General features: G+C 34.0%; 1 long non-coding RNA gene across 1 annotated transcript; it reads left to right on the plus strand.

Moving 5' to 3' along the window:
* Positions 1-15,789: 15,789 nt before the first annotated feature.
* On the plus strand, positions 15,790-57,014 carry LOC129018850 (uncharacterized). The gene is made up of 5 exons (XR_008495438.1): positions 15,790-15,863; positions 17,145-17,280; positions 17,677-17,744; positions 54,782-54,823; positions 56,850-57,014. It is a non-coding gene; the product is annotated as an uncharacterized LOC129018850 (long non-coding RNA).
* Positions 57,015-72,089: the final 15,075 nt, after the last annotated feature.

Consider the following 72,089-nt stretch of genomic DNA (forward strand, 5'->3'; position numbering starts at 1 on the left):
TAAAAAATGCAGTATCTGTGAAGCACAATAAAGCAAAGCACAATAAAATGAGGTATGCTTCTATAGCAAAAATGATGGGGTGGCACTCTCATGATTATGTTACTTTACAAAAGACTCAACCTTACAGAAGTGAAGAGAGTCTCTTGCTATTTTTGAAGAAGTTAGGTCTCACACGGTGTGAGAATCTTTGGGAGTTCCACATGGCAAAGAACTCAGAGTGGGGAATGCCTCTTAGAGCTGACAGTAATGTCTGCATGACAGCCAGCAAGAAAATAGGACCTCAGTCTCAGAGCTGCAAAAGAATGAATTCTGCCAACTGTGGAGATAGAAAGAGAACCTCAGGCCCTAGAAAGAAACACTGCAGGCTGTCACCTTGGTTGAAGCCATGGAAGATCCTAGAGGACTAAGCCAAGCTGTTTTGTGACTCCTGTCCCACAGAAACTAGATAATAAATGTTAAGCTACTGAATTTGGGATAATTCATTGAGCAACAATAGAAAATTAATACATCTATAAATTATGTAAATCAGCTCTATACAGTCTTTTCAAATAATGGATGTAAAAAGACTGGTGCACAGTAAAACTTAGTTATCTGTATACTTGGTTTACTATTTTGAAAAATACAGGATTAAAGCCATGCAAAAGCTATAATTTTATACATTAGTTTACATATATAAAGATGCTTTATCAACATCAAGTTTTGAGAAATTTGTGAAACCTCCTAATTTGTAAATCAACATCCACACTCTAATAACATAAGATTTGGAAGACATTCACTTTGTCACCATCAGTCAATATGTCTGAATTCTACTCTTTTACATTTTGATATATTTAGTCTTGAGATTGAAATTATATTTTTCAATAGAAATTGTTTAATGTAAATTATTTTAACAGATTCACTCTAACCCTAATAGAGGCTTGTTAGGTAATTATCTGGGGAAAAAAAGCTAGTGGAACAAGCTAGACTTTCTAGAAATGAACTCATACTTTGACACTCCTTTGCAATGGTGGCATAAACACAAGTCTGTTGTGTGGATTTTGATGTCAAGACCAGGTTTACATCTAAGTTGTACTCCTACTTTTTATTTGACCTTGAGGTCACTTAATCTCTCCTGGGACCTTAGTTTCTTAAACTTCAAAATGAAAGCATCCCTCATCATTATTGTTGATGTCCATGAAGATATTTTCTAAAATGTAACTTCTTATAAAATGTTACTTATCATTTAATATTTTTTATTTTACTGCTATTTAATGAATGTGAAGATGACAAATAAGAAAAAGAGATCAGTCTTTGATGTATCGTTTTCTACAATCTCATTTATGTAGTTAGAGTCTTGTTCTATGATAAAAAGTCTTTTCTTAAAATAAGTTTTTTTAAGTCCTTTTTTTTTAAAAAAATTTTTGCCTTTCTGACAGTTGCTTCTGCAATTCTCACAGCCCTTATCATTTCCATCTTTTCACTTTCTTTCATTCAAGTGAGAAAATCCGTCAAGGTGATCAGAAAAAATGTCAAACATGGTCAGAATGTTGAGTTAAATTATCAGCACATTTCAGATTTCTGACTATGCCACTATCACAAGAAAGCAAGTAATAGCAAACTGTTATCAAATTACTGGTCAGGTTTTAATAGAAATTAATTGTACTTCAAATACAGATTTGTGATATACCATCCCAGCTTTTAAAACTTCAATAAAGCAGCATTGCATGTAATGTAGTATTTTATGTAATATAACATGTATTACAGATTACTAGATTTTGAAACCAGGGCTTCTCTTTTGTCTTTCCAGATGTTCTTCTTTTTTTTCAATAGCTTTACTGAGATATCTTTCACATAGAAAATTTCATATATTCAAGGTGTATTAAGTGATCTTGTAATATCTGTATACACTATGAAAAGATCCCCACAATCAAATTACCATATCCATTACCTCTAACAGTTAGCATTTTGTACATTTATATATGTGTATTGATAATATTGATAATGTGTATTTGATAATATTAAATATAGATAATATTTAATTTACTATCTATTCTCTAGTAAATTTCGAGTATACAATAGAATTTCATTAACCCTCATTACTGGGCTGTTCACTACATTTTCAGAACTTATTCATCTTGCATAACTGACAGTTTGTACCTTTTGACCAATATCACTCCATTCTCCCTCAACCAGTCCCTGTACCTCCATTTGTATGAGTGATCAAATCATCATAGGAATTATTCAGTTTAACTGAATTAAGCATGGAGGGAGATATTTATAGCTTTTGTAACAAAGAGACCGATAATCAAGCAATTTCTATCTAAAAATACTATATTTCTTTATTACACAGAGAAACATGTACTCTCAATGTCAAGAAATGTGCCTCTTTTTGTTTGTTTATCCCACGATCCTCATTACTTAGCACAAAACTTGATATGTGATACAGTTTAGTAGGGCTCTGTGACATAGTATATTAGGTTGGTGCAAAAGTAGTTGTGGTTTCTGCCATTAAAATTGATGGCAAAAACCACAATTATGTTTGCACCAAGCTAGACTTAGAATCACAGACTTTGTCATCAGAAGACAAGGGTTTAGCTGTATGATTTACAGCAACCTACTTATATTCTTTAAGCCTCAAATTTATCAAATATAAGAGATAAGCAATAATATTATATCCCTTGTATATTAATATGAGGATTAAATAAGATAATGTCTATAAAGTTCCAAACTCTGCACCTTGTACATAGTAAACTGTAAATAATTTTTACTATTACAATGCTAGTTAGCAACAAAAAATGCATAATTATTTTAATTTAGATAAGCCTTGTACTAGTTATGATTAGGTTCAGAATTAGTTTTAACAGTGGCTTATAGAAAAAAGGATTGTTTTTTCACTTTTATTTTCTCTGACCAACCCTTCAGAGGTAGACTATCCAGAATTGCATGATGCTCCCTAATATTTCAACTCGGATGCCTTTTGTGCAGGCTTCATTCCTCAAATAAATGTTTGGCTTAGGATGGCTATAAATATTTTTCTAAATACTTATTTAAGTTTTTTTTTTAATTGAATAAATATCTAGAATGTGATTGCTGGGTCATATGATATGTTTATATTTAAGTTTATAATAATATTGTAATAAAAACCAAAAGATAACATTCATATGTGCTACGATGGCTAAAATTTAAAAGACAGACAATAGCAAGTATTAGTGATGATGTGGAGAAATTGGAACCTTACTATGTTGCTGGTAGGAATGTAAAATGGTGCTGCTATTTTAGAAAGTTTGACAGTTTCTCAAAATTTTATACATAGAGCTACATATGATTCATCAAATTAATGCTTAGAGTGATATCTGAGAGAAGTGAAAGCATATGTTTACCCAAGGACTCGTACATTAATAGTTATAGCCATATTATTAATAATAACTAGCTAGTGAAATCAAGATACCATCATCATTCTTCACAGAACTAGGAAAAACAATCCTAAAATTCATATGGAACAAAATAGCCCACATCTCCAAGGCAAGAAGAACAAATCTGGAGGTATCATGTTACCCGACTTCAAACTATACTACAAGGCTATAGTTACCAAAACAACATGGTCCTGGTATCAAAACAGCTACATAGACCAATGGAACAGAATAGAGAACCCAGAAATAAACACAAATACTTACAGTCAACTGATCTTTGACAAAGCAAACAAAAACATAAAGTGGGGAAAGAACGCCCTATTAAATGGTACTGGGATAATTGTCAAGACACATGTAGAAAAACAAAACTGGATCCTCATTTCTCACCATATACAAAAATCAACTCAAAATGTATCAAAGACTTAAATGTAAGATCTGACACCATAAATATTCTAGAAGAAAACACTAAAAAACTCTTGTAGACATTGGCTTAAGAAAAAAGTTTATGACCATGAGCCCAAAAGCAAATGCAACAAAAACAAATATAAATAGATGAGACCTAATTAAACTAAAAAGCTTGTGCACAACAAAATAAACAGCAGAGTAAACAAACAACCCACAGAGCAGGAGAAAATATTCATAAACTACGCACGCAATAAAGGACTAATATCCAGAATCTACAAGGAACTAAAACAAATCAGCAAGAAAAAAGCAAATAATCTGATCCAAAAGTGGGCAAAGAGAATGAATAGACAATTCTCAAAAGAAGATATACAAATGTCCAAAAAATATATGAAAAAAATTCTCAACATCATTAATTGTCAGGGAAATGCAAACTAAAACCACAGTGAGATACTACTTTACTCCTACAAGAATGGCCATAATTGAAAAAGCAAAAAATAAAAGACAACATGGATGTGGTGAAAAGGGCACGTTTTTACATTGTTGCTGGGAATAAAAACTAGTGCAACCTCTATGGAAAACAGTAGAGAAATTCCTTAAAGAACTAAAAGTGGAACTACTATTTCATCCAGCAAACCCACTTCTGAGTATCTACCTGGAGGAAAAAAAGTCATTGTATGAAAAAGACACTTGCACACAAATGTTTACATTAGCACAATTAGCAATTGTAAAAATTTAGAACCAGCCTAAATGCCCATCAACCAACAAGTGAATAAAGAAAATGTGACATATATATATATATATATATATATATATATATATATATATACATGCACCCCATGAAATACTACTCAGCCATAAAAGAAGTGAAATAATAGCATTCACAGCAACCTGGATGGAGTTGGAGACCACTATTCTAAGTGAAGTAATTAAGGAATGGAAAACCAAATATTGTATGTTCCCACTTATAAGTGGGAGCAAGTTATGAGGACTCAAAGGTGTAAGAATGATATACTGAAATTTGGGGACTTTGCAGAAAGGGTGGGAGAGGGGTGAGACATAAAAGACTACACATTGAGTATAGTGTACAGTGCTCAGGTGATGGGTGCACCAAAATCTCAGAAATCAACAGTTAAGAACTTTTTCATGTAACCAAAAATTACCTGTTTCCCCAAAACTATTGAAATAAAATTTGAAAAACAAACACAGAATCTCAAAAATAAAAATTAAAATTAAAACAGTAGGCTAGTTCCTCAAAAAATTAAAAACAGAATTACCATACAATCCAGCAATTCCATTTCTGAATATAGACTAGAAAGAATTTCAAAAGAATATCTGTATACCAATGTTCACACCAGAATTATTTTCAATAACTAAAATGTGTAAGCAACCCTTGTCTATCATACACAGACGAATTTATAAAAACAATGTGATATATACATACAAAAGAAGGATATTCTGGCCAGGAGCAGTGGCTCATGCCTGTAGTCCCAACACTTTGGGAGGCTGAGGCTGGTGGATCACTTGAGGTCAGGAGTTCAAGACCAGCCTGGCCAACATGGTGAAACCCCATCTCTACTAAAAATACAAAAATTAGCCTGGTGTGGTGGTGCATGCCTATAGTCCCAACTACCCAGGAGACTGAGGTGGGAGAATCGCTTGAACCCACGAGGTAGAGGTTACAGTCAGCCAAGATCATGCCACTGAACTCCAGCTTGGGTGCAGAACCAGACTTCCTCTAAAAAAAAAAAAGAAGGAAATTCTGACTCTGACATATGCTAAGACATGAATTAACCTCGAGGACATTACACTTAAGTGAAATAGGCCAGCCATAAAAAGGCAAATACTGTATGATTCAACATACATAATGTTCTGGAAGAGTCAAAGTAATAGAAACAGAAAGCCTGGTGGTTCCCAACATTTAGAAGAAGGAGGAAATAGATGAAAGGAGTTCTGGAAATGGATAATGGTGATGATTAGACAACATTATGAACTTATCACTGGACTGTACAATTAATAATTGTTAAGATGCTACATATTCTGTTATGTGTTTTAGCAAATAATGAATGTTAGAATGCATATTTAAACAACTTATGTACTAAACAAGTAATAATAATGAACATTTAAAATATTTAATTTATATTAATATTATGCTATTAGTATACATGCACACACATACATACAGATAATGTAGTATTAGAAGTTAGTTGATTTTTATTGATAGGATCTAAGATTGTTGAAACATAGATAATACTAAAAAAGCCTACTTTGATTTTAATGATGTAGCAAATTACCCCAAAATTAATTTACAAGAAAAACTTGTAAAGATATAAATATAATGTTGAATAAAATTTGTAGAGAGTTTTGAATATCAGTTAAGCTGACTAGTTAAAAATTAGAGAGACAATAAACATATTTAAACAGAAACCATTTTTAACAACATTTTGTAAACATTCCAAAGTAGCCACATGTAGATTTAATAAATACAGGTTGATTTTCACATATTGGAGTACCCTTCCTCAGACAACCTTTTTCCTATCTCTGATTGCAAAATCTCAATTATGCATTGCACTTGTGTGATTGTTGAGAAAATTATTTGTTATTAATCAATGCTGTGTATAAACTATAGTCATACAAACTATGAAGATATCAAAAAACCTTATATTTGAGTGATAATATTAATAATAATGTATTTTATTTTATTTCTTTACCAAAAGTTATAATGCAATAAGTAGCTTGTCCAAATCTCTAGGGAATGCTATCCCTGAATTAGATGAACTCAGTGCTTGTTCCCTTGTTTCTCATGGTGCTTCATTGAACCCACTGGCATGTGTATAAGTTGTTGAACTAGATTGTATTTATTTCTTGGGTTGTTTAATTTTTGCTTCATTTTGTAAAAGGACCAACAATTCATAAATTTTGAATAATGTTAATACATTTTAGTTTTGAGGGTTTTTAAAATATTTTCCTAGAATCTATTATTATTATTTTGTGCCTTAAGTTCTTTACCAAGTAAGGATATGGGTTTCTTTTCCCCCCACACAGAAGCAAAATCATGCAGGCTTTAGCTCCTAAATGCTTGCCTTAAAATCTTTCTCAATAATTACGGAGAAAAAATAGCTCTGTAAGTGCCATTCATTCTGTAAAAAGCTGGTGAGACAAAGAGTATTCAGGTATTATTTTACTTTCAGATGAAAAATAACATGCAAAAAGTTTTCTGCAGGTTTGCATAGTTCCATTACAATTCAATTTTTTAAAAAAATTTAATCAAAAGAATGGAGATATAGTCAGTGCACTTAAGTCTCATTCTCCTTAAATTTATCATGGTCAGTTAAAGAGTCAAAAATACTATCTTGGACACAGTACTGATGTTATCAAAGTTAATGATGGGAATAACTTAGAACTCAAGATACAGGAAGTACATTAAAGACTATTAGGAGCAATTGTTTAATCTTTTATGTGAGGAAAAGTTTAAGTTGAAGATGATGCATGACTTTGTTTGGAACATATAAAAATTTTTAAATTTGAACATATCACTCAAGTCTTACTATTCCTGTTTCAAAACTCTTTTGATACATATTTATTTCCCCCCAAGTATCAGCTGTATATTCCTTCCTTGTCTTATAACAGAATCATATTTGGGAATGTCAATTATTACTTAGCACCTGTTGTAGGGACAGATACGTCTGTGTTGAGTTTTGGATTCAATAGTTCTGAATGACAACCACCTGGTTCCATCCATTCAGTTTTTTCACTGCCTTAAACAATCTACTTGAGAGTGTTTATATCTATATAATCCAAATTTCAAACTTCTCATTATAGTATTTTCCTAGGCATAAATAAGTTAAACTATATACACTACTTAAGGGAATTTGAGTTGCTTATGTTCATTTAAAAATAGCCTGAAATTTAAGTAAAATATTAATTTAAATATTAAATATTAAACAGAAATTTTACTAAAATATTCAGGACCTGCTTTAGTCCATTGTGCTGCTACAACAAAATGCCTGAAGCTGGGTAAAGAACAGAAATTTATTTTCTCACAGATCTGGAGACTGCGAAGTCCCAGATCAAGGTGCCAGCAGGTTCAGTTGTCTGGTGAGGGCTGAATCTTCCAGAGAAGACAAAGGCTGTGTATTTGCATGGTCAATGACAGATGGGCAAGTGAGCTCAACTCTGTGTGAAGCCCCTTTTATAAAGACCTAACTCAATTCATGAGGATTGGATGAAAGGCCTAATTACCTGTTAAAGGCTCCACCTCTTAACACCTTCACTTCACAAGTGTAACATTCAGTAAGATATGGTTCCAATTATGGTTTAAATGTGTCCACTCCATCTGGGGACACTTTGTGAAGAAGCCATGTGGCTCTTTCCTTATTGTGTTTCCTTAATGTGTTTCCCTTCCCTTATTGTCATAATTTTGTGCTCTATGGAGGATGAAATAGTTAGCTTCTTAGACTTGCCATTATAAAGTTTTTCTGTCACCCACGGAAAGCTGCCACAAACCTGACACATTGAAAGTCTACCAGGTCAGTTCAAATGCATCCCAGAAATAAACGTTTCTTTACCAATACTCCCTCTTCTGGCTTCCAAATTTTAAGAAAATTCACAATTAAAAAACTTTAAAAAATAACATTTGTATAGATCCTATAGACCAACAAATATTAAAAAGATAATACATGGATATTACACTTTGCTATTACACTTGAACAAATTCACTGAAAAACATTACTTAGCAAGAACAACACAAAAAATAGATCACTTTACTTTACATATCTATTAAATAAATCAAATCTTTAAGTGAAAACCTTCCCATAATCAAAGTTTTCCAAATACTAAAGAAGTAACACTTTAAAAAAAATAAATTTTAAGGAAAATGCAGTTTTTCTAACTTGTTTTATGAGGATCACAAATATTGAAAATAATCCTAATGAAGATGTTAAAATTAAAAATCAAAGCCCAATTCTTTCATTTAGAAGGAAGCAAAGAAACAGCTTTTTGAAAAAGCAAATAAAATCCAACAATAAATATAAAAAGAAGAATATAGCAAGACTGAGTGGTGATTATTCCAGGAATGCAAGGTTGGTTTAAGTTCCAAAAATCAGAAAAATGCAAAATGCTTATCATCACAGACATAGAAAAAAAAAAATTTAAAAATGTTAAAATTCACCACTTCTCTTTTTTTAAAAAAAATTATAAAACTAACATTAAGAGGGACACTCCTTAATGAGATAAAAGGGCATAATATTTAATATTAAAATATTAAAAACTTCCTTCTAAGACTTTGAATAAGACAATGATTTCTGCATTATTGCGTATATTTGCCAGGGTGCTGAAAATCCTAACCAGTCCCAGAGAAAGCAAATACAATTAAATATGTAAGGAATTGTGTCTAAAGAAATAAAGTCATTATTTACAACTTACATAATTACATATACAGAATACTCAATAGTAGCTACAGAGTAACTTTTAGAATTACTAAGTGAATTAAATAAAATTGTTGACTACAAGGCCAATACTTATTAAAAATCTATTTCTACAAATAAGAAATAAGGAAAAATTATAATATCAACAACACAAAAATCAGAGATGCAAGAGGTCTAAAGGAAACTATTAAGTGTTTTTGAAAGAAATAAAGAAGGCCTGTATTCATACTTTATAAGACTCAATAATGTGAAAATGTCTATTCTCCTGCCACAGATTTATAGATTTGAAACAATTCAAAATCAAAATCTATGAGGTGTTTTTGAGTGTGTGCATACACAAACTATCTTAATGCCTTTCTATAATTTTCTAGTTATTTAATAATGTAAATACTGTGTAACAAACTACCACAAGGCTGATGTTCTATATGTCATGGTTTTGATTGTAAGGAGTTTCAGCAGGACATGACTGTTTGATTCTATTGTGACAGGGTCAAAAGAAACCCCAAGCCGGCACACAATCAATGGCAAGATGAAATAGTGTGCAGATCTTGCTAAAAGAAGTGCATAAGAATACTTAACCACTTTTAATCCACAGAAGCTCAAACTGTGGCCAGGTATTTAAAATTCTTCCCTTATACAAAATGTACTCTCTTCTCCAAAGGCCCCCAAAGCCTCACTCTCTTACATAATTAACTCAAGTATAGGATTTTATTATTTAAATCAAGTGGATTTAGACTATCCAGGGGTGCTTCCTCACATATGATTCCTGTTTATGTAAAGAGAAATTACGTGAATTGATCCCTGTTTATGATTCCTGTTATGTGAAACAAATTAGGTGAATTTTTTCCCTTCATAAAATCAATATAATAATGACGAGAGAGAGACATGAAAATTACAACAGGCATTCTAATTCCAAAAGGAGTGATATGAAGGTACATAGCAGTCATGTATCCATGGTAATTCAGAAATCTATTTCATTTGATATTGCAGTTTCTTGATTAGGAAATAGTACTACTCCCCATGGCTCTTATCTCTGCCTTATGAGTTATTTTTAATTTTACTAATAAGTGGCCTATGTTTACAGCAGCTGAGTATTATTCTCAGCCTGTTTACTTCCTGTAGAAATAATTCCAAGGTTACAAAGACCTCTTTTCATTTTAAACTATCTCTGCATTTTGCATCTAATCTGATACCATGGCTTTAAAATCTTGATTGGTTTCCTGTGTATCAAATTAATTCAATTAGACAAAACCAAACCACTTGTTTTAATAGAGTAACTTCTCTAGCTTTACTTGTAAGACATGATATCTTGGGGCCATAAAATCTTTCTTTGTAAAAGCATTTCATATTGACATGGAGGCATGATTTGACAAATCTTAATGCATTTATGCCCAGTTTTCCACTTTGGAACACTAAGCTTGTGGGAGTTATTTATATCCTGCTGCTCAAGATAATTTCCAAGGTCTCATTTTTCACCAAAAAAAATTTGCAATCTCTGGCTTAAGTGGATTAATGGCCCACTTGTGCAGCAGAGTCTAAGAGGCATTCACTTTATATTTTTAGAAGCCTTACTAAGCAAATTCTTATATCTTTTTTGTGATCTGATGAAAGGATCTTACAGCCACGTCCTTGATATCTGTATTCGCAGGCTATGGATTACTAGTTGAGCCTTTGATTTGATTTCTGGCATGTATTCATTTATAACTTTGAGAGTCTTTTTCTGGTAGAAACTAGGAATATGTAGCAATTTTATTTTCAAACCCAGTATGTCTTGGGGCCTTTATAATGACTCTAAATTCTGCCAAAAACAGAACAGTTTTTTCTTTATCTCATTATTTTTTTGTAATTCATCATAGACGTCAAGAAAGAGTATGGAACTTGCAACATTATGCCTGCAAATATCCTCAGAGATCATTAGTTACTCTATGTTCCTGATTAAATGTTGCTTCCTTCTTGCTTGTAATAACATTTTCCTCACTGCTTTTACATTTCTTGTTAATAATCCCCTTGAAGCTCTTCCACCATTCAGTGACAGTCTCCCAGGGCCCTTTTCAGCTTCTCCCTTACCCACCAGGAGGAAGGAAATAAATATCCCACTCTATATAAGGAATGTCAGAGCACTTTTTGGCCATGTTTATTCTGCAGTACATGACAATGATACAAGCACAAGAGAGAAAGCCTTACCATAAAGCACATATGGAGTGTCAGTTGCATCATACCACTTTTGCTAATATCTCTTTCGCTGATTCCAAAGTCAAGGGGCAGGAAAGTGCACCCGTCCATCGGTAGGAATAACTGAAATGTTATAAGGTAAAGATCAAGACGGATTCATATGTGTGGTCAACAACACTGTCTATCATCATCTGGCTGTATTTGAGAGTTAATCTGATTGTGTTTCCAAGTATATGGCCAAGGTTCTACTTGATGTGAAGAGAAATGTTTTGGCAAAGTTCAAACAGGTCCACAGAGTTTTCGATAAAAGAGCTCCCAATCCTAAAATATAATTAAGTTTCTTTTCCTCTGCCTTCACATTAAAGACTATTCAAAATGTCCTTTCATAGTATCAAGGCAGCAGATCTAGCAGGCATTTCAGTACCTGTGTGTGTTGAATGAGAAAGTCTTTGGGTCAGATTCCAGAGTCGGATGCCTCTGGCTTTTCATTGAATCTGGATCCTGTCCTGCTATATTTTTACCAAATATATCTGCCCTGTTAGAGGAGAAAATTGAGACAGAAGGAGAGACCCTGGGAGGGAGCAACAGTTCTTTAAAATGGGTGTTTTCATAGTTCAACTTTACTTTTTTAAGGTTTCATATTAACTCAACTATCATGTCATCTTAAATAGAAATTTTATGCATAAAGTGAGGTTTCCTTTTTCCAGAGGGAGGCAAGAATAGAAACAGAACAATCTGTAATGATTGCTTTTTAAAGTTAAGAGAGGTATATTTGGACATATACATAGTACCCAAATATATACCATGATATTCGGGGGGAAAAAAACTTCAAAATTATATGTATATTGTACATATAATTATATGTATATTGTACATATAATTATATGTATATTGTACATATAATTATATGTATATTGTACATATAATTACGGAGTTTTTCAATTAGGAAATAGAAAATCACACTCCTAGAATAGCTTTCAATTTAAACAAATTATGTACTATAGTATATCTAGTTTCTTAAAGTACCATTAATTGTTAATATGCTACCATTAGTCCTTAAGCATGTAATTAATATTCTACTAACAGCTTAATGTTATTTGGCATTTGTTACTAATGAATAGATGTTTAATTAAAGCCAAGTTATTCCATGGAAACCACACAGCTGACATTTTCTAATTTCTCTATGAATAGACTCTGCTTTCCATATCCTACCAGGAGGCTTCAATCTTTATTGTGACAGCCATTAAATTTATACCAATATATGGTAAGTGGCATTGTAGCTTATTTTATTAGCAGTATGATTGTTTTATAAGTAAAATATTGCAAATATTAAATATTTTAGATTATAAGCTATTTCTTTTAACTCTGAGAAATCCTGAATATCATTTGTGCTAATTTTTTCTCTTAATTCATAAACCAGAGCTACCCTAAAGAAAGAAAAACTGAATTCTATAATGATAAATGAACAAAAGTATGTCAAGATTATGTCATCACTTCTAAAAACAAATTTAGAAGCTAAAATAATATACCAGAGAAAAAACATTCATTTGAATCTGACACAAATAAATCTGTGAATAAATAATTCCTGAAAATGTTCTCACAGAGGAGAAATATCAGTAACCTGTCAAAGGGCAGGGCTGACAGAACATGTGTGGTCATACAATTTTCATATTCTATGAACATAACTGACATAAGTTGAAAATCTAGAGGAATAAGAATATAATGATTTCAAGCTTTTATGTTTATCCTTACTTTCTTTCAATCTATTCATTTCATGATGAATATTATTATTTATAAATGTCTAGTATTAAGACTGACATGAAATATGAATACTTCTTGGGGGCATAGAAATTTTTAAATGATAGTCACTATCATTACTATTTTAGTCATTATAGAAATTTTGCATCAAACGAGGCATGCTGGTTTCGTGATGTATTTTACTTATTATTTAACCCTTGTAACTTTACCTATATACATCTATAATTTATTCTGATTATAAGTCAGTCTCAAGGTTTTTTCATTATTCCTGAATGAAAATTAGAAACATCACGATGTATTCCACAAACGGGCACAGTTACAATGTGTCAATTAAAGATAATTTTTTAAATTTAAAGGATTTAATAAGTTGTATTTTTAAAGTCTGCATTTTTACCCCATCTCCAAAAAAGCACACCCAAACAACAACAAAATTCTTCCAGATCTAAAACTTAAAAGAAATGGGTCGGGAAGAGGATAGGTAACTCTGAAAACACTAGTAGATCTTCTAAAATAAATTGTCCTTGAAAATAATTTCTCCTGGCTTTTGTACAGCATTATTATCTCTTGTAGTCTTAACTGACTTGTTTATGATCACACTATGATAATTTTCAAGTTCTAGATAGTTCTTCTCAGAATTTACTTTAGTATCTACCATTTTTTTTTATATTTTGATGCATCAGTTAAACATTTTATCATCCTGTTGCATACCAAAAGTGGTCATCATTAAGGACATTGCACAAAGTCTATTGTAAGAGATTAAAAACATAAAACATTAATATGTATTTGCTATCTATATACCATGTAAACATTTCTTTACATATATAGAAAATAATAAGTGAGTGGAGTTATCTGGATTTTTACCAAGGGCATTTTAATAAGAAAGAAAGTTTTAAGTGTGGATTTTCAAGATAGGTGGAAGAAAGGACATAGAAAACCCTTCATTATTTAGTGCAGCACACATTCACATAAATACTCACAAATAATCTTTTTCTGCATTATTTTGATATTTTTGAAAGTAAATAGTTTCCATATCTTCTTTATTAAACTATAATCCAAAGTATTAAAATTCAAAATAGTCAAACAATATAAAGAAAGGAATACTTTTTATTCCATCAATTACTATTGGATTTTTAAAAACATAACCCCCCCTCCAGTACCATGTAACTCCAATCCAGGATAAGAAATGTATGTGTGTGTGTGTGTTTGTATGCATGTGGGTGTGCATGTGTGCATATGGTATATATGTGTATGTACTTAGCAAGGGTATGTTTATGTATATCAGAATAATCCCTAAAAGTATGTTGGATAATAGGCAACTGAACTAGTGAACTAGGGCAGCATCACCAAAGACAAGTGCACTGAAGAAAACCTTACACATCCTCATCCTTTAAATGATCTTTGGAATACCATTAAAGACAAAAAGATAATATTGAGCTATAATAATGTTCACAAAAAAGCCCCAGTAGTTCTCTTATAGAATCAGAATTATATATATTATTTCTGGGGATAGATATCTGTTTTCATATAGAATTCATTAGGTTATTTCAAAAGAATGCTGTTTATAGTCATTTAAATGCATGGAAAGCAAATTCATACCTCTAGGTAGATGTTACAAATCTTGAGACATGATGAAAATGCCAATGACTTTCTCTCGTACAATGGTAATAAGAGAAAAAAAGGTGATTCTTTGAAGATAAGTGCCACTTTGGCACCTAAGTTTTACTTTGGTGCCAGAAAGCAGAAGAAAATATCTAGAGCATTCTATTAAAATATCTACTTTTCCCACGAATCTTCAGGAATGGATATTTTTGTCTTAAGTAGTCTGTATTCTTCAGTCTTCCTTTTATGTATTTGTCTAATATGATCAAGGTCAATTGCCACCTGCACAACATGATATAGTTATCAACAAGTTTTGGGAGCCTGGTGCAGCAAAGGCACTGGCAGTTTCGGGAGTAGAGCTCCTATGAAGAAAGCCACATTCCCAGATGGCTAAAAGCATTTGAAACGTGTCCACATTCAGCAGAATTTTAAGCCTATTAAAGTTTTCAAAGGACTACTGTAAAAGTATTTGCTTTAAATTACGTAGAAATACTGCAAGTCTGTGTAAATCATTTCTTTATAAAAGAGATGCATTACAGTGATGGTGTAAATGAAATTGAAATTTTTTAAGAAAAATGTTTTACGTATGTTTCCACAATGAGTATCACAGTTTACACCATTCTAGATATTATTTAACTCTCCTCCAAACAGGTTAGTAAACACATGTTCCCTTGAAGTATTGTCATCTACCCAGCAAAGTTAAATACTTCACCTTCACACAGGATGAAATATTATGCTTAAAAGTCGACTCAAGGCCGGGCGCGGTGGCTCAAGCCTGTAATCCCAGCACTTTGGGAGGCCAAGGCGGGTGGATCACAAGGTTAGGAGATTGAGACAATCCTGGCTAACACAGTGAAATCCCGTCTCTACTAAAAATACAAAAAAATTAGCCAGGCGTGGTGGCGGGCGCCTGTAGTCCCAGCTACTCGGGAGGCTGAGGCCGGAGAATGACGTGAACCCTGGAGGCGGAGCTTGCAGTGAGCCGATATCGCGCCACTGCACTCCAGCCTGGGCGACCGGGCCAGACTCTGTCTCAAAAAAAAAAAAAAAAAAAAAAAAAAGTCGACTCAGAAAGCAAGGATTTCAATAACAAAGATTTACCCAATGTCTTCTCCAGGTAAAATGGTGTCTGCTTGTTATAAACATTGCATTATATAATCCTTAAAATCTTTCTCTCTCCCTCCTTCCTCTCCTCCTTCTTTCTGTTTTCTTTTCTCTCTCTCTTCCTCTCTCCTCCCTTCTTTTCTCTCTCACTTTGTAAATATTAACTAACAAAAAACAACTATCACTACTCTAGTTGTTCCCAAAGTGTAGCTTTCTGAATATTTGAGTTAAGAAGTTATGTAGAATCGGGCTTAACAAGATTTAATGAAGGGAAAAATATTATTTTCTCTAAGACTAGATTTTGTAAAGTTACTTTTCCACATATACTTCTAATCATATTCTTATGTTTTATAAAAAAATACAACATTCTTCCAGAAAAAAGTCCAAGATTTTCCAGGAAAAGTGGTTCTTACAGTATTTTGTAATTTTATTGTTATTTTATATTTCTAAAAGAATACCTTGTTTAACTTCTTAACAAGGGACAGGCATTTATTAAAAAAGAGAGTTATTGATATATGCTTCATACAAAGAAACTGAGATTTACTTCTGATATTCAGAAAGTGGCAGAGCGATGTAAATAAAATATGCCTATGAACTTAGTGTTTTGCTAAAAAGTTTTTGCCAAAGATGCTAAAGTTAACCTTTCATATGAGGCTGTATTGGAACATTTCACATGTTGGGGTGGTGAGAAACCACAGATCAAAGGTTTTCCTCACTATTACATTCTGGGCTGCCATTTTATAGCAAACATTTGGTAATGTTCTTTTGCACGTAATTTCAAAAAGGTATATGTCTTCGGTTTTATGTAATGAGGAAGAAAAAGAATGCATTATATATTGCAATAATATATACTCATATGTAAACGTTTGTCATCAGAGTGAATGTGGATGGCAGTGGCCCTTCACTGGCTTCACAGCTTCATAGATCTGCTTTAATCATTTGTGGTGTGGTCTAGAAATTGAAATTTTACAGCTTTCCAGATGATTGTGACGTACAGCCAACATTGAGCCCACTGGTAAAATATACGTAGAATTTACTTGAACGTGACAGCCACAAAAACAACTAGTACAGTTTAGGGTTTATTGATGACCCTATTGAAATAAGTTATGCTTTATCAATGATATATTTATCTAAAATGATGAACATCTCTCAAAGATATTTTTTAAAAATCTTCCCTTGATTTATTTGACAATATGCATCTGCATGTTAAAACTGTTCAATAAAGTCTATGTTTACATGTAAAAATATGTTTTTTTGTTTGTTTGTTTTTTGGTTTTTGGTTTTTTTTCGACAGTCTCACTCTGTCACCCAGGCTGGAGTGCAGTGCTGTGATCTCGGCTCGCTGCAACCTCCGCCTCCCCGCTGCAACCTCCGCCTCCCCGGTTCAAGCGATTCTCCTGCCTCAGCCTCCCGAGCTGCTTGGATTACAGGTGCCTACCACTCTGCCCAGCTAATTTTTGTATTTTTAGTAGAAATGGAGTTTCACCATGTTGGTCAGGCTGGTCTTGAACTCCTGACCTCATGATTCGCCCACCTTGGCCTGCCAAAGTGCTGGGATTACAGGTGTGAGCCACCGTGCACAGCTGTAAAAATATGTTTTATTATAGTGTGATTATACACAGATATGTCAACATGATGCTGGCAAGATTATCAGAAAATTGCGGAGGACTCATTTTCCAACATGTCCAGCATTTCTGTTTTCCGTGACTATATCTCCAATTATGGAGAAAAGCAGAGATGCCTCCACACCTTTGCAAAACACTCCTTAGTGTTGTTGAGAATTATAAAGAAAATCTACAGCGTTAACGGAAAATACTTTTTTTCAGGAAGTAAGTGATCTGTGAAAAACATTTCTTCAGTTACATTTTGTCTTCTTGCCTTCACTAATGTAAAAGTAAGTAATATATTTGCAGTTCCTCATTTTATATGCACCTAATTTATTTTCTGATATTTACTTTGTCTGAATTAATGATGCTTTTAGGGACTCACTTTCCAATTTAAGCTATATGATAACCACAAATTCATGTAAAATATACAGTTATATAAAAGTCTTATTTTGTAGATTGCAATATGGTAGTTTCTCTGATTTTCAAATTTGCAATTTCGATAAATCCATGCTAGATCACTGACATACTTTATATGTATGTGTCTGTACATGTGCATGTGGTATGTGTGTATATATTATACATATATTTAGTTAATTTATATATAGCTAAAATATATACATATACTGTAAGAATATATATGAACACATCACATGCAATTTCAAAATTCTGTAGAGATATATATATGACAATTCTCACTTTATTTTAGCAATGATAATTTCTTCAGTAATTAACATCATGTGGTTAATTGTGTCTTCAATATGGCTATGTTCCTAAGAAAATGTAAGAAACAATCTGGCATTTTATGATGCACATGTGTATCCTTTCTCCATAGATAAAGGACAAGGATTAAAATAGATTGCACACTGAGATTCTAGCTTAAAATGAGCCGTAGTGTTCAATAATTGATTTTTACTTTGGATTTGAGCCTCAATCATTGACAATTAGCTTATCAGGGAAAGAAAATATGTGTATTCAAATTAAAATAACATACTTTTATAATTAGCAGATTACAGTCATTTCATAGTATTATCTGCTTATTTTCTTGTACATTAGTATTGCATCGTGAGTACCTTCCTGGTTTATATTTTGATTTTGTATCTACTCTAATAAATGCAAAGTAGCCTATTAGAAGTTCCCACTTTACAAAGAAAAGATTTGTTTGAGATTACTCTCAAATAGTTTAACAAGCTAATCTGGTGGTTGGTAGATAGGTTGCTTAGTTTGCTGTTGCCTTATTTTTCTTCTGCTTAGTGCACTATTCACGATGTATGCTAAATGCTTACCTATTTAAGAGATTTGATTAAACGATTTTTCTTTGGAAAAGTTAAGTTCTGATCCAAACATTGAACTTAGAGATTGAAAAACTTAATTCTGTCAAAATAAAAGTGATTTATTTTTGTTGAGGGGAAAGGGGAAGGGCCAGGCCTTGAAGTCAGACAGACACACTCAAGCTGTGGCTCAGGAATCTTGGCAAGTTTTATAGCAACTTATTCCTCGTTTCCTCACCAGTGAATCAGGAATAATGTCTGCTTTGTGGACTGTTTGTGAGATTAGGGATAATTGAATTATCTTATACTTATTCAATTCTCAAAAGTGATAGCTATTAATATGATGTTAATATGCATCATTAATAGCTGTTAATATGCATCATAAATAATATATGTTATATGAGAATGTACACATAAGCTCTAAAATTGCTATTTGAATATGAAAACTTATGGTTTGTGAATTTATATCTATGTATATTTTGTTTAGCTAATAATCCTTATTATAATTAAGTTTATAGATTTGTATCTTTATTTATTTGGCTTATTCTGTTATCCTTCCTAGAAGCATAATCTTAGGGTTATTTCAAATAATGTATTATATAGAATATCACAATTTTAAAAATAATTCTTGGACAGTTCATTGAGATTTTAAAGTATTCTTTAAACATTATTCAACCTTCATTCGTATAATCTAAATATGGCAGATTTTACCAATTTGCATAGCTAAATGTTTATATTTTGTTATTAAATAACTACATATTGAGCATTCATATATGAAAAGTTTCATTCTAAAAATTTTTATATAAATTGGGAGGCAGATACTGAACAGCCAATAAAATTATTTTGTTAGAGCTAGGTAAATGCTAAGGAAGTAATGCAGAATGCTATTAGAATTTTATAACAGAAGATCTGACAATTTGGGGAGTATAGATAGGCTTTTTGAGAACAATGTTTATGAATTGAGCTATGAATAATTCATAGGAATCGAGGAGGTGAAATGTGAGTGTCTTGAGAGGGGAAGTTCTAGGCAGAGGGAAAAGATGGACTTGAGGTAGAAAAATGAAAAGATTGAAGAGTTTCAAGGTATTGTAGTTGAGAATCAGAGTGAAGTCTAGAGTTTACAAGAAGGGATTGTTGATTTTTCAGGCAGAGGAAATGTAGGCTTTTGTAATGTTACGGATTTCTTTTTTCTTTATCTCCATAGCAGTGCTGAGCATTGGATTATTTTAGGCAGGAAAATGAGGAATCAATGAAAACTGAAAGGATATTTCATGTAGAGTCAGAAGTTGAAAGATACCAGAAATATTTAAAAATAAAGTTGATAGGTTTAAATGAGTGAAAAAAAATGGTGAACTTACAAAGAGAGGAACACACTTGTGAAAAGCCGATCTATACACCAAGGCTCTGTCTACTACTTCCTGGGTGTGAACCATTCCTTGGATGTAGAGCTACACACATAGGTGGTATCATCTCCCTTCAGATGAAAAACCCAGGAGAAAGCCCCGAGCATGTTCTGGAAACAGGTTCCAGGCTGTCTGGACAGGGAACTTGGGGCGCTGGTAGCTGAAGCATGGTCTGGTAGTGGGTTTATGGCAGATCCTCAGGGGGCATTTGCCTTTAGCCTACAGATGCTTTGCCCTGTGACAGGTGCAGAGCCACACAAAGCACCCCAATATGAGGTCCATTAAAACATGGTGCAAGTGGGGTTCTACTTTCACCTGGGCTATTTTAGCCATTCTTTGAGAGGAAAGTGATATCACACGATGGGTTTGTATGACATTCCACAGAAGAGGTTGAGACATTTTCCAGGTTCATTGGTCTTTTTGATATTCTCATTTGAGAAGCAGCTATTCAAGTTTTTGCACTTTTTTTTCCTAAGGGAAGGCCTGATTTTTAATGAAATTATGCAAGTTTTTAATATATTCTGGATATAAGCCCATTGTTGGTTATTAAAAATACCTTTTTCCACTCTGTGGCTTTTTTTATCTTCTTAATGGTGCCATTTTAAGGCAATCCAATTTAACGCAATTTGGAGCAACTGAGGGATTATCAGCTCTCACTAGTGTTTTTCTCAACAAAATTTTGAAAGATCATTTTACTTATGAAATTGTATTTCTTTTCATATGGTTATTGAGAGCTTGCTTTTGATTTGTCTTCAATACAAAAAGATCATATGGAAATGACATGCCTTAGATGAATATTATTTGAACGATCAAGTTTAACATATTCCTCCACCAGCTTTTTCCAGCAATTCCTCCATATGGTGTTGAATTGCTGTGAGTTTCTCTTAGGTGATAACTGTTCCACTTGTATCCATGTGCATTGCTTGCCAGTCTCAGCCTATGAACACCATATTTCTCTTCCACACGTCACACACACATATTGATTTATGCATGTTTGTACACTCAAACACATGCTCACATCCACACAAACTCAAGCACACACTCATGCTCATAAACATGCTCATAGATTATGCACACATGCTCACACACGTCAACTCACACTTTCAAAAATGCATTCACATACAATTTTTCTCTCATTTAGATCAACTGAGGGATGATTGACTCTTGGTAATATTTTTCTCTTAACAAAATTTTGAAAGATCCCTTTATTTATAAAATCATACGAATTTTGAAAGTTGTTTCCATATAAAAATTTTTCCCTTCGCCCACTCTCTTTTATGTGTTGATATTGTCAGGGAAGTCATTATGACCAAATAATTGGCTCTTTTTAAAAATATCCTTGTTCAGAGGCACAGAATATTATTTGGACGTTAACTGGAAGTTGAGACAACTCTTGCATATTCAATGTATTACAAATGGGTAAAATTTAATTCTGAAGGCCGTTAAAGTTATATTATGGGTTAGACTACTTTCTGACCTGTCCTGTCTGGGAATTGAATAACATTTTGAAACATGTTTTATAAAGAAAAATGGGCCATAATTTCCAAAAAAGTAAATTAAAAGTAGACTATTTATAATATAAATATATCTGTCCAAAAATAAACTAACTATGGTATCAGAAGTATTCATTAAATAGTAAGCCACATTTTTTGTCATCCAACCTGGATATTAAGTGTCAAGGTGGTATTTAAATCGCAAAAAAGCATTTCTTATGAGTCCAAATGATTATGAAGGGAAGTCATGATGCAGAAGGTGAAAAGGATATGAAAACATGGCGTATGCTTTCTGAACCTGAGAAAAGACAGATTCTAATTTCCCGCTCTTTACACATCTGCTGTGTTCATATTTCTGCATGGCCTCTTGAATTTACTATATGGATTTCATGGCAGGTGTAAACTGCAAGGTTAAACAGGGGCAACAGTTTGGCCTGTTTTTCATGGTAGAATGTTCGCCTTTGTTCTGTTGTTTGCCTCTGGTTGAGACCTGGGCCTTTGAGGTTCACCAAGATATGCCCTGGAGTCTGTTGTCCTTCCAACTTATCATTTGACAACACTGATTGTACGGTGTAATTATAAGTCAAAGGTAGCTTTTGGGATATGTGCTCTAATGAAGGAACCATCTGAAATTAGGACTTAAATAATAAAGGGTTCAGGGACATGGAGGCTGGTATTTGTTGTGCATTTTAATTGCAGAACTTTGCAGCTAATTGGAGGCTAACTAAACCCCTTGGACACATTTCAAGTCACGTCAGTGGTTTTTTTTTTCTCCCCAAGGAAACCGATAGGACACACAGCTTAGTGCTGCTTTTTTCTATCTTAATTACCACATTGAATTGTGCTAATACAGATTTACTTTGGAGATATGTTCTATGATTATAACCAGGCAAACATTGTTGGCATTTGTTTTCACTCTGTGAGCATCAGACTGTAATTCAACATTTTAAAATAGGTTGTAAATTCAAAATATTTTAAAAGCAGTAAAATACTATTTAAGTATGCACTTGGTTCAAAATTACAGAATATTGACAAGATTTTAAAATCTATGAATTAAAACAAGTTACTTAGAAGATTATATTTGTGTTTTTTCAGGTTTCAATATTCAGTTGCTTCTAAGCCATGGTACAATAAATTCAGCTTATAAACACATACTCCAGAAAGACTGTACAAAATGTTTAAGTAATCAAGATTAGAAATAAAGAAATAAATAAGAAAGCTAAAAAAAGCAGTTTAACTCTCAGGAGGATGGCATGTTTATCTATAAAATAGAGTTTCAGTGAAGAAATTGTGTAAGTTTCATTTGCCACAATTGAAATTCCTGAAGCATTTTGTAAAATATTTTGCAAAGCAGAACACTAAACTTCACGAGTTTGATGCATGTAAAACAAAAACAACAGATTTTCTTGGGTGAAAACTTTAATTATAAGATTAATTTGTATTTTAGGATTGAAGAATATTTTAGACTGATTTTGTGTAAAAATGTTCAACATTTTTAATTCGTAAGTGTTTTTCACTTATAATACTTTGCATCCATTGTAAAAGTAAGATGTTTTAGCTTTCAATTTGAGTAAGATAATTGTTGAACTGATGAGGTCATCATTCTCGGTACAGTTAACTAGTGTAGAATTGTGACATTTCATTGGCATTATCACAAAGGCAAGGAACTTAAAACTGTGCCCTTTCTTTTTTGCTTTCTTCTTTGTGCCACCATGCTTGGAGGTAGGCAAGCAATGACTTTGCTTTCAGAAGCCATAAGTCCTGAGGATCTGACATGGTAGCCATTACTTTTTCTAAGCCCCTAATTCTCTTTCTTCACTTCCAAAGAGTGACAAGAAAGGAGTAGTACATGAAATTAAGGCCTATAAACAGAACAATTCTTACCTTATGAGCCTATCTTATCTTCTTCTGTTTTTAATCATATTAGACTTATATTTTAGCGATGTTTTAAAATAGCAGAATGAAATCGTGATCTTGTAACAGTTAAGTATAAGCAGAATAGGTTATTGAGAAAGATTAAGCTCTAATTGTTTTTAAAAGCACCTGAAAATTCCATTATGGGCTCAATCGAAATTAATGCTCATCCATTTCTAATCATCTTAGCCATTAAATTAATACAAGCAAAATAGCCACAACAAAAATGGATTTATGGAAAGAAAATTATTTCAGAAAAAAAAGTTATACCAGTGATCAAATACCATCTCACGTGTTTGAAAAATTGTTTAGTCATTACTTTCTCACTTCTTCATCTGAAAAAAAAATGTGTTTAAAAAAACACCATGTGGACTTGGACATTCTAATGAGGTGATAATGTAAAGCTTCTGACTAAAAGTACCCACTCCACATATGTGAGTGCCTTTTTCTCGTCTAGATAACATAGTAGATATTCTGTAAAAAAAGAAATAACTTCAGACACAAGGGAATATTTAAGAAGTTCATTTTTGTAAGCCGTTTTTCTTAAGACCATACCTTAAAAATTGTTCATAAAAGGCCACATAATATCTTTTACTTTTAAATTTCTCCAGTCAAGGATTTCTCCCACTTCAGTGCGTAACAGCCTTTGTGAGTCTCCTTCTACACAACTGAATCATCTTGGGCTAAATTTCTCTAGTCTCTCCACAATTGATTTAGAGAAAAGATGCCATCATTTTCTGCTCAAAAGCACTTGGCACACTTAAAAAATATTATTCGAACACTTCTAAGCTATCTACAATTCAAGCTCAACAATATTTTTAAAAATCAGAGAATAACAGTTTCAGGAAAAACTAAAACAAAAACAAAAACAAAACTTGGCATCTGTCCTGATTTCAAAGATTTCTAAATATTTGTGATATTTTATACCAGAGCCCAAGTCTAGAGAAGGAAAATGAGGTGTATACACACACACACACACACACACACACACACACACACACACTTAAAAGTTACTGGTGGTGATGGCTTCCCAATATCAACATATCTAAATAAAAAGTAAGAAAAAAATCACGTTTACATTTTTTGTGTTTGCTGAACAGAAATGTAACAGAGACGGACATATCCATTTTTTAATCAAACAGATCTGGGTTTGATTTTTGGCTTTTCTGTATTTATAAATATGTCTCACATTGCCTACTTAAGAATATTAATTAAGAATATTAATCTTAGAATTACATGGAATTATGTAAATTTGACTACCAGATACCCAAATAGCTGACAATTTATCCCGGCCTTCTGGGTACTGTGCTTCTGATCACTGGGAGCTGAAGTTGTAGTCCTTTTTTCTTTGCTTTATTTTGATTCAATATACAATCATCTGATAAAAGAGATCCTTTGTTTTTCTTGCATTTGAAGTGGTTTGTGGGCAATAGAGGGCAGGAGTTTCCTGTTTGAGAGCTTGCTTGGGAGCAAGGAGGTGTTAGATTGGGGAAATCTCACTACTCTCCTTGCAATGTGGGAGTGCCTACAGAATAATACATTGCTTTCCTTCTTTTCCATCCTTCTGACTTCTATGCCTCTACAATTGCCACCTCTAGATAATCAAACTCATCATTTCTAATAGTGTATTATAGGCATTTATGTGCCTATTTGTATACTTTTTAATTGAATATATATTTGTTTAAGAGTTTGTGTTTTTGATAAAGGACAACTTGCTTTTGCCTTTAAAAATTATTTCCTCTTATAATTTCCTACCCAATTTAAAATAATATAGTTGGCTACTTAACATTTTGTGTTTTAAGTGATGGTACACTATTTCTTTGCCTACCCAAATTCAGTCTCTATATTGCATCACAGTATAGTTCCTACTTTTAATCTTTTCCTTCTGCCACCAAAAAAAAATATGATGAGCATAGCTCTACCTTCAAAATTCTGTACCTATCCTTAATAATATGTCTAACTAGGTCATATTATTTAAATTACATATTTAATTTTTTCAGTAGTTATAATTTCCAAATAAACTTATATTTTAGGAGAAATATTAAAATTATTGCAAAATATTCCTATTTTGGTGAAAGAAAATAAGTAAAGTGCTCTAAAGTCATACAAGACATTTTCTTTTCTTTTCTTTTCTTTTTTTTTTTTTTTTTTGAGACAGAGTCTCGCGCTCAGGCAGGGGTGCTGTGGCACAATCTCAGCTCACTGCAACCTCCGCCTCCCGGGTTCATGCCATTCTCCTGCCTCAGCCTCCTGAGTAGCTGGGACTACAGGCGCCCACCAGCACGCCCGGCTAATTTTTTGTATTTTTAGTAGAGACAGGATTTCACCATGTTAGCCAGGATGGACTCGATTTACTGACCTCGTGATCCGCCCGCCTCAGCCTCCCAAAGTGAAAACATTTTCTTTGTATAAAACCAAAGTGATATTTTATAATGCAGGCTTTTCTATACATTCACTGTCATTTATTTAAAACTGTAATTTAAAATTAATGATTGAGCACTGGTTGAGTTTCATGCCAAGAAATATCAAACAATCTCAGATAGTGCTTAAAAATGCATTTAATTGGCTGGGCACGGTGACTCACACCTGTAGTCCCAGCTACTCGGGAGGCTGAGGCAGGAGAATGGTGTGAACCCGGGAGGCAGAGCTTGCAGTGAGCCGAGATTGTGCCACTGAACTCTGGTCTAGGACACAGTGAGACTCCGTCTCAAAAAAAAAAAAAAAAAAAATGCATTTAATTTTATGTGGGGAAATTTTGATAATCCACAAGAAGTTTTGATTCTTCCCCTGATATTAGTATTTTGGAACCAAATATGAGTGCATTCTTTACTGTGCATTGGAATCAAATATGAGTGCATTCTTTACTGTGCATTCTTAAGAGTTACTTTAAATTCGCCCTGCATGAATTAGTTGCTTTTATGGTTGCTTGCTCTTCTCAGTGTTTTGCAACTCATGCACCCCTCTGTTTTTCCTCCAGGAGACAGACAATCCCTCTTAGTCCTGCAACTTTCTTTTCAAAAGCTCACCAACATGTTAAGCAACAGATCAAAATCCATCTCTATGGGGAATTCTTTCCTGATCCACTGAAATTATAGCCACATCCAGAAGTGATTTCTCCATCTTTTAAACTCATACCATTGTATTGGGTGTTTCCCTTAATGATATTTATCATGTTTAGAATATTTTCTAACTGTCCTTCAGCCCTTAATGGGTGATTCCTTATTTAACACATTTCTAACCCAGTGCTTCGGCTTCATACGTTGTCAAGAACTGTTGGTTGTAATAAGTCAAAATAGGATTAAAACACTTACAGTTTTTAAGGCATTTTGAAAACTTTTTGATAAATATTTATTAATCATTTTCTACATCAATACACACAAGTGTACATCAAGTATCTTTACTTAATATGTGAAATCATTTAATAGCAGATAAACTATGAGATGAACATAAGACTCTTAATAAGTCAAAAAATAACAGATGCTAGCAAGATTGTGGAGAGCAAAGAACGCTTACACACTGTGGTTGGAGTGTAAATTAGTTCAGCCATTGTGGAAGATAGTGTGGCAATTCCTCAAAGTCCTAAAAGAAGCAATATGATTTGACCTAGTATCCCATTTCTGGGAAGATACCCAAAAGACTATAAATCATTCTATTATAAAGACACACGCAGTGCTATTCACAATAGCAAAGACATAGAATCAACCGAAATGCCCATCAATGATAGACTGGATAAGGAAAATGTGGTACATATACACCATGGGATACTATGTGGCCATACAAAGAAACAAGATCGCATCTTTGCAAACTAATGCGGGAACAGAAAACCAAATACCACATGTTCTCACTTATAAGTTGGAGCTAAATGATGAGAACACATGGACACAGGGAGGGGAACACCACACACTGGGGCCTTTAGGAGGTTGAGGGGTAATAGAGGAGGTAGAAGGAGGGAAAGGAAAAATAACTAATGGATGCTAGGCTTAATACCTGGGTGATTAAATAATCTGTACAACAAACTCCCATGACACAAGTTTACCTATGTAACAAACCTCAACATGCACCCTCAAACTTAAAAGTTAAGAAAAAAAATGTGTCTTTATTATCAGATTTAGATAATTTTAAAGAAGAGAAATTATCCCATATCTTATTTGCTATGTAGAATATTCCAAATAGACTGACATATGGCTTAGAAATCTGAGGACAGATAAAGTGATATCGTATCAACATTTTCAGTCTAGAACCTATAGCCTAAAATTTATAGACTATAAGTCAAGCCAGAAATTCCTGGGAAAGTTATACAGATTTAACATAATGAAAAATTAAGTTAACTTTAAAATTAAACTGTATATTTGATAAAGATCTAGTGACAAAGAGGAAGAAGAATAGAAGCCGAGATGCAAAAAACAATTCTGGTATGTAAATTTTTGCTTCTGAGATTCTGGGCAGCAGAGTTTCACACAAATACTAAATCAGATAACTCAAATAGGGCACTCCAGCATTGAGGGAATTATTATAGATAGGACAAAAATAGATGGCTGGGCAAGGTGACTCACACCTGTAATCCCAGCACTTTGGAAGGCTGAGGCGGGTAGATTATTTGAAGTCAGGAGTTCAAGACCAGCTTGGCCAACATGGTGAAACCCTATCTCTACTAAAAATATAAAAATTAGCTGAGTGTGGTGGCACATGCCTGTAATCCCAGCTACTCAGGAGGCTGAGGTAGGAGAATTGCTTGAGTCTGGGAGACGGAGGTTGCAGTGAGCTGAGATCCTGTCACTGCACTCCAGCCTGGGAGACAGAGACTCCGTTGCAAAAAACAAAAAAACAACAAAAGTAGAAACTGAGTTTTCATTTACACAAACACAACTAGAAATTTTATAATATTTTGTTTTAGAACAAAAAGTTATATCATTTACATGAAAAAAGAGGCAAGATTAATGTTGTTTCAGTTGGCAAATGTAATAGTCGTTTTATCCATGCATGGTACCATATATTAAATATTCACAACACAGATCAGAGTCTGGGACTTCATAAAAGGTAAAAAATTAAATTACATTTAATTATATTTCAAAATAGTTTGCACATTTTAGTAGGACAGACAGTGTTATGGATTTTCAAACCCATAGTCAACACCAACACGCTATGGGCACAGTGAAGAGCCAACTTGATATTTCTATGTAATTATGTCAATGAATTATGTATATCAATTATTTTAAAAAGTTACAGGGCTAGAATTGAAGCCTGAGGAATGAAGGAAAAATATATCAAAATATATCAGCTTGAATATTAACCTACTTTCATGAAAGTAACAGATTGTTTCTAGGCCAATTCCTTAAGTAGGTGATAGCACCAGTTCAACTCGAGTAGTATCACACTGTGTTATGACAACTCTCACAAGTGCTCTCTGTGCCTTTCTCCTTAAAAAGCTACATGAATATGTAAAATTATTACAGTTTCTGCTAATTGCTCAAGCTTTCCAAAATCTATTTATTACTAGTATGCTGATATTTTTCAGTTGTGTATTAGGCATGTTTCATGATATATTAGGTTATCTGGCAAGTAGAAATGCATATCTTCTCTGTTCACCAGATGTTTTAACTGAAGCATGAAGCATTGAATATTACAGCTCTCGTTCATTTATAAATAATGCCAGTGGAACGCTGGGAGGAAAATCTGGAAAATGTATATCTTTTTTTTCTGCACTCTCTAAATTTTGATTTACTTTATTAAAAATTTAATAAGTATTAAGTAAATGTTTTAAATGATATAAATATTGGGTTAATAAAAATGTCACTGTAATCAAAATGAAATATTTATGTAATTTCCTACATTTGCTCAATGGAGATATACTAGTCACCTATCTTATAACTATGTTATTGTCTCTTCCAAAGGGAATATAAATGGGTTCTTGGTGTAGAGGTAGATAAAAAGGTTGAGGTTGGTGAAATAAGATTGGTTACATCTTGTAAACAATAAAACTTGAAGCATGGGACTAGAGAAGCTACCAACAGATTCACATATTATCTATTTATCCACACATCTCTCTGTTTATCTATCTTTATATTTAGAGAAAAAAAGGAACATATGCTTTGTTACTTGGGATTACCTTTATTTTGAAAGGGTAGTTATTTATAAGCTAAGAATGTCATTGTTCCATAGTTTGCATTTTATTGATCATGGCCTCTTTATAGTTTCATGTTTATTCGTTGATTTGAACCTTCTACCTGCTCCCTTTGTACTGTTAGCTTAGATGGGGTAACAGACCTACAGTTACTAGCCCCCAGGTCCTGCACTGTGGTTTGCCCGGACTGCACCCTGCCTGCAACATTGGAAGAAGTCCCTTTATCAGTCACTCTTCAAATGACCTAAACTGAGGGTGCCACCTGTTTCCTTCCAGGATGCTCAAAGATGCAGGGAGGCTTTCCATCAGAGGGGTCACTTAATCTGACACATAAAGGCTTCTTCTGCTGTTGGGCTAAGAATAGATGGGGGGGTGGACTGAAGGATCAAAGGTTCAACTACATTAGTTAGGAACCTGTTACTATAATCTGGAGTCACTTAGACAGCATAACTGTGGAGGTCATGAGATGTTGTCAGATTCTGGGTATTTATTTGAGAGGGCTGCAACAGGGTTTAAAAAAAAACGTAGAGATAAGGAGTGTGAAAAAAATGCAGTCAGTGAGGACACCAAAATTTTTTGTCTGAGAACATGGAGGCATCCAATTTCAAGCAGTTGGAATGGGTGAAATCATAAAAGCTAAGTTTGGGTACAAAATTTTGAGCTAACTATAAGACATAGTACTTTGGAAATGACTCTATTACATTCAAGAAGAGATTCTATGTATCACATTCCTGTCCAAATAGTCAATTGCTGAAACATAAGGAAAAATACACATGAAATATGTTGATTAGTAATAGAAGAGGTGACATCGTACTCTAATGATGACTTCTCCCATTTTTAAAAAAGGTGCAAGCATATAGAGTAGCCATAAGTTATCTATAAAATTGAGTAGATTGCATATAAAATTGATAAAACAAAACTAATAATTTTCTGTGGGTCTTAGCCCTGACATACTCTCAATATTTAAAAAATGCTATGATAGAAGATTCATGATGAATTTTTGTGTAATTTTTCATTATTAACAGTAAGAATTAGATTTTAACTCCTCTGAGATTTTAGAAATATCTGTGTTAACTTTTCTACATTGCTTGCTTTTGAACTCACACAAGAGGCAACCACAGGAGCATTCTGAACATTAAACATTCAGAATGGCATGTCACCCAGCACTGCAGGGACAGTGTATTTCAAAAGAATTATGCTGAATGAAAAAAGCCAATTTCATAAGGAAATTCTTACGATTTAATTTATGTACCGTTTCTGAAATGACAAGATTATATTTCTGGAGAACAGATTAACAGCTTCCAGGGTTTAGAAAATAAGGCCCTTGGTTCTACCTCTCTGTGTTGACTTCATAGTCTTAGGCTCATTTTCTTCCACATAATGGGCAGCATGACTACTGATATCTCTGTAGTGGCACTGTTCACAATTTCAACACCAGAGAAATTACCCCTTCCCTTGGTGCTTAACAAAGATTTACCACTACAATGGCCCCATGTGAGTCACAGTTGCGCATCACAACTAGTTAAGTGTGGCTTCCAGAAAGATGACAGGTTGACAGTACCCTCTAGAACCATATGTTTAACATATGGGCAGGATCCTGGGCCAAAGATTCTGTTTCTAAGACTACAGAGAAATGCTGGGCAGGGAAAATAATAGAAGCAATATGTGAGCATTTATTTAACTTCGTGTTTTTAAGTATAAAATCTGGAGTCAGATTAACTTGCTCCCAGCCTTGGTTTAAGCACTTCCCATCTAAGTGCTCTTGGGGCAATTAATTACATTCTCTGCCTCAAAATTTCTTATTCTAAAATTGAAATAGGGATAGAGTTCCTATGAACATTATATGAGATGGGAAATATGTGTAAACCACATTGAATGGTGCCTGGTACCCATAAATTGTGAAAAAAATGTTAGCTTTTGTTATTATAAGCACAGCTCCAATTTGTACTGCACGCTGTTGCATACTGATTAAAATACGAATGTCCCATGCCACAATTTTATTTGCATGACTCAAACAAAAACAGAAAAAACCCTACAAACTTAATTTAAGTACATGTAAAAATATTAAATTCAATGGAATTCATATAAATGTTTACTTTAAAACAAATAGATTCTTTCTTTACTTGTCCAAGCATAAAGCTGGAGGCATCATGCTACCTGATTTCAAACTATACTACAAGGCTACAGTAACCAAAACAGCATGGTACTGGTACCAAAACAGAGATATAGACCAATGGAACAGAACAGAGCCCTCAGAAATAATGCCGCATATCTACAACTATCTGATCTTTGACAAACCTGACAAAAAGAAGAAATGGGGAAAGGATTCCCTATTTAATAAATGCTGCTGGGAAAACTGGCTAGCCATATGTAGAAAGCTGAAACTGGATCCCTTCCTTACACCTTATACAAAAATTAATTCAAGAGGGATTAAAGACTTACATGTTAGACCTAAAACCATAAAAACCCTAGAAGGAAACCTAGGCAATACCATTCAGGACATAGGCATGGGCAAGGACTTCATGTCTAAAACACCAAAAGCAATGGCAACAAAAGCCGAAATTGACAAATGGGATCTAATTAAACTAAAGAGCTTCTGCACAGCAAAAGAAACTACCATCAGAGTGAACAGGCAACCTACAAAATGGGAGAAAAATTTTGCAACCTACTCATCTGACAAAGGGCTAATATCCAGAATCTATAATGAACACAAACAAATTTACAAGAAAAAACAAACAACCCCATCAAAAAGTGGGCAAAGGATATGAACAGACACTTCTCAAAAGAAGACATTTATGCAGCCAACAGACACATGAAAAAATGCTCATCATCACTGGCCATCAGAGAAATGCAAATCAAAACCACAATGAGATACCATCTCACACCAGTTAGAATGGCCATCATTAAAAAGTCAGGAAACAACAGGTGCTGGAGAGGATGTGGAGAAATAGGAACACTTTTACACTGTTGGTGGGACTGTAAACTAGTTCAACCCTTGTGGAAGTCGGTGTGGCGATTCCTCAGGGATCTAAAACTAGAAATACCATTTGACCCAGCCATCCCATTACTGGGTATATACCCAAAGGATTATAAATCATGCTGCCATAAAGACACATGCACACGTATGTTTATTGCGGCACTATTCACAATAGCAAAGACTTGGAACCAACCCAAATGTCCAACAATGATAGACTGGATTAAGAAAATGTGGCACATATACACCATGGAATACTATGCAGCCATAAAAAATGATGAGTTCATGTCCTTTGTAGGGACATGGATGAAGCTGGAAACCATCATTCTCAGCAAACTATCACAAGGACAAAAACCAAACACTGCATATTCTCACTGATAGGTGGGAATTGAGCAATGAGAACACATGGACACAGGAAGGGGAACATCACACACCGGGGCCTGTTGTGGAGTGGGGATATACCTAATGCTAAATGATGAGTTAATGGGTGCAGCACACCAACATGGCACATGTATACATATGTAACAAACCTGCACGTTTTGCACATGTACCCTAAACTTAAAGTATAATAATAAAAAAAAGATATATTAAGGGAAAATAATCTTAACTAATATCCAGTAAAATAAAAAGTTTGTTATGACACCTTTGTGCATGAGAAACACCCAGTGATTAAGTTTGTTATAAATTTTAAAGAGTATCAATCTATAATTATGTTATGGCAGTGATTATAAGCAATTATATAAAATTATAAATCCAGAATGATCCAAAGTACTAAAAAATATAAACAGAAAAAACACATGATGGGAAATATTTCAAAATGTTAACTTGCTTACTTGTTATTTGATCTGAGGAAACAATGACATTTTCACTATATTTATATTTTATAATTTCAAATTTTTTACAAGTATACAATATTAATATAAAGAAATCTATAAAAATTAAACTTGAAATGTTTTCTCACAACCTACAGGATGTCAAACATTTTTACAGAATTTACTCCTACTTTATTCATTCCATAATCCAGATATTTCATGAAAGACTTTTACTTCGATCATTCATTAGAGAAGAAAAATTATTCCAGCTTGCTTATGCAGGGCAGAAATGAACACAGGGAATTGTCTAAAGAAATCATCAGGAAGGGTTTGCAGGAGCAAGCTCTTCCGTGGACATATTGACCTGGCACACCAGAGAAATCATGGCCCGAGGCTGCCACTGAAGTAGACGATAAGAAGCAGCAGAAGCATGGGGACAACTGCCTCTTATGTCCATAGGATGGAGAATGAGAGGATGCATGTCTGTAGTTTCAATTCAAATCAGAGAGCCACAGCCGTCCCTCCTGCAACTCAGCACTCAGAGGGATGCTGAAGGGGTCCTGGTGTAGTTTTCTGGGTCATTGAGGGAATATTTATATTCTTCTTCCAAAAGCTGGCTATATTGCAGTTAATTTTTACATTATTATTTTTAATGATAGCCTAAACTCATGAGTATTATTCCAGTACAGATCTATACACAGAAAAAATCACAGCATATTATAGTCAATATCAGAAATTGGAATATAATACATATATAATAGAATGAAGATTCCATCAAATAATTGTGTCTCAAATTACAGGAGTTAGAGCAAAAGAAAAAAAAATATGTAGTTACATCATTGATTCAGTTCAAAAGTTAATAAATTAGCTCTTCTTTGAAATATGGTGTATTAATAATTTTTCTCAAATATTCCTTTACCTTTAATATATATGTAGATTTTGTCATATTCTGCCTCTCTCTTCTGCAATTTTCTCTATCTGTATTAGCTTAATTCTCTTCAGGGAATACACCAGGAAAAACATAGGGAGCTTTTAATTTTCTCAGTATTTCAAGATGGACTTATTCTTCTTCATTAGTATCCCCATTAGACTTCTCACAGTATTCCCTTCTACTTCAGGTAGCTTTATCATATTTAGTATATTCTTAGTTTTTCCCATGTATATAGTGTCATTCTATGTATAGTGCCTTTTCCAGAAAGTAAATCTGACCATAAGGAAGCCGAATTCTCACTTTCCTCACTAAACTTGCATGGTGTCACATACTAATTGAAAGACTACCTGCCCTCCATCAAAATGCAGCATTTCTTCAACACCTTCCTAACTTTGGGCTGAAAGCAATATGGCGAACAGTCCACTGATTTTCGTGATTGATTTGGCTGGCTGATCAAGTGTAAAGGTGGCTGTCTCCTCCCTTCATCACTTCATGTGTACACATGAGGTCAAGAGAAAGGAAAGCTTTTCCATAAACAAGTTCTGTTCCTCAGTCACTGGTCTTGACAACTTCTATCTCTTGCCAAAGCCTCCAAATATATTCTCATCAATCGTGAATTGGCATAAATGCATTCCTATTTCATCCATTTTTATTTACTTTTGACATTACATATAATTTCAAAGATATTTTAAAGTACCTATATACCTTTATCTTCACATTCTTACTTCGGGGAGGCACAACTCTGCTGCCTTATATTATGAAATAAGATAGGCTAATTTCTGATTTTTAATGAGGTGCCTAGGAATCGCAATATTCAAAATTAGTTTATTAACATCTTCCTTTAAAACTTCCACAATAAAATTCATGGATATTTATACATACTTAAATAACTCCTAAGATAAATGAACTTTCAATCATTCTTTATATGTTTTCATAAAAGTATTTTGGTCTGCTAGCAGTTCTATCAGCTGCAATTATATGTAGCATCATTGCATCTGGTTTCTAAAAATTGCTTTTGTTTCAGTAACACTGTCTTCTCCATCCCATAAATAGTTGTATTATTTTCTGATAAATTTTATATGACCTGATTTCAATACTGTAAACTTTTTAAGTCTAAAATACTCTTGTGTTCAGATCATTTATATAGATCAATAACAACAAAAATATGTATTGACTGCCTACCAGGCATTATTCCAGGTACTGATTTTATATTTATTTAAAAGTATTTTCCAGACTGTAGCAATGTTGATATATTACTTTTATAATGTAAAATATTCTTACAGTATTCTCATAGTTCCTAGGCATTAGAAAAGTAGTGTCAGATGTCATTATTGCATTGATTAATTTTATTTTTGCCTTCTCATCTTTATGTCACTATTATAAATTAAAAATTGGCAGTTAATTGATGTCACCCTACTTTTTCACAGGAGATTTTCATTCCACTAAATAGATGCTAAATCTATACAGCCAAGAATTATTTCTACATTGTTCTATTCAATATAGCTTGTGCAGAATTTTAATTACCACACAGAATGCAGATTTTCCCAAGGGCACCCACTGCGGAAAATGTTTTAAATATAATCACAATAAATCTTCTTATCCTTATTACTTAAAACATCCATCATTAAAACTTAGGGTTTTCCTGAAATACTATTCCTTCCAAATCTCATTTTAGAAAAGTCATGCATGAAGAGAACAATAATAAACTGAGCCCCCCAAAAATTTAGGTAAAAGTTATGAAGACACTTTCATAGTCTGCCGCTTACCATTGTTCCTGCAAGCCTAGGGCATTTTTTATGATTTTACAGTTACCTAATTTATAGTTTATAATATAGGAAAGTTCATTTATTCTCTAACTATATGAGCCTTAACTATCTTGGAGATTTTTCTTATGATTTGCCCCAGAAATTAAAAACATTTCAGGTAGAATGAAGACTGAAATAGAGAAATAAAGGAAGTCTGAAAATTCAGAAAATAAAAGTATAGTTTGGGCAAAGCAACTCTAACAATATTATCATGAGCTATCTATCTTTTTAAATAACAATAATAACTCATGGTAAAGCTCTATTTTTTTTCTCATAAAGCTACTTTGAAATACAAACACAAGCAGAAATAGTATTAGAAATAAGCAGTAATGGATTGCACCTATTTTACTAAATGCTAATGACAAATATGCTTACAACGGGCAGATATGTACCTTAAAAAAGTGGTCATTTTCTAAGATTATTAGATTTAAAATTTCTGAAAGCCATCCTTAGGCTTTCATAGGCTATAACTGTATTAAATATTAAATTTTAAGATTTTTATTGACTATGGAAAAAACGTGGCCGGGCGCGGTGGCTCACGCTTGTAATCCCAGCACTTTGGGAGGCCGAGGCAGGCAGATCACAACGTCAGGAGATCGAGACCACAGTGAAATCCCGTCTCTACTAAAAATACAAAAAATTAGCCGGGCGTGGTGGCGGGCGCCTGTAGTCCCAGCTACTCGGGAGGCTGAGGCGGGAGAATGGCGTGAACCTGGGAGGCGGAGCTTGCAGTGAGCCGAGATCGCACCACTGCACTCAAACCTGGGTATCAGAGCGAGACTCCGTCTCAAAAAAAAAAAAAAAGAAAAAAAACGTTCAGAATCTATCCAGCATATGTAGTATTATAGGGTTAATGACCTTGAGTGGGAGAGCAACCAACGTCCGCAAGTTTGTCATTAAAAACAAATACTTTCAAGTTTTAAAAAATAAATTATTCTTCCTTTTCTTATTAGCTATCTTTTGCAACAACTACAAGTCATCTGATGAATTAGTTAATTTATTTTAATGAGGTCTGTACAATAATCTGCGAAAGATAAAACCCCATTATGCACCATGACATCCTAAGCAGAAATGATATTCCTCGTGACAGCAATCTAGTAATCAAGCCTTGGAAGGCTTTAGCTTGGAAATTTGTTTTATTTCTTCCTGTTACGGACATTTTCAATTAAATATAAAGATGTTTTTGCTTCACGTGGTGGTTTTAAATTGGCATTTCATCATTTTATGTATTACTGGTACTGGCTCTGGGTTATTTAGCATTTATTAATAATTTCCATTTTGACCTTTCTCAAGTTATGCTATTTATTAGGTAGTTTTGCACTATTGCAGAGATGACTGAGCAGAATTGGGGACTTTTTTTTTTATCCCTTTTAAAAACTCCATATTTTAAATAATTTTTACATTGACCTTTAAAGTTGGGATATAGCTAAGATTTGAAAGTTCTGTTTAAAAAACTACCCTGCTGAAACATCAGGCCACCCCAAAAGTTCAAAACAGATTGGCCAGCCAAATGCTGAAAGCAAAGAAAAACTGGAAGGGAATGGTGAGAATGAAGAAAGGAAGGGAGAGATGTCAGGAGGCAGAAGGCTGTTTGGATATTCACCATGACTATTTAATTTGTAAATCATTACTGACAGTGAGGAGCAGGCAACATACTGGGTGTAAATAAATTCTGTTTGATGGAACGTGATTTCTGAACACGTCTGGATATATTTGGAGAAGGGACATTTTATTTTCCCATGTCCATTAAATATTATCCATTCCACCTTGAATGAATAATTCCATTTTCATTTAGTTAATTTCATAAAATAGTTCAGCTTTGCTACAGGTTAAAATCTGAGGGATCTTCAAGTTTTAAAGATGCAGTCACTGATTGTTTTATGTTTGGTGTTTGGTTCAGACTTGAGTCCTAATGTCAGAACTCACATTATAGCTCAAAGAGTCAAAGCTGTTTGACATGAGATCAGAAATACCATAATTACTTTACTTCAGTGGACAATAAAAGCCACAAACAGGATTAATTGCTTTGTGTTCTGCTGAATTTTATAAAATAGTTAAATAACACTTGTTTCCATTTTGAAATTTTCCTGACTGCTAACTTTTTACCAAAGCCTTGGCAACTGCAAGATGCTGTTTATTACCCGTGTTTTCTAATATTCAACAGCATTGCCTTTTTCTTTATTAAAGTGTCATCCAATGAAAGAGATAAAATATCTTTTTTTAATCAGGCAGCAAAGTGTAGTTGATTACATATAACAAAATGGTTTCATGTTTATAGAGCTCTTTAAAATAAAAAGCCACCATTGACTGAGATAAACTATAGTGTATGTTTACACTGTGTATAAGCAAATACTTATGTGTCAATAAAGTTGCTTGTAACATGATGGCTGGTGCCAAAGAATTCAACTTTCATCAAAAAGCTATATTTTAATTTTAATCCAATTTATACTTTCTTCTCCTACCCTTAAAGTAGGAAGAATATATGTTTAGTTAAACTTAGAAATAAGATGTTGAACCATGACTGATTATAAAGGCAAAACTATGAAACATACAGGCAGTAGCTTTTGGAAAACTTGTACCTATTTATTTATATTGATCCTGGATTTCAAAATTTAATCCTCTTCACTTTTATAGGGTATTTTGCCAGGTATGGTGTTAGGTACTAAGGAAAACACAGATATGAATCACAGTGAGTTACATGTGGCACTTCTGTTCTTAAAGCTGCCTTGGAACCACTGTCATTGTCCAGCAATATTTTCTCTATTATGAAAGGATTTAATGTTGGGTATCAACTTTTGTAATGTAATGTGTGGGGGAAGAAAAGAGTCATATCTATTTCCGTGCATTAACTGTCATAATGTTAGAACTGGAATCTAATGTTCTTTGTCATCACAGTTGTATTTTCTATTTTAAAAATAATTTGCTAGGGTGAAATTCACACAACATAAAATTAACCATTTTAAAATGAACGATTAAGTGTCATTTAGCATATTCACAATATTGTGCAATGACCATCTCTCTCTAGTCACAAAATATTTCCACAGAGCTTAGTAAAACTCTGATTCATTTAGAAGTTTCTCCCCATCCTTCCTCTCTATACTCTAACAACCCCCAATCTGAGTTATGTCTCCATGGATTTATATTTCATATACATAGAATCTTACAACATCCATCCTGTTTGTGTCTGGCTTCTTTCACCAAGAATAATGCATTGGAGGATTTTCTGCCTAAGAACACACCTATTCACTGCTAAATAATGCTCATCCTCAAAATATTTGAGTGAAAAGAACAGAAGATATTGGTTCAGATAAACCTGGGCTAAATCTCTAAGTTTTTAATTATAATACTTGAAATATACTGTACATTATTCAACTTTTCTGGGCCTTGTATTAATACACACAATCTAGGAATAAATATAGGATAAATTTGAGCAATAAATAACTTAGTGTAGAATGTACAAAATTTGAGTAATAAATGACCTAAAACATAATAGGTCCTTCGCTGACCTCTGTTCCATTAGCAGAACAACATCTGTTGTAGCAGAAATAAAATTGTTGTATCTTCTTCACAATTCCATAATTTCATTGATATTTCCTGAAAAATATTTGTGTCAATACCTATTTCTATATAAATAAGTAAACAATAGATATCACTATTTTCATTTATCGATTTTGTTTTTCCTATATAAGTAAACAATAAATATCACTTTTTTCATTTGTCAATTTTATTATTATTTTGATTTCTTATCTATGAAGATACACTTACATTTTTACTTCTTAAATTTTAGTAAAATGTTAGATTAATGAAAATTTCCCTTTTAAAAGTCACATATCTATGTTTGGTTTGCAGTCCACTTTGTGTGAATTGTAATAATTTTGTTCATTCTGATTCATAAGATTTATGTAAATAGTGATAAAGTTCTTCCTTGGGAAACATTGTTTTCTAAGGACAGAAATTTTAACAAAGTAAAGCTATGTTGGGTGACAAGGCAGTTTCTGATTTACATAGAGATAATTATTCAAAATTACACACACAATAGAACCACTTTTAGCCAAGCTAAAGAAAAAGTCTACTTTATAGGCTTATTACACAAAGGAGAGCAGGGTTTTACTTTTATTAAGTGCAGACCTGATCTTTGCTCTTGAATATGAATGTGGTCAAGTCTCAGCCTCAATGTTATTCACCATTTTCCAGAAGTAAAGACTTTAAATATAGACTGTGATAGTGAAGAACAAACAACTTAATTATCTGTCTTTATCAAATGGAGCTTGTCACCAACTAAAGCAAAATGAGAGTTAAAAAAAAATTCAGCAACTGCTTTTTGGAAATTGTAAGTAAGTCTCTCTCTCTCTCTCTCTCTCCCTACTCCCCCCACCCCCCACCCATGTCCAGGTATTAGTTCTCATGATTTCTCTCATGATTTTGTTTTTGTTGGATGCTTCCTTTGTTAAATTTTATTTATATTGTTTCTTTTTTCTAATCACTGTATCTATTTTAATTCGTTTATTAGTTGATGACCCTTATATTTGTAGAAATTTTAGCTGTTCTGTATCTTTCACATGACAATTTTTTTGAAATAAGTTTTATCTGAAATTTGTCAGAAGCTCATGAGAAAGAAAATATCTCATTTTATACCATTGTATATAATTTTATTATGGTCCTCCCTTAAGGAAGCTCTCCCTCACACAAATATGCACACACACACACACACACACAATCTCGCAAAGAGCAAAATCAAGATGCGTTACTGATTAGTAAACTAGAAAGTGAAACGTAATTTCTCTATTAGCATGGTTCCATATTATCAGTGCTCAAGTTATCTTTTCTATAAAATGTTATTCCTCTGGGATGAATGACCGCCCATAATCCAATTATATTTCAAAGTCACACTTTCTTTTAAAATATTTAATAGGTTGATTTTTAAAGTTGAGAAATAGTTATGGAAAATTTTTACTGTTAGCCTTTACACAAACTACACAGCTCGAGATTTAGTTTCTAAAATAAAAGTAACATCATGTAATTTTACTGTATACAGTTAGTAATATAAATAAAGTGTGTGATAAATGTTCCATATGTATGCTCCACATGCGTGCATATTAGAAAGTGTTAATTTTCTCCCCTAGAAGAATATTTTATATATTCTACATCATGCTTCATTAAATTATGGGTAATGATAAAGTATATGTACATTTTATAAATTACACTTCAAAGGAAGATTATGCTAAAACTCAAATGTCTCCATGCTTATTACGCAGTTGTCTCCTATCCAAATTTTATTTAAAGGTTAGTTTTCTAATATAATTCCACAGCTGGGAGTTTAAGGTCATCATAATGGTAGAGTTGAAAAAAAAAAGTCTTCCAGTCTTGACAGATGCAAAGGAAAGAGAAAGGAAAAAGCTTATTTAAATCTTATATAAACACACATTAAAATAAAATAAATGGTTTTGGGGATGGTATACAAACAACAAAATCAGTTTTGATATACCAAGTTATGAGAAAAAAAATCAAAAAGAATGCAGCTGTCATTTTGAATTATAGTCAAATAATGCTCTCTTCTCACTTTGAAAAAAAACTACCAAACAAAGAAGAGTGTGATGTGAGTCTGAAATGGTGAGAATTAGAGGTGAGAATTACCAAAGTTCCATAAAAATGGGGTTATCTAACATTTTAAAGCATTTGCAAAGGACTGTCTTAATATCAGAACTTGAAGAAAAATACTGCTACTGTATTCTAATTTTTCTTACATTATGGATTCTAGAATTTAATTTCCAGAGCATTGTACAGCTGCATCCGTTACCGAACCTTATCATAATTATGAGACAAAAAAAACGCACTGTCAACAATTGTCTGTATGTGATGAGGCACTTATATTCTGATGTCTGGTTACCTTCTGCTTGTTAACCTTGTCGTGGAGGGCCTCTCGCAGAGAGCACCAACCAAATGCAATCCACACTAATTACTATAATTCAGCGGAGATATGTAGTCACTTGAGGCTGACCGTTTTACCCCCACAATCAACCTTCTGCAACTCAAGGAAAACACAAACATGGCCGGGCTCCGACGAATTAGGCATGAACAAATGTTCATTAACTGAGTTAAAGGACCTTGCTGAAAATTACAAGGGCTGCTTAGGAAAGCAATGAGTCCCATTATGGAAGTAATAGGTCTCAAAGCAGGCAGCTTGTTAGAGATTCATCTATAGTTGCAGGATGTAGACACCTTAGTGAAAGCGTCTCTGACCTGGACACTTTCAGACTCTGGGATGGTGATGGCAACACGGTCCTCTCTGGGAGATGTCATCAAAATCAGAAGCTGGAGACACCTCTCCTGAAATGTAATTAGAAAATTCAATGCTGCTTTTGCACTATCTCAAGTAATTTTACCATGAAAAATATGAAAGAAAACAACCCTACACTTCACTCTGAGTTTAAAATCTCTCCATCTTCCTGGCAATACCTGATTTGAATTCATAGACTGCACATTACAGGCTATGTGTGGACATTTACACCTACAACAGGAATTATTTCCACATAACGACAAATAGGCCTGAGATATGAGCACTTCTAAATAAGTGTCTTTGTGGAATATATTATTTCAATATGTATTTTCCTCTCCTCCCCCTTCATTGGGATGTAAGTTAGAGGTTCCTATTCTTTAAACACAAATGAGGCTGGGCAGCACTCCATTTACCTCTTTTTTCCTCCTGCTTTAGTGATAATGTAATTCATTGGAAATGCTGCTTCAACTATACTTTGTAATATTTTCTAACACCTTGCTTTACTCTGAAAGAGTGCGAAGATTTATTCAAGTTCATTGTGTGGTGAAAAAAAATAAAATTGAAGTTGAGAGAGCAGAAGAAAAGATATAGGTAACATTCCCGCATAAATATGTTGCTGATAAAGGGGTTTAACAGAAAATGGAGTCAGCAGGGGCCTGGACCATGCGCCACCATTATAAAATATAAGGCAACTCACCACCACCACCCTGTGTTTTGCAGGTATTCATTAAGGGAATCTTTTTGTGTGAATAAACGGCCTGTAAATTCAAGCTTTTTATTTTTTATTTTTTGTAGTTTGACTTTAAAAGGTTCCTGTTTGATATCTTGTATCTTGTACTAACCATATATTTATAATGGTGACTAAATTTTTTAAAAATGGTAAAATGGAGAAAAAAAGAATTGATTATATAATTGATTGCAAATTTATCAGTTCCTCATTGGATATAAGTTATATAGTCTATCCTTATGAATCTCTTCTTTTTCTTTTGATCTGTGTACCTTCTTAGGTGAGCAAAATCACCCAGTTTCTCTTCCTTCTCTCACCTGTTTGTAAAAAAAATCTTCCTATGAAGAGATTCATAAACTGCATTGAACTTATGTGTCAAAGTTTGAATAATGGGGAAAGTCTTTGTTCATAAATATAGTTGATGTAAATACACAACGTAGTTATAGGTTTAAATAAACAACCCACAACTAAACTGATAACTATAAAATATACTAATAGTAATTTATTATTAGAAATCAAAGATAAGAGTAATTAAAAATTGTGGCATACTCAAAGCACACTGATGACACTCAAATACTATCCTGAGCCTACATTTATAGGAAGAAAAATGCACCTTTTTTAACAGGATATTGAAGTTGAAAAGTATCTGGTAACCTACCAATTTCTACTATGATTACTTGTTTAGAGGCTAGCCAGTTAGTAGCCTTTATTGGTACATAAAATTGTAATTCTATGGAATTGTGCATTGTTAAATGCTAAGAATTAGGGAAGGGATTTGCATTTTAGATGACTTTAGGTCACCTTTTAGACACGCAATATACTTTCAGAATCCATGTATCTCCAAACCATGGAATCTTTGGATAATTGTTGTAACTTTGAACCAGTTATTTTGACATCAGGTAAAAATAACCATTCTGTTGTTTCTACTTATCACTTACATACACAAAAAAATGCGAAAACAGTTAGTTTTGTTACACTATTAAATCTTCCTAAGATGGGTCATTTCTTTCATTCAGGTGTGCTTTCATTCCCCTCTGTGAAACACTGCCATTTATTTCATAAGTAATACACATTTTCTGTTAAAGTTAAGTGTGTATATTTTAGGCTCATTAGTGTTGTTGCCAGGTTCATTATCAAACTGGTTATTGTTTGTTTGTAAAATTATTCAATTGTGCATTTCCTAACTTCATAACCAGCAACCATTCTGAATTTCCCACTGTTTTTCTTTTCTGAAAGATTTTTTAGAGATGTCTGGAGTTCTACAAAAATAATATACATGTTTACAGTTTTAGTTTCCTATTTGCAATATTTGAAGCAATTATTTCACACTTTATATTTGTAATTATATTTTAGATCACATTTCAAAAAAGTTAAATCAATGGACATTAATGTCTTATTCCTGACTTTATATTCCATTATTTATAATCATCTTCTTTGCTGTTATGTATTTTATAAGTTATTGAGGAAATATTTATTAATTTCTACATTTTATAATGAGGTTGCTAAACTTTCATAAAGATTGTTTGAGAAATAATACATGCATTTCAGAACGTTCTGTAATATTTTATTCTGACTTTTTGACATGGAAAAACACATCAGCGAATTTAAATTTTGAACAATTCTTACGTGCATGGAATGATGATAACGATTAATTTTGGAGAAACGATGAGCTCATTTTCATTTGCAGGTGGGACACTTGGATATGTCAGGCAGAGAACCCAATTTTTGTGGAGGAGGAGAAAATGTGTTTAGAAAAGATGGGCATATGTTAAAATTAGACCTACAGTAAACTTTTAAAGATGTCATTTATGTATATATATTCATGTAATTTCAACATGATGTTTATATTTAGATCATTTCTATCTTTTAAAGTCTACTATTCCAAGGAAACATTCAGAAATCATACAATTTTTTTCTCTCTTATCGCTAGAGTAAATGTAGGCAATTTAGATTCCACTGCCTCAGAGCCACCTGCATCAGTCTTTGATTCAAAGATGAAGACTTTAAGAGTGGGGGAGCATTCATTGAAGCAGTAGCAGCTTCAGCTATGTGGTCTCAGAACACTTCTCATTAAATCCATTTGAATCTCTTCCCTGGGGACATTTCTCCTCTTGTACCAGATGTGCCCCTCCTTCCCACAGAGGGAGTACATTAAGGTAAATATGGTTCATAGAGAAATCCTGTGTTTAGTGAATTTTTTCTTGCAGTAAATGATAATGATGATGATGATGATGATGATTTTTTTAAAGCTAAACTTGCTCAGTTTCTACCCATCTAAAGTTATCTGTCTCTTTCTCTTATTCTCTAAGAATTTCTCTAGCCTGCACCCTATAAAGAGTGTGTGACTACTCACCTTTTTCGGTTTTATTTTGCCTGCCACTCTTTGGCATGTAACAGATTTTAGTTAAACTCCCATTGATGCAGGTAGGCAGGCCAGCCCCATAGTTGGGGCTTAGCCCAGGAGGGTGCTTGGCTTTGCCGAGGAAAGAGTTCAAGGGTGAGCTGATGTTAAACAGCAATCTTTTATTGAACCAGAGCTACTCCCTGCAGAGGAGGGCTAACTCATAGGTGGTGCATACAGAGCAGCACTTGTGCACTTGTGGGCTGTTGGCAACTGTATTTACACCCACTTATATCCACTGTTATTTACATGCAAATTAAAGGGTGGGTTAATGCAAATTAAAGAGCAGGATATTCAGAATTTTCTAGGAAAGGGGCAGTAACTGCTATGTTTATAAACTATCAAGATGCTGGTGGAAGTATCTTATGCTAATGGACAATGAGTGCAGCTAGGGATCATTTTTGTTGCCATCTGTTTGTTTTGACTGTTTTTTTCACTTCATCCTGTCAGGATCAGGAAATAAGTTCTGCCAGTCTCCCACCTCATTCCCCCTTCAGAGATTAGATACTCCTCCATGAAGGTAAGGGGGCTACAGAGTAGCAGAGGCCTATCTTCTCTAATTTTTTCTTCTGGGTTTATAAGCATAGGCCCTGCTTAGGAATGAAGGAGTAAAAATCTCTGGATACCTGATTCAAGGGACCCAGTGGCAGGATGTTTTCATTCTCTAGGTCAGAAGAAGGGAAGGATTGGAAGCCTTCTGCTAGCCTTGTCTTTATATGAAATTGTTGGAGTCTAGAAGACCCAAACATTACAAGGAGTTAAGCAAGAGCCAAACTTCAGTAGTAAAAAGATAGCTCTTGAAGGTCCTAGGAAGGGTAAAAACCAGGTGACATTTGTGAAAGCACTTTTGATAGTGGGCCAGTTGTAGTGGGGGCAAGTGCCTTGGTTATATCTATGTAACCAGGTGGCTTGCTTATAGATCTTTTGGATGTTAACCTCAATTTGTCTAGAGTTATTCATTTAAATTCAGCAGGACTTATTAGTAACTGCATAGACTCTACCCAGTTCAGCTAGTAAATAATCCAATGCCAGTCTGTTGTCAAGGACTACATTTACCAAATAATCTAGGGATCCTTGAAGTTCCTTTCATGCTTGACCTGTGCTGGTAGCCAATAATATTAGAGCTTTTGTCAAATTTCTTAGGGGTGACTCATGGTAGGTAAAGTCACTCCAAGGGGATGCTGGTCATATTGATGCCCTAATTCCTGCCAGAATTAATCTTATTACTCATTTATTTTTATTTCTGGGTATTATGGGTTTATAGATGGTGACCCCCAGAGAGGCAATGGTGGCCAACGTATATTTACCCCGTTTCAAGTTTTTAATATGCAAGGGATGACAACTCTTAAAGAAATAGGTGGCTCTTGAGGGAGTCAAGAGTGGATACAGAGTGGAATTTCTTCCCACTCATGGCCGCAAACAAAAATGAGCCCAGTTGGCACACAAATTAGGCCCTATTGAATGTGATGTCTCTCTGCTGAGCCAAATTGGCTCTCTATAGATATTTTTCCCTTGTCCAATGGTGGTAGTTGAGCAATCTTTGTTTTCTAGAAGAGGGCAGTGCTCCCACCTTCCCATATCAGGCAGTTGTTCTCTGGTGCATGTTTTGATCCAGGAGGAGGCACAATGTACATTTTCCTTGCGTATAAGTAGGATTTTATTTATCTCCTTGTGGTCTTGGGAATTTATCCACTAGGGTGGGATTAGAGCTTTGCAAGGAAGCTTTCTCTTTTGTGTATTCACACAACAATGAATATAAAAGATAGTATCATTACTGCACTGAAGATATAGATACCCGACTTCCCAGGTCCAGATAATAGTGGTGTTGGGGATAAGGTGGAATCCTTTCAGTGGGAGAGACTTCCTCTTAACAAATAGGATTCTGGGTAATTTGGGATCACCATGATTAATGAGAAGGTCTGGAGAGAAGGCCATGAGATTTTCCAGATGTGCCAGAAAGTGAAACTCTATTTTGGGGATAGAGATATGCCAGATGTGGAAGAAGGTTGATAACAGATCCAGCATCCATGAAGATGATTTCCTTTAGGAATGCTATAAATTCTGAAACATTTATTATGAAGTCTTTTTCCCCTCCTACACTGTATTAGGTTAATTGGAGAGCAAGAGGATTAGTAGAGGCAGCATGGTGTCTAGTTGGGCCTTAGAGTGGCTTCTATTCTCAAAGAGGACAAAAGAGGTGTTTCCCTGGAGAAGGCAGTTTGCCAGAACAGTAGAAAAGAAGAGAAAAATTAATGCTCCTGTGCCCACACACAACATCATGTTACTTATTGTACACTTGAGAAAAAAACAGCTTTAAGTCTTCTAGGGATTCACATGTGTAGGTCCTGATATCATCCTGTCATGGCTGTGGGGACTCATAAAAAACTGTTTTACCCCAGACAGGTGTACCCACCTAGTGATTCCCTAAAATCTAACAGAAGTGGGGGTATCTAACAATACTTTATTAGTCCATTCTCATGCTGCTAATAAAGACATACCTGAGACTGGGTAATTTATAAAGCAATGAGGTTTAATTGACTCACCATTGAGCATGGTTGGGGAGGCCTTGGGAAAATTACAATTATGTTAGAAGGGGAAGCATGCATGTCCTTCTTCACATTGCAGCAGCATGGATAAGTGATGAAGTGCTGACCAAAAGGGGGAAAAGCCCCTTTATGAAACCATTAGATCTTGTGAGAACTCACTTACTCTCACAAGAACAGCATGCAGGCAACTGCCCCTGATTCAATTACCTCCCATCAGGGCCCTCCCACTACCCATGGGGATTAGGGGAACTACGGATGAGATTTGTGTGGGGACACAGCCAAATAATATCAAATAGTTTACAGGAGCCTTTCCAATTTGGTTGTACTTGATCCTCCGGGGATTTTTCTTTCCACGTTTTATTAAGGCAAATTCTTGTGGAAGGAGCCAACACTTTATTTCCATAGTATTGAAGGGCCTTTGGAGCCTGGCCTAAATTTTAAAAGTCGGCAGAGTGAGGAATGTCAGAATGACTATTTCTATCAAGATCTGAATTAGTTTTTCAGGATTTCATAGCTAGTTAAATGTTATAGGTGTATTAGTCCTTTCTCATGCTGCTAATAAAGACATACCCAAGACTGGGAATTTATAAAAAAAAGAGGTTTAATTAACTCACAGTTCTGCATGGCTGGGGAGGCCTCAGAAGACTTATGATCATGGTGGAATGCACATTTTCACAGGGTGGCAGGAGAGAGAATGAGTGCCCAGCGAATGGGGAAGCCCCTTATAAAACAATCAGATCTCGTGAGAACTCACTCACTATCACAAGAACAACATGGAGGAAACAGCCCCATGATTCAATTATCTTAACCTGGTCCCTCCAACGACACGTGGGCATTGTGGGAACTATAATTCAAGATGAGATTTGGGTAAAAATACAGCAAAACCATATCACTAGAGCAGATGAATATGGGGGGAAAGCAGGCATTCATTAGCCATTAAAACCTTTAAAAGCAACATAAGTATCAAAACCAAAAGTCAAAAATAAGGTTACATATCAAGAGAAACCAAGAGTATAGAATCAAGTAATACTGAAAAAAAAATTGCTTTTATATACCTCTAAGATAAAATATTTCAGCATCAGACCATAACAACAGTTATAGCAGAAGGAGAGAAAAATATAAAAGCTGACAATAATGCTGAAGGAGAGAGTTATTATCTCAGACCTTCTACAAAGGGAAAAAGTTCTGAAAGCAACAAGACACAACAATTGAACTTTTAGATATGAATCAGAGAAATGTTAAAAGAAACAGATTATAGAATTGAAAACTGAATGATACCTTAAAAATCTTGTTTTAATATGAAGACTATTCTTTTTTTTTTTTTTTTTTTTTGAGATGGAGTTTCACTTTTCTCACCCAGGCTGGAGTGCAATGGTGTGATTTTGGCTCACTGAAACCTCTGTCTCCCAGGTTCAAGCAATTCTCCTGCCTCAGCCTCCCAAGTAGCTGGAATTACAGGCACCCATCACCATGCCCAACTAATTTTTTGTATTTTTAGTAGTGATGGGGATTCACCACGTTGGCCAGGCTAGTCTCAAACTCCTGACCTCATTTGATCCGTCTGTCTCGCTTCCCAAAGTGCTGGGATTACAGGCATGAACCACCACACCTGGCCCAAAAACTATTATTTAGAAAGAATATTATAAATAATTTTCTTTTAATTACATTGATTTCCTTCATAAGATCCCCTTCATAGACCTTACTATCATGTACACAGGCTATCTATGACGTACTTGGACTTTTTCACTTGCCCTCTACCAGCTCTTTTTAAAGAAACTAGTCATTTTATTCTAGGATAAGAATTTATCATAAAATATTATTTCTCATATAAAATTGCTCTTCATATCTTTTGTTACTAAAAATATCTTTATATCTATAATTTTCTTCACATCTCCCTTCACATTTCATGAGACTCATTACACAGATTTATGATTTCAAATCAAACAAAATGGTCACCTTTAAGGATCCATTCCATTCACATGCATTCAACTCTTTCTCTTTCAAAAGTTTTATTTAGACCACCTCTGAGAACCCAGATACTATGCAAAGCTAGTTACCATTCAAAGGTGTTTTAAACATTCACACTAACAAATTCAGACTAGTCCCTTTACCCACATATTACCAAGTCATATACACTTGCTTATTTGTTTAGTTTATCAGTGCCTTTTAGATGTAAGCCAATTTGACAGTATACACAATGTATGTATCTATACATATTCACATAATATCTATACACATTACCCAAATAAAGTGAACCATACAAGATAATTGGATTCAAGTTATTCACAAAATTGGTATGTGTCAACTTGGCTAAACTTTGTTTTCCCTAATAGGTGTGGGAGACAGGGAAAAGCAGAGAAGGGGATCCCATAGTACCAAATAAAGAGTGGAAGGGTAAAACCACATTGCTTAAGGGGAGACCGTGATGGCCCTGAGACATCAAAGAATCTGTCCAACGGCAGAGACACTCAGATAAAGTGTTTGGGCCACTTGTCTGCTGCGTCAGGAAGGTGTCCTTCAGGTCAGGAGTTCAGGACCCCAGTAAATGCAGCTCATTGAATGGCAAGTGAAAGAAGGTTAGCTGTAGTATTGTTGGGCAGAGTTTTTTTTTTCTCTTACTAAGAACGGTTAGGACATTCTCATTGCCAGTGGCCCTCTGACTCACAGTAGGCACACTGATTCTGGTCCAGGGGGCAGTGAGTTTGAGGCTTTCAACTGAGCAACCTGGACATAGGTCTCAAGACACTTCCTCGGTACAGGTAACCCAGAGATGGGGAAGGGGCTTAAAGCAGCTGCTAACAACTACACTTTTGGCTATTTCCCTGTTTCCTCAACTCTGTCTCTATTGTTCTAAACTCCAAAGGCCATGTTTCAGGGTGGGCTGATAGGGGTTTGAGGACCCACTGCTGTGTTTTGTAGCTTCCTCCTAATGTCAGGGGCAGATTGAGTAATAAAATGTATGCCCAGGAGGTTGTTTGGGTCTGCATTAGTATATTTCCTGAGTGCCCCCAATAAATGGCCTTGAAATAGAGTGGGATTTTTGGCTCTCCCCTGAGTTACTTCTCTACTATTTTTATAATTAGCTTAATCTCACACTTTAAAAAATATTTTCTATTTAAAAAGTTGCTATGTGGTTTCTGCACTCAAATCTTGGGAAACCCCATTGGTTATCCCATTGAGGGTCCATACTTGGAACTGCATCTCCCCCAACGTGATAACTGGCATGGCCTTTGTTACATGCAGCCACTCCATCTGCAGATTCATGGGTGGCACTCAGAATTCTCCTCTTCTCCTCCACAGCACAGCAAGTCATGCCAAGTTAAATCTAAGAACATGTCAGCTTAACAAACTCCTCTATAAACTTCCCTGGATTATCTGAAAACCTGCCAAATTTGTCTGTGAAAAACACCAAATCAGATATAGAAAATGGCACATGTACTCTTAAGTTTTCATCTCCATCAGCTACCTCCCACAATGTACAAGGTTTGATTTTAGGTGCTGATATGGAGCCCCATTCTTGATGGTACAGTCTGGGCTTACTTCCTTGGGCAACAGGGGTATAGTCTGTGGCTATTTGGATAAAAGGGAAGTGTGCCTAATGACCCTGGGGTGGAATCTTGGATTAGATAACTGGGAGTACTCCCCCTTAGAACTGGGTGACTGAAGAGTCTCTGAGGAGGATATGAGCCTTCTAGGAACAGCATCATGGGAGGATCCCGTAGAAACACCTTCTCAGTGCCTAAAAGTAACATGAGTCAGTAAAGGGCAATACAAGGTTTACATAAGGGACCTCTACTCCTTTCCCTTCTTTATTACAGATTAAGTTCAATTGCAAACACTATTATGATGTAAAGAACCATTCTTAGGCCTAATTTTTGATCTCTCAATTTGTATTACACTGAAAAGGTGTTGGTATAGAAAATGAGTTTCTTTTTCTTTGAGCAGATTTGAATTTGCTCCAATTGCCTAAAAGACACTCTAGTGGCAAGTCCTCTGGAATGCTCACCATTGTCCCCATGTCTAACAGGAATCTTTACCAGGAATTGAAATTTTTAAGGTCTAACAAGAGGAAAAGCAACTGGGCTCTTGTTATTTTTTTCTGTTTATATGTTTACCTCCTGTAGAGAAGGTATAAGTACAGGTAGCAAAGTGTTAGACAAACGGAGTGTGAGATACAAGCAGGCAGTAGCGTATAGTGCTCGCTGGTGAGCAAAATGCAACAAAAGGAATATTTTTACCTAGCGAAGTATAAAAGGAAAAGTGAAAATAAAGTGACAGGACCCTAGGGCAGCAAACAGACAAAGGCAAGAGTAAAATTTCCCTGGAGTTGGCCTGGAACCTACAATCCTAGAAGGAATGCTAAGGTTGAAAACCCCGGAGCATCCGGGGGCTGCCAATGATGCCAAGTGCCAAAAAGCCTGGATTACCCAAGTGCTGGACAACTAGAGTTCCCACACCACATGCCGAAACCCTGGAGTATCCAGGGGCAACCAATGGTGAAAACCCTGTGGGTTTCAGCATTTTCAACCCTGAGGGGCAGGCAATAGCATACCCTAAAGGCCTGATTGGGGTGACAGAACAATGTGATTCTGACATCCCAGAGTCAACACAACAGCGACCTCACAACCAAATGTCCTGCTTTAAATAATTACCCAAATACAGTTAGCTAGGAGCTAAAGCAAAACAAAACAACAAAACAAAAGAAAACATGCTGAAAACAAAACATTTCAGAGCAAAAAATGAAATAAAATAAAATGACTGATGGAAAAAAATGAAATGGCATTTAAAAAAAGACTGAGAGAAGAGGAAAAAGGATATATTATAGTTGGTCAGGTATGCTAAAGGGGACTTTGAATTGATTACCTGGCCAAAGGCCTTATTTTCTGGCTCACCCAATGTTGATGCAAGGAGGGTCAGTGGGGACACTCACCCATCTGCTGGAGTCAAATGGAGATGACTGGTTTGTAACTGGGCCCCTGGCTTGAGTGAGTTTGGCTTCCACAAGGGAACTCGTGTATACTTTTGCAACTAGCTGGCCAGAGTGCTGTGTCTCACATGAGATTATACTGTGGCTGCTCACCATTATCCCTGCTCCACTGCATGTCAGCAAGTATGACAGCTCTTAAAAGAGCCTCGGTTACTGTTTCAGCTCTGCAGGGTTAGAAGATCTTTATTGTTAAAGTCACTATCTCTTGACATCTACCTGTCAGATTTCCATCTCCGTTTCTTGCCATCGAGCTGACTGTCATCTCACTGTGCCGATCACTATCTTGCCAACTCACTGATGGCTGTCTCACCATCTTGTCATCTTTCCCCATCTCTCACTATATTTGTCCCTTTAGGGTTGCCACAATGATGTAGCTGGGCAAGTGATCCTCATAATTGGTAATTAGTCCAGGAGAATTTTTGGCTTTACCCAAGAAATAATTCAAGAGTAAGGTGGCAGCGTTAAACAGCAATCATTTATTGAACCAGATCTGCTCCTTGCCCAGCGGAGCCAACTCATAGCCAGTGTGCCCAGAGCCACACTTGTGGGCTGTTGGCTAGCTCTATGTATACCCATTTTTATCCACTATTACTTACTTGCAAATTAAGGGTAGGTTAATGCCAATTAAGGGGCAGATTTTTCAGAACTTTCTAGGAAAGTGGCAGTAACTTTCAGGTCATTTACATGGAAAGAAGAGGTAACTTCCAGATCATTGGTGTGACACACACATTGTCATGGCACTGGCTGGGGAGGGGGGGCAGGGGGGAGTGTCTTATGCTAATGAGCAATTAGGGCAGCTAGGGATTGCTTTCATCATCAGCTGCTGTTTGGGTGACTTTTTTCACTACATTTTATCAGAATTAGGAAATAAGTCCTGCCAGTTTCCTACCAGCTTAATGGTAAAAAACCATTAATCTGGTCAGATAAAATTCTCTACTTAATTTGCATGTTTTGACAGATTTGTAGAGAATTGTTTTGCTTTCCAGGAATTTCTTCCAATTGGGCCAGAATTGCATTGTATTTGTCTGTTACTCTTGATATAAATTTGGTTGGGATTGTAATAATCTATAATTTTCCTTCCCAATAAGTTGAATTTTTTGCTGAAGTTTTGTTTGGCAATTGTAAGACAATCCCAGGAAGTGCTTTTAGAGAAAATAGACCATATTTTTTAAAAACCTGTGTTTTTAGAAATGCTAAATATATTACTGAAATCGATGTTTCTATATTATTTTTTAAATAAGAGTTATTTATGTCACGTAACATGAACCAATTGTTATACATATTATACCTAAGCTTATGCTTAAAACTCTAAAAAGTCTGATTTTCTGTGTCATATGAGAGAGACACTGAGGCCTTAAGAAATTACATGTATTATCCAAGTGCAAGTAATAATTCAGTTGTGTTAATCTGATAAACAGGTCATTTATGGTCTTTACTCAGACTTCCTTTGTTTCATGAGTAGCTGAGTTTACATGACAACTAATGAATACTTAATACCTAATATTAAATACTCTAATTTAGATAATATAGCCAGAGCTTTTTTCTTTGAAATATCCATGATACAGGCTACATCATTCAGTTCTTGGAGCTATTTACATTACTTTTAATAAGCAGAGTATTGATGTCACTGAGATAAGTTCCAATTGCTGTTTTTATTTTTTCCAGGCTTACTGTCATTTTGTTGAGCCTTTGAAAGATTTTAGTTAGGTAAGTTGATTTGTTAATTATTGTCATCCTTTAATATTTGTGTAGTTTGTATCATTCTGTTTCTTTTCTTTTCTGTCCCGGGGATTATGTTTATTTTTCCATAACATCTTTCAGCTTATTCTTTTCAAATTTTGTTCTTCTATGACATAAAAATTTGAACTTTTCTGTGAGGTCTTCGTCCTTGACAAGAGGGCAGATGAGATTTTAAACTTGGCCAGTTTTTATTGGCATCTGCCATCTCAACACAGAAATACAAAATCAAGAAGCTTTGTTGTTGTTCTAAGTTAACTTTATTTTGTCTTTTTTCCCACGGCTAATAAATACAAATGTTGCTTACTGTGAGCTGGGGAAAAAAAAAAGAAAAGAGGAGACTGGTGCTGTTGGTGGGGTAGTCTTTGTGATGTGGCTGCCTGGAAACTAGAAAACATACATATTCTTCCTACCTCTTCAATTGGCTAACCAGGATCTTAAAGTAGTCAATTAAACACTCTGGCCTAATATTTCTTTATAGGAAAAAATGATAGAGGCTGCTTAGATTATTTGGAGGTCCCTTCTAGTTTAAAACACACACACACACACACGCACACACACACACACACACACCCCAGTTGCATTTCTGGCATGTGGAGCTCTGTGACATTAAGCTGGAAACTATAGAACACAAAATACAATGTATTGGGAGCAGGACATTAAACCAGATGGAGTAGGGGGTTGAGTCTGATCCAATGAGGCAAGGACTTCAGTGACAAATCTCATGATTTTACTATAAAGGCCAGATAATAATTAAGGGTTTTGAAATGTACATACACAAAAAAAAGAGAGAAGGAAAAGGATAGTTTACTCTTTCAGCAGTGTGGTATAATTAAATGAGAAGCAACTAGATACAAAAAGAACAGTAAGGTCATTGCATTTTATATGTAAAAGCCTTCATAAACTTGATATCTAATGATTTAGGGCATTTCTTGGGCAGATAATAAACAATTTTGAATAAGTGATGAGGAATATTATCTAATCAAAGAGCACCAGGCCCTTTAGAAAATCATGAGTTGTATAAGAATCTACTTCAAGGAACCTTCTTTAAGAACTGGGCTCTCACACACCCAGTTAAATCCCTTTAATAATATTTATGTGAAGAAATCTTTCTACCTCTGTATCCTATTCTCCCACCAATAATAGGCAATTATGGCATGACAAATCAACTGGGAAAAATGGGCCAAACAGTATTCTCTCCTAGGAATGTAGACTACAAAAAAGGACTTTCGTTGTTTTATTTTGGGCAATTAAGCTACAGGAAAATATAGCCTTTCTTTCTTTCTTTTTTCTTTTTTTTTTTGGTTCATTTGCAGCAGGAAATAAATATTACCTGGATAAAACAAGACAAAATTGGGACTTAACTCAGCAGAGTGTCACGCTAAAATTAAAAATTACAAATCCAGTATCCAAAGCATTGAAAAGCACTGCAATACTTTAATACCAGTTTTAGGCAGAGACCTGACAAAAAAAGGTTTTCACTGTATAAAAAATTTATAGACTTACTAATAACCTCATTTCCACACTCTCTCCCAAAAGTAACACTCCCCATGTCCATAGCTAAAATCAATCCTCCTTCCTCTCCTTGTATCACTGTCCAAAATGATTTTGTGTCATGAGGCTGTCACTCCATTATTAATTATTTCCTCTCCAGTAACATTCATTTGTAAAATGATCAGTTTCTCAAGATTACTTCAAATTTTTCTATCCCCCTCCCACCCACAAGGGAAGCTCTACAGGTTAACGAGTTGACAAAGTGTATTTTTATTTCACTAGGTTGCAGCAAGAGAAGAAGGGATAGGTATTAAAGCAGCCAGTACAGAAAACTCTAATAATGTACTAAATTTGTTTTACCTGACCCTCAGAGAAAAACTTGGTCTAGGTTGAGGTTATAATAAAGCAGACGAGAGGCCATAAGACTTAAGAAAGAGAGAAAGAAACTCATTTTGTTTATAATGCTAATCTCATACTTTTTTTTTACTTTTCTGACGTCCAGGTACACATCTATGCTTCGGAAGAAGGAGACACACTGGATTTCTAATGCAATCTCGACCCTTCCTGTCTCATTGTTCACATTTAATCAAGAGACGCTCAGTTACTCATAAGTTTTAAAAAGTTGCAGTACACAGAAACAGTATAAAAGTTCATCTCTTAAAAATGAAGAGAGGCAAGTAATTTATCAGCTATAGCAATTATTCCCCAAATTAAAATAAACTATTATCTTCACTTGAATGAAGGAAAAATACAATTAAAACTTAGAATAACAGGAGATGAAAAAATGGTGTCATGTAGATGACTGTGTCTTAAGCATTTCTCATCTGTATTTCAGAGCAAATGTTTTATAAAAATCACATTTATGAGACAGCTTGACTTCAAAAATAAATATAAATATAACATAAATATAAGCATAACAATAACCACTAATTATTTTTAAATGCTTTCCTGATACTTGAAAATGCAAGAAATTTTACGTTAAATGCTTATTTTTTACATTATGAGAATAGAACATGCTATTATATGGCATATATAATATTTATATGATATTAATTACATAGTATATATATTGCTTATATACTTAATTAAAAATGTAACTTTCATGGAAACATATTTGTTATAAAACTATTCCTTCTGATTTTTTTAAATGTTTTTCACTTGAGGGAATTTATACACATATTTAAGGCTAAATAGACTAGTAGTTAGGTGACGTTAGTCCCAGATCAAGCCATGTAGCTTGTTTTCCATATATAAAATGAAGTAATATGTATGTATACATGCCTATATTTGGCAGGGATATTGTGAGAATAAAATGAACTTTCCCTATGAGATTCTGAGTGCTAGAAAGAGATGATTAATGTATTTGCTGCAGAATTTAAACAAGTAACATTGAGCAGAGGTTGGTGACCAATCACATGGAAACAGGTGCATTAAGAACCATTTATCTAGTGAATTTAAAAAAGTTAATACACTTTCACCTGCAAATTGATTTTTAGGGACACTTGTATGTTCAAATAATTATCAGCTCATTAAACAACTTTGTGATAACAGAAAAACTTTGGCTAAAACCTGAATAATAATTTACAAGAGAGTCACTAAGTCCACTGTTGTTTATTCATATAATGCCACGCTACGCAGTCAGCAAAAAAAGAAAATGTAGACCTGGGTTTACAAATGTGCATAGATTTTCCCAATATACTATTAAGTCATAAAAAGAAGTTCCAAAGTAAAAGTGTGATATTTTGTTTATATATATATATACACACACACACACATATATACACACATATATATACACACACATATACATACACATATATATACACACACACATATATATTTTATATATATATATATACACACACACATATACACATATAAAGAGAACATAATTAAATATATAAAGGACATGCCTGGAAAGCATTCCGGATGTGAGGTGTGAGGAGGGGTTTCTGATCTTATATGGTAAAATGATAATTTAATCTTATTTATAATGCCTATATTTTTAACCAGAAAATGTATGCATGATTAACTTAAATTATAAAATACATATTTTTTTAAAAGAGAAGTGTGTAAACATTAACTGTGCAAAATGCCAAAAGGCAAGTCAAAATAAAAAAGAAGAAAGGAAACGTGCTCAAATGAATGAGGACAATTCTTTCACAGGGAGAAAAGCTACAAAGGGGTTTTCTGAAGAGAGAGGGAAAAGTAGTCATATTAGCATTCAAGGGAGAGTGAGAAAAATGTGTCAGAAGTATAAATTTTAAAGAAAAGAGATGGCATGGCACTTGGAAAGACTTGAAAGATCACTTGAGAAAACACTAGCAAGATAAATTTTGGTCAAAATCATGGAATGAGCTAAATAAAGAATGTGTATCCCCACTGTATTTGTCTGCTAGGGCTACCCTAATAAAATACCACTGACTGGGTGGCTTAAACAACAGAAATTTATTTTTCACAGTTCTGGAGGTGGAGAAGTCCAAGATGAAAGTGCTGGCAAGATGAACGTGCTGGAGGTGGAGAAGTCCAAGATGAACATGCTGTGTCCTCATATGACCTCCCTGTGCACTCAAACTCCTTGTGTCTTCTTGTTTTTTACATAAGGACACCAGCCCTGTTGGATTAAAGCTCCCACCTTATAACCTTGTTTAACCTTAATTTCCTTCTTAAAAGTGCTATCTTCAAAAACAGTCACAATTTCGTGGGCTACAACCCACAAAATTGGAGGGACACAATCCAATCTATACCATTCACTTCCAGTGTTTGTTTTGGACTTGGAATATTATTAATGTGTAGAAAATATAATATGCAACAATATGGTGTACTTTCTTGTAACCAACACAAAAATTAGGCATATGTTAACATCTTCTATATTTGTTTAGGTATGTCTTTTGGAAAATAATGTGTTACTGATTCAGCAAAATACTTTGCTGTCTAATGTTTCTCTTCATCTGAATAGAGAACCACTAGTTTGAGTGTTTGTGAATTTTATGATAACATTGTCCCCATAAACAATATATGCAATTATTTTGGATTGTCTTTCAAAAGTCACATTTCAGTTATTTTCAAGAGCCTCACCTAACTTATATTCATTCATATTTATGCTTTATAAAGTCATCAACCATTAGGACACATGGATTAATTCATTTTAACATTTTAATGTTTTACCCATTGCAAGATATTCCAATATGTGATCAACATTTATTTATTAATTTCTTTGCCAAAATTTTTACTGTTTGCCGTTATCAATACTGCTTCTCTGGGTAAAAATTTAACAACTATCTCAGCTATTTACCCCAGAGCCATTATACTTGAGATGCTGGCTCTGGATTTATTTTCCTATAATGGTGTTCTCTGGAATGCAGTAGTTTAAGAAAAATGAAATGTTGATTTGTGTCATGTTGTACTAAGGCAGATTATACTCTATTAAAATTGTTGTGAGATCCATGATTAATAAGAATCATCCAGAGAGTTGTGATCAATATCTTACTCCCAAAGGGCTATGCAATGACCACAGCAGACAGAGGTTTGAGTAATGGACAGCGACGTTGTCTGGATTTTCTGCAGTGTATAGGTGTTTCAGTTTCATTTCCGGCGACTTATCCCACAGCCTGGATAAAGTGGCCTGGAGCCTGTACCTAGTATGTTACAAGACATTGTAGACTCTATATGGTAAAGTAGTTGGGGGTAACAAAGTTTGGTGAGGCAGTGTTAAATTTTTGATGTGTTAAAGTGTGTCAATTCAACTTTAATTTTTTACATAGAACTTAACTTGTCAATGCAGTGTAAAAAATATAATTCTGTGGAATTGGCAATGGGTGGAAAAATTAAAAGCGGAAAAACTGAAGGGAAATGGCGCACACACACACACACACACACACATCTGCTCTCCATGGTTACTTTGAGAATGATTATTGAAAGTAAAGCCATTATCATGGGAGAGGAAGACAGAGCAGATCGGTTTAAGACTGGTGTTTAAAATCAGAAACCATTAATTTGCCATTTAATGTTCTTTAGGGTATTTGGTATAACAGCATACATAACTGCTGTGTCATACGACTGAGATTTTTAATTTGGAAATACAGCCCAAGCTCCAGGTAAGAATAAACAACTCATTAATAAAACTAAAAAAATACAAGTTGTTACATATAAATGCAGAGTTACTTTGGAGAGAAATACCAGCCCTTACCCATGGAATCTTTATTGTCATAAGTTCTCAAATTGAAATATCAGAGTCATAACTTTATCATTAATATTAGATACCTCAGAATAGCAGGGGTTATATGAAATATTACTAGACTCCTATTAGATATGATTTTTGGTGTTCAGTTCATTCTCTGAATGTAGCGTCTTTGCCCCTGTTAGAGTGGATAAAAGCCACAGTTAAATGAGTCTACGACAAATACGAGAATTGTATTCTTTGATCATCTCATGCAAAATGAAATCTACCCCCAAAGAAGTGGAAACACTGTGTTTGATTAATTACGATATGATAATTATGTGACTTCCCTGTGATTATACCCCCTATCCAAACTTTAGTGAATACAGTTGGTAATGCTAGGTCTTCCTCACCTCCTTTTGGGTAAACAGAAGCCATGCAGGACACAGCAAACAATTTTTTTCCCAATTAATTAGCATTGTGAACATAAAAAAGTTACAGCAAGTCAGAAAAGTAATTCAAATAGAGTGGGCATATATTAAGTAGCAAAGAAAGTATCAATATGTTCCATAGACCATAAGTAATAAAATTATATTCTTTGATTACAATGCAATGAAATTGCATATTAAAGAAAAAGTCTCCTCTGCCTAGGAATGTTTAAAAATAATAATAATGACAAGAACTCTCTGATAACAATTTTTGAGGGTAAGGAAAATTTACACTGAAGCAGAAGAATTTATACACCATTGATAATGGAAACTACTACATATCAGAATTTTGGAATATATTTAACCACTGATTACAAAAAAAGTATAAGCATAAAAATAAAATAATAAACGTAAATTAATTATTTTTTTCACTCAAGGGCCTAGCAAAGGAACAAAAAACTAAATTTAAACAGAAAATAAAAATTAAAAAGGGACAATTAAGATAAGTAGAATCAATGGTGCAGAAAATCCCCTAAATGTAGAATTAATATGCTAAATATTTGTTCTTCAAAAAATTAAAAATGGAAAAACCACTGAGTAAATTAAGGATAAAAGGGGAAAAGCACAAATATTCAGAATTTAAAAAGCAGCAAAAAGGAAATAGTCACCGAAACATAAATAAACAAAATGATATATTATTTACAAAATCAAATCTTTCACAAATACTGTTCGATTTTGCACCTGTAACAGCAGTATTTGACAAACATCTATATATAAGTAGGTTATTTCTCATATTTACTTATTTCAAAAAACATGCATGAACATACTAATGTGTATGCTTTTGTATCGTTGGAGCTGTGTTACTGGGTACATTCCCAGAAGCTGTATTGCTGGATGGAATGGTAAATGTATTTGTTCCATGAGGTATTTTGCAATCTTATTTCATTCTCCAGTTAAAGGAGCAGTAAATTGCTGAGCATATGACTGATTATAGGTCTAGTTCAGGAGAAATACAAGTGAGCCTTAAACCTCTTGTGTGAGACAGCCAAACTTTTAAAAACATTGATGGGGCTTTTAAAACGACACGGGAGCCAATTTGAAGAGGTGTGCACTGACTAAATTAGGAAAAAAATTAAACATTGACTTTTAAGTGATAGCCCTGAGATATAACCCATTGAATAAAGTAAATCAGTGGTTCTATATAAATATATTTTAACTTAGGAATAAAGAAAACAGAAAGTTACTCAAGATATACTCATTAATAAGTTTAGAAGGAATGATAGAATAAAAATTCTCCTTTTTACAGTCATTCAACAATAGTTGATTTATCAAAAAATCATAAACAATTGCTAAAACCAAGCCAATTAATCAAACTGACCAATTTATAAAATTTAATTGAGGAACAAATTCACCAAATTTAAAATATTATCACATAGATTACATACCAATAATAAACAGAATAAGTTATGTTTACAATAGATAAATTTGATCACCATGACTCAAAATAAATGGATACCACGTGGCCCCATTTTACAGTCTAAAAAAAATAAAAAATATAGTATTTGGGGCAAAAAAAATTATTTAACATGACTATATTTTAATAAGTGCTTTCAGAAAAATCCAAATTAGGAGTATTGTAAAAAAAATCTGTTTTGGGTTTTTTATAAATGCCAATGAAATAAAAAACAAAACAAAAAATATTGCTTAAAATTTTGGTCATAAGAGATAAAGGACGGGATTATGTGAACCTTGATTGGATCATGGATTTAAAAAATAGCTATAAAGAATACTTCTAGGATAATTTGGGATATTTGATCATGCATTTTAAGCTAGCATGACATGATAACTGACAGTATTAAAGTGCAATTTCTAATGTTTAATCACTGTATGTTGTGGGTTGTAAAGGGGAGTGTACTTTTTATTAGGCAAAAATGTGCACATTGCCCATTAGGGAGAATTATATCTGCAACTCATCAGATATGTGTGATGTCTGGGGAGAGATAGAAAGAGAGAAAAGAGCTAGTGCTCAGATGTGGCAAAATAACAATCAGCATATGTAGGTTACAGTATACGGATGTGCAACTTTTCTCTTGGTTTTAAATTTATTTAAATAAATATCGGAGTAGAACGGATGACATTAGTTTGTAAAAAACATATTATTCTGGGCTTTACTGGGGTTCTGTAGTTAAAACCCATAGAAGAAAACAAATTTGACAGTGATCAAAAAGTAATTATAACAAATATTTGAAACCAACATGTCAGATGTTAAGATGGAAAGACAGTTGATGATAAATATATATTAGATTTAAATATTCTTGCAAAAAGATGTACTTCAGTATAATTGTCAGCACTTTTGTATGAAATAGTACATTTCTAAAGGGAAAGTACATCATTTATTAGGACAATATATGTTCTAAGTTTGCTTTTAAACAACACAACCCTTATAATTTGGCTTATTACATGAGAAAAGTAATTAAATTCAACTTAGAATAGGAAGAAAGCATGTTTTAGCAATACTCATATTTAGAAAGAAAAAGTTGTGTTCTAGGCTCCCAAAATTAGTGTTAGGTTAAAACATTTATAATGAATTATTTCACAGTAAGAAATAAGTGAAAGACTAAAATATACTTTGCTGCAGATATCAATAAGAATAATGTTATATATGTAAATATGTGTGTATGGAGAGAGAGAGAGAGAAAGGGAAGAAAGAGATAGAGACAGGAGAAATTATAGCTGAAACAGGGTAATTCTAAAATAAGTAAGAATAAATAAGGAGTTTGTTCTCAGGCTTTCAGATTGAGTCCATGATGAAACATAAAAGCATGAAATCACTACCTGTAGATAACTCTGGTTGTGTGAGAAGGAGAAAAGGGGTTGGTGTGGTTAGAAGAGATAAAAGACTAGCAGAAATAAAAAGTCAGGTAAGATTGTGCCAAAAGAGGATTCGTGGATAATGGATATTTTTGCAGATTTCATCAAAAAGCATAGGAAGATTAAGAGAGAAAATCTGTGGAATACTGCCAGGGACTTGATAATGGATGAAGGAACACGATTTTACAGGAGAAATCACAGCTTTGGAGTTGAGCATCTTGATCATTTGGTGAAACAAGTGAGATAAATGACATTTGGCAAAATTAACATTCTGAATGTTCCTTTGGCTGATGTTTGCAAGGGTAAATGGCAGAGGTGACATGATAAACACAAGCAAATAAGTGTAACATAAAAGATTTAAAATTAGGAAAGAATCTTTTAGAAATGACAAGGAAGTGATCTGAAAAACATTACAAACAGGAATTTCATAGCATGGTTAGCAGAAACACATAAATCATAATGGCATAAATAGTAATCACAATAACCTAACAAGAACAATCATAGTAGTAGAAATAACAATTAATTATATAGCATCTACAATTTGTCTGACACTATTCTAATGATTTTGTACATATCCAGTGCCCCAAATTTGTATTTTATGAAGATACAAAATTGAGATAATACAAATACTATTTTCATTTCATAAATGAAGAGACTGGACAAAGAGAGGATGAGTGTCATATACAATATCACAAAGAACCCAAGTAAGCTGGTTACAGAGTTCATGGTGTTTTTTTTTTTTTTTTTTTTTGAAATGGAGTCTCATTCTCTCACCCAGGCTGGAGTGCAGTCGGGTGATCTCCGCTCACTGCAGCCTCTGCCTCCCAGGTTCAAGCGATTCTCCTGCCTCAGTCTCCCAAGTAGCTGTCATTGCAGGAGTGCACCACCACACCTGGCTAATTTTTGTATTTTTAGTAGAGACAGTGTTTCACCATGTTGACCAGGCTGGTCTCAAACTCCTGACCTCAAGTGATTCATCCTCCTTGGCCTCCCAAAATGCTGAGATTACAGGCATGAGCCACTGCGCCCAGCCTAGTTCATGTTATTAATTATTTATATAATATTACGATAATCAAAGAAACATGGAGAATAAGAAAGATATGGAAATGTCAAAATAGGTAACTGGGAAGGTACCTTATCTAAATTTTTTTTTCAAATATCGCTAACAATCTCCATCTAATCTTACATAGTGGAGTTATATTTGTTCTTCTCAGCAACATTCTGCATAGTAAAAAACAATTTTAAAACATATTTTTTTCTTGGCTTTCATGAATATTGTTTTATTTATACACCACTGGCTACTTTCTGGTCTCCTCGGCTGCTATTTCTGTACTAACTATCCTGGAAATGACAAAGTGTTCGAAATACCCATCGGAAGACCACTTATCTTCTGCATTTATACTCTCTCTCTGGTTGGCCTTAACCTGACTCTTTTACATTTTATGTGCATGCTGATAACTCCTAAAGGTGTATATCTGGGCCTGATTGTACCCAAATAAATCCCAGAATTGCATGTCCAGAGACATTTCCTAAAAGGCACCAAAAAGGCATTTCACATTTTAAAAGACCAAAATTCATAGCTTAGACAATTACATACAAGCATATATATGTATGTGTATGTATATATGTATGTGTATATATGTATATATGTATGCATGCATATATATATACACACACACGTATACATGCATACATATATACATATATATACACATACATATATACATACACATACATATATATGCATGTATGTAATTGTCTAAGCTATGAATTTTGGTCTTTTAAAAAAGCATTGAATTTTTGAAAAAGCATTGAACTTTAATATATGCGTGTGTGTGTGTATATATATATATATACACACATATATATGCATACATTACATAAAGTTCAATGCTTTTTCATCCCTAATCCTGATTCTCTTCCAATTTCCTCGAACTGTGGGTACCTGATGCTTATCACAAAAAAATTGGGTTAAATTTTGTTCCACAGAAATGGCTTCCTTAACCACCAAATTTGATAGAGCTACCCATTCATGTATCATCACAGTAACCTGTTTTAAGTTATTTATGCATATTAGAAGTTATCTTGTTTGTTGTATTTTCTGTTTTCTCTGATAGATTGAGAGTTTTATGAGAATCCTACCTATCTTATTAGATTCCATTCTTTATACATAGGACAGTTCCTGACTCATTATAGGCTCATTATCTAAAGAGTCATAGAAATGTAACAGAAAAATCAGTCACTGTGTTTCTGATGTGATACAACATAAAGACATAATTTATTTTATAAAGTATTATCATAAAAATTTTAATTCAAATATAATCAGAGCTCTAGATTAACTTCCAATTTACAGAAAACAAAGCATATAGACACAAGTTCACCAGTATAATGTAGAAACAATTTAAAAAATAGAGAAAGAATTCCTGAGGAAAACTGCCTGGGATGTCTCCAAATTAAATGTTTTGTGTTTAAACAAGGAGTAAACCCTACTTGATTTAAAATGATTAAAGATAAATCTTCATTCATATTAAGCGCGATAATGGTACTGTACTTGCATAGAATGTGGATTATATTCTTAGACAATGCATGCTGAATTATTTAAGGATGAAGTGTCTTGATGTATTTAATATACTCCGAAGTGTTTCATCAAATATAACACACACACATACACGAGGAAGCAAATTTGGCAAAATACTTTGGTAAATTTATGTAGAAGGAATATGAACATGTATTTCTTATTCTTTCAACTTTTCCATAGTGTTGAGATTTTTCAAAATTAAAAGGTAGTAAAAGTGTACTTTTGATTAACCTCTTCTAGGATGGTTTTTATAAATTCTCCCCTTCTACTCTAATTCTATTCTACTCGGAATTTGTAGATACTTAATGTTTTTGTATTTTATTCATATTAATTGCTTAACAAAACCAAATTTAGAATATATTTTACTATAACTATTCCTTTTGGTATCTATAAATTCATACTTAACCACATTTAAATATGAATCAATCCCCAAAGTGCAATGAATTGTTTCAAATATGTCATGTGTCTTTATTTTTTTGCCATGGTAGAATCAAGGCATCTTTATGGATCCTTTTAACAACACACACACACACACACACACCCCTCTCTAAGGGAAGTTATAACAGAGGAAATATAAAAATTACACTGGCACACAACAACTAGAATGCTAAAATTAAAATTATAGATAATATCAAGTGTTGACAATAATGTGGAACAACTGAAACTCAACTACATTGCAGTTGTAAGTGTGCGTGCATGTGTAAAGAGACATGTGTGTCTCATTCCCTGTGAGCATCTTTATTTTCCCCTTAGATTTGCTCTATTTTATTAATACTTTTTCGAGTTGGAAGTTAACATCATTTATTTCACAAAGACTATTATACAAGGAGACAGGTGTCTTGATTCCAAATGTAGGACTGTGTTGAACATAACAAGAACCACTTTTATATGACAAACTACCTACCAGATTCCTGAGACCAAACTGAACCAAAAGCTACAAACTTAATTCATATTACTCTTATTTTGAGGCATACATTTTTACTTTGTATTACTCAATTTTATATTACTTGCCTCAACTTCCACAATAAAAACTTAAAATCCAATGATTTGTCTCTGATACGAGTAAACTGGTAAAATGGTTATATTGACCATTAATGGACTTACTGAAAATTCTTCCTTTTAACTTAATGAATGTTAACACTTGGCATATATAAATATTTAAAAACACGCTAATTGCCTGTAAACTCTTAGAGTCATGCTGTGTTCTAGTGAATAAATCATAATGACAAGCTCATAATTGATTATATTCTATAAAGACGTGGCATTTTATAAGAAAAGAGAAGCACCGAATTTACGAGTGTTTCCTTAAGGATAGGGAAGGTTTGACAATGTTTGCACCTCAGAATAGCGTTCTGTTTGTCTATCTAGTTCAAGACTTACTCTTCTTAACCGTGCAGACCAGTGGAAATGACTCCATAGTGTAGGATGGAAGATTGATGGGATAAGAACAGGGGCACTGAAGTGACTCAGATTGTTTTATTGGGTTAGTGGACTTCAAATTTCTTTTACTTCTACAAAACTTACAGTTAATTCCTTGATATCTCCCTGTTGTCATTCCTTCATAAGACCTTATGAGAAGAGGTTAATAAGGAAAATTGTTTTTTCTGAAATGATTAGGTTAGCAGCATAGACAGAATAGAAATCAGTGCTCCCACTGTTCCAAAAATAGCAGCCTTAACAGCATTTCTGACAATGTTAAAGACAAATAATTTCAGCAAATTTGGAGGACTCAAACAAGAAAATAAACATAAGTAGAGGAAGGTCATTAAGTACTTTCTAACCATCTTAACTTGTTTCAATTGCTTCTATATTGGAAACTTTAACAATTTACTGAGGGTAGGAATCTGTGAAATGTGTAGTCCATGGACTATCCAAAAAAATAGGTGTCCAATAAATTGTTTTTGTTGTTAATATCGAAGACTTACTTTTCAAATTACATTCCATTCATTCTGCTGTAGTTAAATAAATTTTAATTTAAATGCTAACCTAATTAAAATCTTGTCTGTGTATTACACGTGTATTTTGTGTAAGGTGGAATGGTAAACCCTAAAATAAGTCATTTTTGTTGTTTTTTGTTTTGCATTTAGAAGATATTATCCCACAGAAATAACAATATATTTGTCTCCTAATAGAGTTTCATGTTCTTCCTTGCTTTCTTTCTCCAAGAAAAGGTTGAGTGTTTCATATGGCCGGAGTTCTATAGGGTAGATTTAACTGATGCGTGGAAATATTTTTCTTTTTTTCAACTTTTATTTTAGATTCAGGGATATATGTGCAGGTTTGTGACATGGGTATATTGTCTAATGCTGACGTTGGTGTATAATTGATCTCATCACCCAGGTAGTGAGCATAGTACCCAGTAATTACTTTTCAATCCTTTCTCTCTCTCTACTTCCTCACTCTAGTAGACACCAGTGTCTACTGTTGCCATTTTCATGTCCATGAGTATCCAATTCTTAGCTCTCACTTATAAGTATCAATATGAGGTATTTAGTTTTCTATTCCTGTACTAATCTGCTTAGGATAATGGCCTCCAAATGCATCTATGTTGCGATAAAGGACATGGTTTCATTCTTTTTTATGGCTGTCTAGTATTCCATGCTGTTAAACAACATTTTTTTTTTCCAAATCCACATTGATGGGTACGTAGGTCAATTCCATGTCTTTGCTATTGTAAACATTGCTGTGATAAACATAAGATTGCATGTGTCTTTTCGGTAGGACAATTTACTTCCTTTGGATATATACCCAATAATGGAATTGCTGGATCAAATGGTAGTTCTAAGTTCTTTGAGAAATCTCCAAACTGCTTTCCACTGTGGCTGAACTAATTTACATTCCTACCAAAAGTGTATAATCATTCCCTTTTCTCTGCAGCCTCTCCAGCATCTGTTGTTTTTTGACTTTTTAATGATAGACAGTCTGACATAAGACATGAGCAGACACTTCCCAGTAAAAGGACATATGAGTGGCCAACACACATAAGAAAAAAATGTTCGACATCAGTAATCATCAGAGAAGTGCAAATCAAAGCCACAAATAATTTTCTAAAGGCTGCCTTCCATCTGCAGTGTGCAGTGTACCCTTTGATTCCATTCCAAGGCTCTCATCCTTGTAGGTTTTGAAGTCAGTCAGCCAGAGAAGCAAATCTAGCTTTAGAAATCTGTCCTAGTTGGCAAGAGCATGAAACCTGGGTCTGCAAGGAGCCTTAGGCACTGGGGAAGATTTGTGTGCACGATTCGTCACACAGCTGAATTCACTTTTCTGGGCCAGATTTTTCTCACCGTTTCAAGGTGGTTATGACAAAACAGGCAAGATTTGGTTGTGATTGTGAAGAGTAAGAGACTCTTCAATCTACACTACTTTTATACTGCAACTCTAACCTTAGCCTAAACACAAATTTAATTGTCAGTCAGATTGTTAGGTAGAAAAATTATATTGGAAACTGAACATAGTGTCTTTATTCGAAAATGGATTATAGATCTTCTATATATGGTGGTAGAGGGGAGAGAAATTAAACCAGTAATTAGATTTAACAAACTGACCCATTAATTAAATTCAAATGGTAGTTTCGAGCACATCCGGCTAGAATCTAATGATGTCATTTGAGAAGTATTTTCCTTCTTTCCAGTAACCCTGAAACTAAGTGTACATTTTTCTTACTGACTAGTTTTACTAACAAGGCCAAAAGGTAGTTAAAGCCTGTTTCTCAATGAGAGAAAATTATCTCTGATCAATAGCTCCTCTCTGACACTCACTCTGTAATGTATAGCAGAGCCTAAGCTGCAAGCAGCAGAGTACCCAGTGATACACTGACCCCCTCCTGCTGCCAACATGGCCAAGAGCCAGTAAGGCACTTAGTGAAACTCTCTGTCATCACTGTCAGGCTTTGAAGGCATTTTATGCATCTGAACATTGGGTGTCTTTTTTACTTCCCCTACAGGAAATATAGATTCACTCTGATATTGCTGCAAAAGAAAGTCATCTAAGAACCTAAGCTTTTTGCTTTTTAATCAATCAATGATACCAAAATGTATATTCAAATGCCTTTTCATGTGAATTATTCTGCTCCTAGAAGGATAGTATTAATAGAAAAAACCTGGAAGGATAATATTAGATGCAATACAATCCAAAATTATCATAATGTGATACCATTCTATTGTTTTTTCTTGACAGTATATTACACAAAATCATAAATAGCATTTGGTCTTGAGTGAATGGCAAAACAAGAGTTTAAATTATGAGATATTTCAAATGACCCTAGCTTCAGACAAGCTGAAGAAGATAAAATGCTTGTAAAATCCCTAGAAAATATTTATAGGGGAAAAATACAATGTAACTACTGAAAGGTCATAAGTTTTTACACAAATAAAACTTTTATGCCCACTTGCCTCTGTTCTGCCTATAACAAAGCAAACACTCTTGCTGAGCAATACTTAAAACTTGTTTAAATAATCTCTTCTAAGTAAGCAAATATATTTATTATAATAATATAAATAATTCACTGTTAGTCCTGCTATAGTACTGCTATGAAGAACTACTCTGGGATTGGGTAATTTATAGAAGAAAGAGGTATAATTGACTCACAGTTCCACGTGGCTGTGGAGACCTCAAGAAACTTACCATCATAGTGGAAGGGGAAGCAGGCACCTTCATCACTAGGCTGCTGGAGAGAGAAGAGCAGGGGAAACCATCACTTATAAAAACATTGGATCTCATGATAACTCACTCACTTTCATGAAGAAAGCATGGGGGAAACTGCCCTCATGATCCAATCTTCTCTCACCAGATTCCTCCCTTGACATGTGGGGATTTGAATTTGAGATGAGATTTGGTTTGGGACACAGAGCCAAACCGTGTCATTCACCCAAAACTGATATTTGCTTGTGACAAGTCAAATAGTTTGCTATTGTTGGTTTTTGTAGAAACATTGAGTTTCCTGATTATTAATATCTAGTATATTGGTTTAATTTCATAAATTCATAAATTTTACAATTAGAACATTGTTCATGAAATAAATTGGAAGACTATATTTGACTCTGAATAGAAATAAGCCACTATATTGTACTACTCTTTCTGGTCCCCAGCAATGCAAGAATATCTACCTTGTGACTCAGTGGACGTTGAAAACTGTTTTCATTCTTCAATGTTCTGCTTGAAATGTCAACAATTATTCAACCTTAACCTGTGGTTTCATGGCCAATCAGTGACTTTTACTCTTGATTCAAATAGCAGCTTTAAAATATAATGCTTGCTATGTATACATATATCCAATCACCTCTTATGTTTGTAACTCGTGATGAATTTGGTGGAATATTAATTCCTCTCCTAATATTTATACAGTGTAAAATTTAAAATAGTTGTGACCAACAAAACATTTTGTAAATTCAATAGCTATTATATTATTTTATAAATTTTGTTAGTAAATATTTCATTGTATCAATAAACAAAAATATATTAGTTCATTCTACTGAAAATGTGTGTATTTGATGAATAACAATACTTCCCAAGAACACTATTTTACATATTGTCTGATAAACATACGCATATCCTATAGCATGTGTGTATGCATACTTATGTATACATACTTGTGTTTATGTACACATATTTACATGTATACATACATATGGGATTCTTGGGTTGCAGTGCATATGCATATTCAACTTTGCAAGGCAATGCCTAATTGATCTTTAATGTGCTTGTATT

Source organism: Pongo pygmaeus, chromosome 17 (assembly GCF_028885625.2).
Source record: "Pongo pygmaeus isolate AG05252 chromosome 17, NHGRI_mPonPyg2-v2.0_pri, whole genome shotgun sequence".
Lineage (NCBI taxonomy): Eukaryota > Metazoa > Chordata > Mammalia > Primates > Hominidae > Pongo > Pongo pygmaeus.